Here is a 72,089-nt window from a genome sequence, read left to right as displayed (position 1 = left end):
TAAAATTTATACTCACTCAAGAGAAGCTCTCCTATATTCTTGACGTCTCTGAACCACAAGAGATTGGGGATGATGCCACAGAGGAAGAGGTATCCACATATAGGATGTGGAAGAATGACAGTTTGACTGTCAAGTGTATCATGCTGGCCTCTATGAGTAATGAGTTGCAGAGGCAGCATGAGAGCATGGATACTCAATCCATACTCCTCAATCTTAAAGAGTCGTATGGAGAACAGAGTAGGACCGTTAGATATGAGATATCTAAGCAGTTATTCCGTGCTAGAATGACTGAGGGATCATCCGTACAAGATCATGTCCTGAAGGTCATTGATCTGATTACTAGATTGGGTCAACTAGATTTTATGATGGATGGAGAATTAAGTCAGGATTTGATCCTACAATCTCTCTCCGAGTCATTCCTCAGTTTGTCATGAACTATCACATGAACAAACTGAATACCTCCTTGCCTGAGCTGTTGAATATGCTTAAGACAGCTGAGAGCCATATTAAGAAACAAAAGGCTCCACTTCTTCTTGTGGGTAAAATCTCTAAGAAGAAGTCAGGTTTTAAAGGTTCAAAAAAAGCACTAAATCCTAAGGGTGGTAAGATGAAGAAGAAGGGAAAAAAAGTCTCAGGACAGAATACCTACTTTCACTGCGGCAAGACAGGACACTGAAAAAGAAATTACAAGTTATATCTTGCAACTGTAAAGGCTGGTGCAAGCGACGCACCAAAAGGTATGTATGAGATACATACAATTTTATCATTAAGTTCTTCCAATTCAGACTCTTGGGTATTGGATATCGTCTGTGGTTCTCATATTTGCAAATCGTTACAGGGGCTGCAGAATATTAGAGTGCTGAAGAAGGGTGATTTCGAGCTCTACGATGCTGGAGGAGAGTCCATCCAAGCAGAGGCTATGGAGACATATATGTTAAAGTTATCTTCTGAGAATATCTTAGAGCTAGAAAATTATTATTATATACCTAAGATCATTAGAAATATTATTTCTGTACCGTTGATATTGCAACGAGATTATAAAATAAATGAAAAGAGCAATAGTTGTTCAATTTTTTTTTTATAAATTCTTTTATCATGACATTATTAATAATGGTCTTCTGATTCTATCTAATGACAATATTTTTCATATTGATGAAAGTAAAAAGCGAAAGAGAGAAGAATTGAATAATACTTTACTTTGACATTGTCGACTTGATCATATAAGTGAGACAAGGATTAACAAGTTGTACAAAGAAGAGTTCTTTGATCTTTATGAATATGAATCATTAGGTACTTGTGAATCTTGTCTTATGAGAAAAATGACTAAGACTCCATTTAGTGGATTTGGAGAAAGGACAAGTGAGTTATTAGGACTTGTACATACTGATGTATGTGGTCCTATGACAACAAAAGTCAGAGGAGGATACTCTTATTTTATAACATTCATCGATGATTTATCTAAATTTGGATATATGTATCTTATGAAACACAAATCCGAAGTTTTTGATAAATTTAAAGAGTATCAAAGTATGGTCAAGAAACAAACTGAAAAAAATATTAAAATCCTTCGATCTGATCAAAGAGGAGAATACTTATCAAATAAGTTTCTAAATCATCTTAAAGAAAATAAATTTTTCACAGAATGGATCCCTTCCTATACACCACAGCTAAATGGTGTAGCAGAAAGGAGGAATCGCACTTTATTAGATATGGTGTGGTCCATGATGTGCTTTACAGATTTGCCTATTTTTTTTTGGAGATATGTCCTAGAAACTGCTGTCTATATTCTGAACAGAGTACCTTCAAAATCTGTGTCAAGCACTCCATATGAGATATAGAAAGGAAAGAAGCCTAATCTTAAGTATCTTAAGATATGGGACAGTCCAGCTTATGTTAAAAAAAATTTTGGACATAAGCTGAGTGCTAGGGCAGATAAATGCTTGTTTGTAGGCTATCTTAAAGAGAGTATAGGATACCTCTTTTACCATTCTACTGAACATAAGGTGTTTGTCAGTAAATATACCATTTTTATGAAAAAAATTTATCCTAGAAAGAGGCAGTGGGAAGAAAATTGAACTTGAAGAAGTTCAAGACTTACAAATGCAGGCACAAGATGATCCTCAACCAAAAATATTCATTAATGAAGTACAACCACAAAATATACCTTCTCTCTGAAGGTCGGATAGAGTACGGAATGTACCAATAAGGTATGGATTCATTGAGAATAATGAAGCCCACATCATTGAGAATAATGAAGCCCACATCATTGAGAATGATGAACCTTTGATCTATACGGAAGCCATCATGAGTAGGGACTCAGACAAATGGTTAGAGGCTATGAAATTCGAAATAGACTTTATGTACTCCAATCAAGTATGGACTTTGATTGATGCATCAGAGGGTATGACTCCTATTGGATGCAAATGGGTCAATAAGAAAAAGATTGGAGCAGATGGCCAAGTTGAAACTTATAAAGCTAGATTGGTAGCTAAAGGTTTCAGGCAAAAACAAGATATTGATTATGATGAAATATTTTCACTCATTGCCATGCTTAAATCTATACGGATTATGCTTGCAATAGCAGCATACCATGATTATGAGATTTGACAAATGGATGTGAAGACCGCCTTCCTTAATGGTTATCTTGAGGAAGAGGTTTACATGTCTCAGCCAGAAGAATTTATCTCAAAAGGGAGAGCAAATCAGGTATGCAAGCTTAAGAAATCTATTTATTGATTAAAGCAGGCCTCGAAGAGTTGAAACATCCGATTTGATGTTATAGTCAAAGAATTTGACTTTATCAAAAATGTGGATGAACCTTGTGTATACAAGAAGACTAGTGGGAGTGCCATTGTCTTCTTAGTTTTATATGTGGATGACATACTTCTTATTGAGAATAATATCCCAATGTTATAATCGGTCAAAACATGGCTATCAAGTAAGTTTTTCATGAAGGATTTGGGTGAAGCATCCTATATACTAGGTATAAAGATCTATAGGGATAGATCTAAGAGGATGTTAGGCTTGTCTCAATCTAGGTACATAGACTTAGTGCTAAAGAGGTTTAATATGGATGGGAGTAAAAAATGTTACTTACCCATGAGTCAAGGCATACATCTCTCTAAAAGGATGTCTCCTAAAACACCGAAAAAGAGAAACAGAATGAGTTCTATTCCCTATGCTTCGGCAGTAAGGTCGATCATGTATGCTATGCTATGTACTAGGTCTGATGTTGCCTATGCCTTAGGCATAGTTAGTAGATTTCAGGCTGATCTAGGAGAGGATCATTGGAAAGCAGTGAAAAATATTCTTAAGTATCTGAGAAGGACTAAAGATATTTTTCTGGTATATGGAGGATCTGCTCTAAAACTAGAAGGTTATTCTGACATTAGTTTTCAATCAGATCTTGATGATAGCAAGTCCACTTCAGGATATGTCTTTACTTTTAATGGTGGAGCTGTTAGTTGAAAAAATTTCAAGCAGCAGACTGTAGCTGACTCAACCACTGAGGCAGAATATATAGCTGCAAGTGAAGCCGTCAAGGAAGCTGTCTGGATGAAGAAGTTTATCACTGAATTGGATGTCGTTCTTGAGATTAAGAATCCAATACCACTTTACTGTGATAATACTGGAGCAGTTGCTTAAGCAAAGGAACCAAGGTCTCATCATAAATCTAAGCACATTATAAGACGCTTCCATCTCGTTCGTGAAATAATCAAAAGACAAAATGTTGTCATTGAACGAGTAGAAACAAAATATAATATAGCAGATCCGTTCACTAAGGCTCTACCACAGCAGTAGTTCGATCGCCATCTCAATTGTATGGGGATAAAATATAAGAGCGATTGGTTTTAGTGCAAGTGGAAAATTGAAAGGAATATGCCCTACAAGCCAATCGAAATTTGTATTTTGATGGATTTTTCTTGTAATCTTCTAGACTCATGTATTGACTCTTTAAATAATAAAAGATATTTTTTATCATATGCTGCATCTTACTTTTGTAATGATTATAATGAACTCCATAAATCAGGGTAATAGATTTAGGGTTATGATGAGATCATACCTATGAGACCTAAAATCCTAAAATCTTGATTTAGAATATTTCTAGTCATAGGAGCATTGAGAAGGGGATCAATGTTCTGGATAGACTAGCACTTTCTATATATGCTCGATGGAGAGGGTAGCTGATCTCATATGCCACTTGTGTGAGACACTAATACAAGAAAGTGGGTGCTCATTAGAAAATGAGTTTACTGAATTGATCCGACTTAAGAAACATCTTATGGAATTTACTTACCCATCAAAAGATATTTTCTTATAGTGGGAGTTATGCATATAATCTTTTGACCTGAGACTACCATAGAACCTTGTATACATGAATCCATAGTTTTTGGTTCATACTCATTCATGACTTAGTCATGTACGGGATGTTCTAGATATGGTAGAATATGTATGGAGGTTATGAGTAAGTCAATATGTAATCGATCACTCCTGGTAAGAGGAGATCGCATCCTACTTACTCTGATCGATTGATGATTCAGGAAGCCTTTGATCAAAGCAGAATAAAAATTAGAAAAAATTTTTAATATTTGATTAATTAAATTATCATATAAGATTGAAAAAAATATGAGTATGATATTGGATTTGACATCATTCCACATTTGCAGTCATATTCGAGGTGCAGGGAGATTTCAGGATCAAATTGCACGGTAACTTTTCATTAAAGGATATTTTTGATATTTTCACTAAAATTCTATATCTTTCAGGTAGACATGATATATTGCTAAATGTCAATCTTGTTTTGTGAGTTTGATCGAATTAAAGAATTTAATTCAACCGCCAATTAGAAAGAGTTCTAATTATTGAAATTAGGTTAGTTCAATTGGATCTAGATCGGTTAAATTAAATTTTAATCAAATCAAATCGACTTGCACTCGGATCTATTGCTGGCTAGATTAGAACCTAATGGGTCACACACAAAGAAAATTGATCAGGGATCTCATTGGATTAGATCATATTTGCAAAATTGATATGCTAGCACATGTTGCAAAAACTAGCTCCCTGTTTCGAATCATGTTTGAAATTGATTTTAGATTGGACTAATTAAAGTCAAATTAATTCAAACGAATTTTAGGTTTGAGTTGGGTCGGCCCTTAGCTATATGTACCAAAAATTTGGAGCCAGAAAACCAAGTCTCCATGAGTCAAAAATTTTTCTTGTGCGTGGGTGTAGTTTTTGTGTGCAGAAACAGCTTTCATGTCCCATGAGATGGGACGCCTCATCCTCAAGCTTATCCAATGTTCCACGATGAAATAAATTTTTGGATGATTTCTAACTTAATTTTATGCATAAAAAATTTTTTTGAAGTTAAAATTCCTTCTGATTTAAATGTGAAAATTCATCGAAGTTGAAAATCCTGTCAGTCTGATCCATGCGTCTGACCAAGAGTCCAACTTGTGAAGGACTCTAACCCATTTGTCATGCCACTTCTTAATCTGAGATTTTTTCCACGCCATTCTGATGTTAGCGCCTTCATTTTTGGCCTTTGGATGGACAAAATTACGCTGATGGATGGTGGAGAAAAATTATGCCATAGGAAGCTGCATGACGTATCAGAGAATCATCGAGAAAAATGTTTCGAAGAGTCCTTCTGCGCGAAGCGTCTCTTGAATTTTTTTTCGATGATTGCCATGTGTCAAAATCTTCCAGACGGGCATGAGAATTCATCAAGAGGCGTGAGATTTTCTTATGGATGTAAGATGGCATGTGGAAGAGGCACGAATAATTTTCAAATGCAACCCGTCGTTAAGTATTTAAAGGGAGTGCGCTGAGGGATTGGATTCATTCAGATTTCCAATTCCTCCTTTCTTTCTAATATCCTCTCCCTATTGTCTAATTAGTCCCTTTCTTCTTTTGTTAGGACAAGTTCAAAATAGTAAGGACAAGTCTGATTTTAGAACAAGTCTAGGAAGAGAATTAAGGAAGACAATGAGAGAAGAAAGATAGGGATAGGAAGGCTAGGAGAAGAGGAAAAAGATCTTGAGGTCCTGGTGTCCAAAAAAATTCTCAGAGAGAATTTTGAAGGAGAAATCATCTCAAAAAGTTGGTATCCTGATCATAGCCCTGTGTAGATCACCATTGGAGAGCGAATATTTGGACGTCTGGTGGAGGTTCTGCCGGAATGTAGATTAAGCGCTGCAGATATTCTTCTATGGTTTAAATTTAATTTTAAATTTATATTATATATAATTATTAATCATCAAAAAATATTAATTTAAAAAATTTTATATTTAAAATTTTTAATTTAAATTTTTTAAAATTTATTATATTTTTGTTGTAAATGTCCATCCTAAAATTCTACACAAGGTGCACGCGCGGGGGAGGTCTGTCGTCCATGTGGATAAGATCCACAATCCAAGGTTCCGACGCTCGCTCCTTCGGCTACTTAAATATGATAATTTGTGGGATGTTGAAAGATGTATTTACCACATTGTGAAGATCCAGCATGGTGCCGTTCCTGCAACGAAAGTTTGACGGCTTGTCGAGTTTTTATAATATTTAAGGGGAACATCAAATCACGTGGTTCTCACGGAAACACGAATGGTCCTGCTAAGGCCATTAATGATGGGTGCGTTGGTCCACAAGATACCTAAAAGTTTGTGCGAAGGTTCTCTACGAGGAGTTTGGTTGGGACAAGGACCTTTCTGGTACTTTGGGCCAAAGGCTATCATGTCCTAATTTGACTCTTCCGCGGGATGCCGTATATGTTTCGAAGACATCATCAAAAAAATGGATAATCGCGTGCGTTTACACACGTTAAAATATTAAAAAATAATAATAATAAATTTTAAAATATTTAAATAATTTAAATAAATATTATATATTTTTTTTTTTATAAACGTATATAATATTGTATGATATTTTTTGAGTACCGTAGAAATTTTTTTTTTTCTTTTCTTTTTTTACTGGTCCACCGTGAAGTCGTCTCGTTCTCCAATTTTGCTATTATATAAGACATGGGGCGATTCAAGAATTCGGGCAACACGGTGAAAAAGTTCTACCCGAAGAGCGCAGAGAAGTGTAAGATGAAGCTTCGTGGGTTCATCATCAAGAAGTAGCATTGTTGTTACGCTGCTTGACGTCGCACTCGGCGGGGACATAAAATGTGTGCACGAAGATGGATGGTCCATTCGGGACCGTGAGATATAATAAGGTGGAACAAGGGCATGCGGCGAACAATGGGCTTGAGCCCGTCAAGAAGCAGTTCCCCATCCCCTACATTCTATCCCTAGTTTTTGTTTTATTTAGTTATCCCACTTAAAATGGTTATTCTTTGTTTTATTTCGCCGTGCCTTCTATAAGCTATCAAAGTTTGTTTGGATAAAAATAATTAGATAAAAATCAAACATTCTACCCACATAATACTTGATTTAAACAGACTTTTGACATCTTCTTTCGGATACGGAAAGAGGGAAAGTGCAAGATATCCTCTTTTACGAGGCATGACTGAGATTCGCCTTTTGTGGATCTTTCTTCATAAAATATTTTTTTTTGTAAAGTTTAATAAAATATTTTTATCTTCTCTCTTAAACTTTTTTTTTCTTCCAATGTCTCTTTCCTGTTTTTTGAAATGTATGTTCTGAATCTTAGATCAATGCGACCCATCTATTCCAAGTAGCACGTCATTTTATAAAATTTTTCAGATATTCCTATCACCTCCGCCACCATCATTGGGGATTGACGTAGATTATTGGCTAGTGCCCTGGGACACCCTTTTTTTTTTTTTTTTTTTTGTTGTTATTACTCGATTTGGAGGCTGGCCGGTCATTTGGGGATCAGGGGTGCGGATCCGCATATGTATACCGTCCATCATATGGTAAATAGTTGTATTTAGATATATATGATATACATCGTATAGATCATTATACATGCGATAATATGCACTTTGCATCATACAGTACAGTGCACAGCAGAGGATCTTAACAAGGGGGCTAGTGTTTCTGTAAACTATTTTTATATTATTTTATTTACAGTCCAGCTCTTTTTTATTGCATAAAGAAAAAAAATAATTGGCTATTGCCCTGTTAGTTTGGAAGACTATAGTCGAGCTCGGTGGCCTACTAAGATAAAGGTCAATCGCTTATTGGCAAGGAGAAGATTTTCGTTAGAGAGCTCGTTCTTCGTATAAATCTACAAAGAAGTCCACTCATTAGAAGTTTGAGAAATCCTACGATGTTTAAGTTAGTCGAGACTTCAGCAACCTGTCAAATAGACAGAAAGAAAGTGGCAGAATTTATGTTCTCTTTTTTAAAGAAAAAATTATTTATTTAAGGATCTCATGTTCTTCCATTTATGTAGGGAAGGATAGCTGTCCGTTACCATCGAGCACGATAATAGCTCTGAAAAATCTATTTTCCTTAAAGATAATGGGGCATCGGTTATGTATATCGGGTACAGGCAAAAATTATGCATATTATCTATTAGGATTACGTGCGGCAGTTAAGCCGACTTATGTGTCATTAGAGGAAACAACATCAAGATCTTTGGATATGTATTACGCTTCAGTTGTTTGCTGAGCAGATTAATCATCGTTACTTACCGAGGTCGATCAATTGTATATTATTGATCAAGCTAGCTCTTCAATGCACCAGTATATTTTGTCCGAATGGGCCTGGATCTCCTTGTTGAGGTTTATCCTCCATGATCCATCCTTGAGGATCTGGGTCTCATTGTCGAACAGGTGAACGATGCCAGTGATTTGGTTGGTACAAAGTCGAGGCAGGACCTTGACTAACTCCGAAGTCATTCGATCCTTCCGGTCCATCATTTCTGTGATCAATCTGAGCTTAAGGTCGGTAGCCATTCAAAACCAACAACGCTAATGAGTCTTTGACGTATGTATCTACCCCTTGTGTCTACCACCGTCGTGTCTATCTCATGTTTACTTCTATTTAAATTGAAAACATTGCTCTAAAGCTACGTGGTCAATTACTAAAACTAGCATGTCACTGGAAGAGCGGACACATGATGAGGGATACAATCTCATTTGTTAATGGCCGGGCCGGATAGAGCAACAGAACAGGATCTGCCAATTAAATTTATGGGTCTTGGGTTTGATATTTGGCTTTAAGGGATGAAATCAAAATCGTTGCTTTGTGCAAAACTCTCATAATTTTTTGGTAATTAATAAATATTTATCATTATAAACATATAGCCCCATATTCCAAATACTGGTGACATGAATGATGGAGGAGGGAAAAAGAAAAGAAAAGAAATAAAGTTGGGCCAGGCCGTCCGAGGTAATCGCGTTCCTAACAGCTGTTCCAAGTTCCATTCTGTAAAAAATTAGGCCCTGGTTCGTCCCATCTGATGGTTTTCCACATAAACTGCTTGCTGGGTCAAACAGGCCGTGGGTTAGTCTGCTCCGTGGAATAAAGTCCTGGCTAGGATGAATGGAAGGGCGACATGAACTTTGTGTTCGATTTAGCGGGGGAAAGAAGAGGTTCATAGGCCGCTGGTGTAGCATCATAGGCTAAAAGGCCGAACCTTTTTGTCGAAATTCGACTCAATTGGAGAAGTGGAAGGCGCCATGGCTGCCAAGGATGGTTTTGTGATCAGAATGTGAGCTTCTGCATGCCAAAGCCAGAATAGCTGACTTTAAATATGAGCAGGGTAGCAGTAGTTCATTGGATTATGCTAACCGTGGTAATTTGTTTTTTATTTTGGAGGTAGTTTAGATGCCCAAGCATACACTACAAACGTTATACATCTAGCAACCTAGTTATGGTATGGAAAGCATGTTACATCGAGCCAACGGTCTCCGGTTTTGAGTCATTTAGAACGCTTTTGATTGTGAGATTTCGAGCATGATATAATGGTCATCCATGGTAATAATTAAACATCCGCAAACGAGGAAGTGAAATGGACCAAATGCCTCGAAGGAACAAAGGTTGAAAATGATGAGGAACATTGTTGCTATGGCCTATGAGTGTGCTACAAGTGGATGCTCAAGGAGTAGGCTACTGTGGAATGCAAAGTTCATTGGAGTTTTAAAAATGGTTCGCATACTTTCTAGGCTTATATTGTGTTTGCTACATATATTAGCTTTGCATATGGTGTCATGGGTCCTAGGGAGTTCAGGTTATATGATGTCAAGCGATTTTAGACTGAAAAGCAGGATATATATAGACTTGCCTAATTATAACCAAAGCCATTTCAATTGTGACCTTTTTCTAATGATAATAATAAGAGTGACATAAGCCATTTCAAAGAAATGCAGAGCATCACACAAGTAACTCGAGGAAACATCTTCCAACCATAGTTACAATATTTTCTAATCTTTTTTATAAAGTATTGAATTGTTCTGAGTTTTTTTCTTGATCATTGATTCTCTAAAGTATTCTCCAAAAATAAATAGATTCAGAATTATCCTATTATTTTTGAATTATATGCAAATTTTATGATTGTTCACAAATATTTATTTATTTTTTTAAAATGTTCCGAATTAATCTTATAATATATTGTTGCTAGATCTTTTTGTTATCATTTGTTATTTTTGCCCTACTACACTTACTTTTAAGGAAATAAATTTATGAATATCTTACAAATTTGATACTTTTATTTATTTATTTATTGTTATCTGAACATTTTTACCAATATTTTGATGAATTGTTCGAACTGTTTTTGAATTCCAAATCATAACACCTAGCTGAATTTTTCCTGAATGCCGGTAACTTGTGACTATGCTTCCAATCTCCATTCTAAGGCCTGCAACAACTAGGTTAATGAATGCAGCTTATAAGATGGGTTAGCAAAGGCTTGGGTCTTGCAATTAGAGTTGTGAATTTCCACAAACATTGGCTTCTGGGTGATGCTGCAATATCTCATAAGCGAGAGGCTTAATGGGCTTTTGGCCCGGCAGGGATCCTATCTTGTAGCACAGTGTGTTGATCTTGATCAGAGAGAAACTAATCTGGTGAATTGATGCGAACCATCTTTGGATATTTAAAGCCACCAAGTCTCTGTGCAAGAATCTTCAGTGATTATTTTCAACCTTTCTTCCACGTTCCCCGGGCCCTTTCCATCATCCTCATGTGCAAAATTTCCAACATGCAGGACTTGGGAGGAGGGCACACAAGGATTGCTAATTTGGTTTCATCCAACCTGCTGGCCGACCATATTCCATGGGGGCCTTTCTTCTACAATCTGTGCCTGTTGCCGGCTTTCCAGTCAACAATGGGGGTCTTCCACTTCGTAGTGTGGGTCTTTCTCACAGCCATTTGGACAATCCACCGTCATCGGTTTGTCTAATCCTTCACCTATAGGAAGATTGAAAGGGAAAACTGATGAAGGGAACAAATAATGACAAGGTTTAACATTCAATCGCCCCTTGTTCCACGCCATGACAGCGGCTTCTTCTCGTGAACCGATCGTGAGATGTTTTTTTTATGTAGAATATTGGGATCTGCTTTGGTTGATATCTTTGTTTTTATTCGTTAACTCTTATGCTTCTCAGTATCACCATCCACCGTGTTTGTTAGTATTAGCCTTGTATTGTGTTTGATTAGGATCACGAGAGGGAGGATGGATAGCTCTGATATCCACCGGATTCAAAAAATCTTAGAAAGGAGAAGGATGGATAAAAAGAATAATTATCCATCCATGCTCATCCATCAATTTATATTCTTCTAATTTTGAAAGATGTAAAAAATGATGGATGGAGCATGTAGGGTAGATTTATACATTTTCAAAATCACCCCTCCCCTCCCACTTAACTAAAAAGTCACCCCTCATTAATTTTTTTTTTTTTACAAATCCTAACAATTCTATGCTCTTTATCTTCTATTTTTCTATTTATGTTCCCTACTTTTAGTTAACTATTTACATAAAATTAGTGGATTATTTAAATTGAATTATAATTTAATTAGTTATATGTAAAATTTATATATAAATAAATAAATTCATATATAATTGATTTATAAAATCATTTGTTGAATTAATATTAATATTAGTATAATTTTTATATATTTATAAATTATAAAAATTATAAGATTTATATATTGCTATCCTCCTTTAATATAATAAATTAAAAATAATAATATCTTTTATTAAATAGTAGTTTAATAAAAATATCATACAAATATCATTCATTCTCTCTTTTATTCCTTTTATACCAAATAGAAGAATGAATCATTCTCATCAATCTTTTAATATTTCATCAAACATATGAGAGGATGGATGAAAAATTCATCCATCTTATCCCGCATCCATCCTTCCCACAATCCATCCTTTGTACTAAACAAATGATAGACAAATGCATAACCCATATGAACAATGCACAAGGCCATGGTGCGTGCCTTGAAAAAGGGCTAGCAAAATATACAAAAATGCACAAGACAATTTGTCTTGCTCATGCTTTCATTTTCCTATCCCGTTTTACTCTATCCGTGGTGCATGGGTTTAGGATCAGAAAAATTGGTGCTAAGCAAATGCCAAATTCTTGTTGGCCTTTTCTTATTTTTATTTCCTTTTCATTGTTTTTTATGAAAAATGTCTTCTCATTCTTGATCAAGAAAAGCAACTCCAATAATATCAAGATAATCTTATACGCATGGTTATGGACCAGAAGAGAGGAAACTAGATGGTGCACCTTGAAAAGAATTTGTTGAAGTTAAATTCAGATCGGCCGGCACATGCATGGGAGGATTAAATCTTCTAAAAAGGCCTTCTGTATTACAAATTCAATATCTAGGTAGCAGTTCTATATATCACTCCAAAAGATAATTCTGACTTACAGGATTAAGCCATGATATGATATTGATTTTGTAGGGTAAGCTATTTCTGAATGCAAATATAATTTTACTCAAATAATTAAATGCATATACAGACTTCTCGATGTACAACTTATACTCACCATTTATACAGCTTCCAAACAGAGAGTAATGCTATTCTAACTACTCTAAAATGTTGTTCAGGGATTACTTTAGTCTGTTAAATGGCATATGATGCCAATTCAAAAGGAATAATATGAATGCACCACTGTAGCTGAGTGATTGCTTGAGTGATATTTTTCACTCGAGCATTTTTGAAATGGATTGGATATATATTTATTTGGCAGAAAATCAAGCTGGCAAAGTGAAATTATCACACACAAACATGTGCGCAAGAGCAGTAATTACTAATTAGCAGACAAGAGTTGCATAACAAAAATTGAAACAGCACCATAGGTTTGTGACAATAGTATTATAACCATGAGATCTAAAATATTTTTGTACATAATATCCTGTCTGTCTTCAAACTCAAGTCTAGTTATGCATGAGGCATATTTTTGAAGGATGTACGTGAATTGTGAAATTTCATAAATAAATCAACAAAATGAAGATTATGGGCGGAAAACTGGAAATGGAGATGGTGATGATGTCGAGCCATTTTAGCATGACAAAAAGGATATATGGACTTGCCCAATTATAACCAAAAGCCATTTTAATTATGATGTTTTTCTGATGATAATAATAAGAGGAGTGCCATAAGTCATTTCTAAGAAATGCAAATGGTATGATACAAGTAACTCAAGGAAACATCTTCCGACCATGTTTATAATATTTTCTATTTTTTTTAAAAATATCGAATTATTCTCGATTTTTACCCTAAGGATTGAAATATTTTTCCCGAATGTGACTATGCTTCCAACATTCGATCTCCATCCTGAGGCATCCAACAACAAGGTTAATCCATGCAGTGCTTCAGGTGAGTTTGCGAAGGCTTGGTTCTTGCAGTGAGAGTTGTAAAAGTTGTGAATTTCCACAGACTTATCATATCTGAGTTTTAAGACCTCATTAGCGAGAGGCTTGATGGCCTTTGGCCCCCTGCAAGGTCGGTGGACAAATTTGGGACCCTATAATGCAGCACAGTGCATGTTAATCATAGACAAACTAATCTGGTGAATTGATGCAAACCATCTTTGGATATTTAAAAGCAACACTCTCCATGTGCAAGAATCTTCAGTGGTTCTTTTCTATTTTTTTGGTCCAAAGTTCCCCGGCCCCTTTCAATCATCCTGCGTGCAAATTTTCCAAGGCGGAAAGATGCTTTCCAACATGCAGGATTTGAGAGGTGGCCTCACAAGGACTGCTAATTTGGTTTCTTCCATCCTGCTGGCATGCAGACATTATATTCCATGGGGGCTTTTCTTCTAGAATCCGGGCCCGATGCCGACTTTCCAGTCAACACTGGGGGTCTTCCACTTTGCAGTGCGAGGGTCCTTCTCATGGCCACTTGGAGAATCATATGATTGGATGGATCGTTGAATTGTATGAGCCAAATGACATGGACTTCTCCATATTGTTTTCGTTTAATTATTATTAGATGACAATAAACTGTCATCGTTTTGTCTAATCCTTCCACTATAGAAAGACTAGGAGGGAAATTAAACCGAGTCAAGAGGAATAAAGAACGACAATAGCATTCAATTGCTCTTGTTCCACGCGATGGCAATGGCATCTTCTCATGAACTGATCATGAGATGATTTTTAGGTATAATATTAGGACTTGTTTGGTTGATGATGTTCTTATTTGTGCCCGTCCCTCCAAGAGATAACCTTATCCTTCTTAGGACCACCATCGATAGTGTTTGCTAGACGTGCGCACGAGCAGCATGAGTCGTACCCAAGGTCATGGCACATGCCTTGAAAAAGGGCTAACAGGATATATAAAAATGGAGAAGACAACTATTCTTGCTCATGCTGTCATTTTGTTGTCTTGTTTTACTCTATACCGTGCTGCCTGGGTTTAGGATCAGAAGAGGTGGTTCTTGTTGGCCTTTCTTTTCCTTTTCATTATTTTTTATGAAAAAAATATCACCCCATGTTTGATCAAGAAATAAGGATTGAAACCGCACAATAGGTTTGTGACAGTAATATTATAACAATAAGATCTAAAATATTGTGGTACATAGTATGCATCCTGTCTTTTCTCAAACTCAAATTATTGTTAATTTCATGCATGAGGTTTTTTTTTTTCAGGGAAGTAGAAAAGACTAAATGATGTGAATTGTGAAATTTCGTAGATAAAGCAATGAAACGAATAGTACGGATGGAGATGGAGATGGAGATGGAGATGGAATGACAACCAACTCGGAGTCATGTTTGGTACTTCTAACAAAGTATTGTATTTATTAGCAAAACAATCAGAACTTATTGTTTTCAGAATTAATCACGTATAACCATTTCTAAAAATTGATAAGTTTCATATATATATTCCATATATATATATATAATAATTCATAAGATTTGAAAGTTGATATGACGTGAAAGTTTTACGTGATTTTTCACAAATCTAATCTCGAAAACTAATGAAGCGCTCCGCGACTTTAGCTTCATGGGCTTCTCGTTGTCTTTTCCCTCCGGGGCTTCACCTTATTTTTTTCTCCTCGACTTACGCTTCCCTCAGGGTCTTCCGACTACATCTCGTGCGCTCCACCTTATCTTTTTCTCCTTGACTTGAGCTCATACTCGTTTTATCCCTTGGAATAAAAAAAATCCAAGAAATCAGTAAGGGATGGATCAAATCGAACGCATGATTGAAGGTATTTTACCGTTTTTCCATCTCAGTTGGGAAAGCACGAACACCAGTCATTAGTCTGGTATAATGAACAACCACAGAAAATAATTGTTATTATATTTTTCCGTCCCAAACCAAACCATTATAACAGCCATTATAATGGTCATAGTATTGTTTTTAAAACCATGAACAGGACTAGGAGGAGGGTGAGGTTTTTGAGAGGCTATTAGAAGCCCAAGTACTGCTCTGCTCCAAAAAAAATTCGGCAGAAGCGGTGAAAGCATAAGAATTCGTGAAGCGGGGGACTTGAAGCCTTCTGGAAAAGGGCTTCCTAATTTCTTTTACAACTACAGCCATATCCATGGAAGGATTTCTTTGCATGCTAGGTCTGTTTTTGCCACCCTTAGGTACATCCACAGGCGTATAGTTATATTTACTTCATTTGTACCAATTAAATTTGAGAAACCTAACCAAACTGAATGTGCTAAGAAATGATATGTCCGGCTGAAAACATCTTTCACAATAACTTTAGATACAGGCTGACTGTTTTTTTTTTTTTTTTGGTTTTTTGGTATCAAACTCACCGTTCACAATCATGCTCGTCTGGGAACAATGTTCCCCGCTTGCAAACATAGTAAAAAGTCTAGAAAAGTTGAGGAACACTGTACAGGCATCAAAGCAAATTAGATGGATTCTTAAAGCGCAGAGCTAGAACAGTAGACCGAAAGTTGTTGGTTATATAATGTTCTAATCATAGATCCACCTATGGCCTCTTGCTGGCAGTGCTACTAGCAGTCTGAATGACTTGTGAGAAAAGATACCTACTCTTATTGATGCTTCCAAACTTTAATTGTTTGACAATTGTGTACCGTATAATCTTAATGTTCTTCCGACAAGGATACTTTATTCATTTATTTATATCCTCTTTTTATCTTTTGGTTCTACCTGGTGCAAAACTATGAAGATAGGAATCACCACTTTTCCATGGGCATTTAGTACTTTCCTCCATTGATATCGTCACATGGATGAACCGTTTATTGCATTATACCAACGTGGAGGTATATTGGGGAGGAGGCACAAGCACACAACTATGCCTTTTAGTCAGTAGAGTTAAGAAGAATCTTTAGATTCCAGTCTACAGCATTATACAAAATTTATCACAAGAGCATCTCCCCCTTGCCCTGTTGTACCTCATGCTATCAAGGGAAAAAAAACATTGGATGAGATGCTTAAAATCTTACAAGAATCAGCCACCTGAAACGAAGGTCATTCATGCAACAAAAAGCTGCACTGCAGAGGTTAGAAGAAAGCCAAACAAAACCTAACACAGCTTAAGTTAAACTGCTCATTATAACCTTCTCTTTAGGTTCGTCGACCAACTCTAAGGATCAACTAGACTGGGTTGACCGAATGATGGGTCTGCGACCCCATCTAGCTCTCCCATTACAACCCATGTTGTAATTGACTCCTGTACAAATACCCATCTCTGTAAATATCTGCGGTAATAAAAGTCGGGTGGAACTAATTCCATTTCAATCAAAAAAGTCCATTATAACACCTTTAAAATTTTTTTAATTCTACGTTTTCTAGCATGTACTTTTACTTTTTCATTAGTGTGATACTACTTTTCAGTCTTTGTTGACTTGTTGCTTCTCACTCAGTCCATTAGGCTCTGCTAATTCTAGTTGATTGCATAATTGTGTCGGTGGGACGTCCCTTGGGGGTAGGGTCTCAATGCCTCTCCGTTTCCCTTTTTTGTATTTCTTTAAACCATAGATTCCAAAAGCAGCATGTGTTGAGTATATAAATGTCTTTATTATTATAACAAGGCCAAAAAAACATTCACGTGATTAAACAATAAAGTTGGCAAGGTAGAAATTGGTCTCCGTTCATACTTTGGAACCTCTGGGGATAGTCACACGTCTTAATGATGGGGCAAGGAAATTTGATCATATGAAACCTTAAATATATGGTAAATTAATGATATGCTAACCATTATGAAATCATGGGATAAGAAAGTTTAACCCATGAAAATGTATGTACTGTGAGATATACGCAGATAGCTGTTATAGTAGCAATTCACGTAACGGATGAAAAGGTTACAAAAGAAAAAAGAAAAAATTATTCAGACAAAAATGGAACAGCCTTCTTTGGTGTGGAGATAGATCATCATTTGTCGGCATAAAGAGAGATCATGTCAGCAAAGATGGAGACCAGCCGCTAACAAGAACCAGCCCAAACAAAGATGATACACCAATGTGTCAGCAAGATAATAATAAAATATTCTCTATTTATTCATCTAACTATCTAATTATACATCAAAAATTATTTTTAACGAATGTAGATGTGTCTAATTATTGGCTAGATTTAATGAGATGGATTGTATTATTCGCACGAAAGAAGGGTTGATCCTTTTTTCATGCAAATCTATCATTAATCGAATCATATAATGATTATTTTGAGATCTATATAGATTGATAAATAAATAAACTTGTAGTGCATTGAGGTTAATTTCTTCACAATGTTGCGAAGGAAGGTTAATGGTGTAACCAAACCCGATACAATGAACTGCAAGTTGCTCGGTATGCCATACCTGCACCATATTAGGTTACAACCCACCTCCGAGGAAGAAGACGCAAACCTCCCTCCCTCACGGGCATATTCTCGGGGTGAGCAGGAAGCAAGGAGCAGCACTCTTTTGCTTCGCGTGGCAAGTAAACAAACGCAATCCAAATTCCAATGTCGCATCCGTGACGTGTGAACATGAGCTTCTTCTACGTGCACATGAACAAACCCGTCACGGCGAAATAGAACGCATGGTCGAACAAACAGAGCATATGGTCCACCCTACAGGATGACAGCATGCATCACGATGCCTTCGCAATTTGCCTTTGAGTTGTTATGAAAGCAACCACATATTCCCATCTTCGCTGCCACGCTTACAGAAAGGAAGTCTTGGCGTGCTACGATGATGTAACTTGAACGGGAAGTGGTTGTGTGGGTCCAAGAGCCGAAAAATGGACTTGAGAGTGAGACCTCTTTGTGGGGATCGAGTTTGAAAGAGGCGAGGGAGGCGGCCGAAATAAAGAAAGCATGCCATCCACCCACCCACCCCAGGCCCTACAGGATCGCGGCATCCTGCTAAAAGTTTGTACGAGAGTTGAGCAAGTTCGATCGACCTGCCATCCTTTCAATTCCCGATCACGCGGCAATCATTTCGCTGTCACTTTGCGACCCCGCTGCATGCTATCGGTTTAGGAGGCCTTCATGATCCTAGTTTTTATTTTAATTATTAAATTTATCGTATCACTGCATTGCTAGAAATGGCTTCTTTATATAATGATTCTAATTAAATTTCTTCGGTAAAGAGCAAAACTATGTTAAATTTTTCATGGAAAAAATTTTAATATTTTTGGATTTTGAAAAAGAGTTCATGACTGACAACTCTTTTTAAATTGGAATTTGCACAGAGGATGGTGCAAAATTCAAATTCATTATGATTCACTGGGGATAATAAAACTTATCTGAATCGAGAACATGATGTACCGGTTTTCACGAACAAGATATCTCGGTGCCTAAACTGCACTTTATTTTTTTACGAATCTATTTTATATCTAAATCTTTTATAAAATCTATGTGCACTTGTATTATTACTAGTATGATGTGCTTGCATGTGCATACGAAACAGAGCGTGCAATAATTGGCTTAAAATGGGATGGGATAGCCCTCACCATTTTGCCAGGGATAGTACATACTACAATAATGGATGGTTAAGATCTCCTGGAATGAGAAAGAGGGGACCAATTATTTGTGCTATAATTACATGGATTTCAGTACTACAAGATGCATCAGCTAAAACATGAATGCAGAATCTCTGGTTGCTAGATGAAGGGACAAAACAAGCAATGCAAGCCCTGCTTTTTAGCCTCCTCTTTTTTTTTTTTTTTTTTTTTTTTGATGTAAATATTTTTTAGCTGTGATTCATGAATTGATATATGCAAAACTCATGCACGCTCACATGCATGCATGCACGTATAGACGTTATTGCCCATAAAAAATTAATGGGGTTGTACTAGAATTTTACTGCAATGCTTCAAAAGATATTTTAATTTTTTTATTTTTTATTTATTTTTAATTATCAGATTAAATATGAATCATTCATAATTTAGTTGGATAGGATGTCCATATGTATGGTTGATGCGGTAAATATTTCAAAAATTAAGATTATTTTATGTCACAATTATTTTTCTCAAAAAATTCTCTTTCTTTGTGTGCCACCGAAAAGAGGGCGGTGGCGGCGGTGCACCGCAAGAGTTGGGGGGCAGGGGTGCGGAGAAGCAGTCGGCCATGGGACCGGCGATGAGGAGAAGCTGCCAACCGCAAGGATGGGGGGGCATGAAAAAGTTGGCAGCCACTGACCATCGAGGCCAGGGGGGAGGTTGTGTTAGTAGAGCGGGGAGGGGGGAAGAGAATGGAGGAGGAGGGCAGTGGTGTGGAGAAGTCACGGACCATCATGGGGGTGGGTAGATGGGTGGTAGTGCAGAGAGGGGGAGAAGAGGACAGAGGAGGAGGGCGATGGCGTGGAGAAGCGGCAGACCATCGGGGAGTGGGGTGTTGGTAGTGCGGAGAGGGGAGGAAGAGAACGGAGGAGAAGGACAGTGGTGCGGAGAAGCCGCGGACCATCATGGGGTAGGTGGATGGGTGATAGTGCGGGGAGGGGGGGAGAGGATGGAGGAGGAAGGCGATGGCGTGGAGAACCCATGAACCATCGGGGGGGGGGGGAGGGTGGTAGCACACAGAGGGGGGGAAGAGGATGGAGTAGGAGGGTGATGGTGTGGAGAAGCCACGAACCATCATGGGGGGCGGGGGTGGTGGGTGGTAGGGCGGAGAGAAGGGGAAAAGGATAGAGAAGGGTGATGGTACGAAGAAGCCATGGACCATCGCTAGGGGGATGGGTGGGTAGTAGCGCAAGAAGGGGGGACAAGGATGGAGGAAAAGGGTGATAGCACGGAGAAGCTGCGAACCATCATTGGAGAGGGGGGGTGGTAGCACGTGGAGGGGGGAAGAGGATGCAGGAGGAGGGCGATAGCGTAGAGAAGCTGTGGGCTATCGCTGGAGAGGGGGGGGTGAAGCGTTAGAAGAGAGAGAAGAGGATGGAGGAGAAGGGCGATGGCATGAAGAAGCTGCGGGGCATCGTTGTGGGGTGGAGGGGTGGGGACGGGGTGGGGGGGCGGTGTGGTGGTGTGGAGAAGCCACAGACCTCCATCAGGGGGGATGGTAGCACGGAGAGGGGGGGAAGAGGATGGAGGAGGAGGGTAGTGGCGCGGAGAAGCCGCGGACCATCCGAGGGGTGGTTTGGTAGCGCAGGGAGGGGGGAAAAGGATGGAGGAGGAAGGTGGTGGTGCGGAGAAGTCGAGGACCATCGCAGAGGGGGGGTATGGGTGCTAGCACGGAAAGGGTGGAAGAGGACGGGGGAGCCACGGGCTGTGGGTGGTGCCAACAAGGGGATTGGGGAGGGAGCAGACATAGAGAAGGCATGGAAAGGAAGAAGAAAAAAAAATATTATTTTTTAAAAATAATAAATTTATAAAAAAATAATATATAATATCTTAAATATTTTTTATAATAAAATAATATAAAAGGGCATCATAGTAAAATCCATTGAACTTTCATCTGGCTCCCAACATTGTAAGTATAATCTATAAGGATTTTTGCTTTTATTCTTAATTCGTTGACAGACATTGAGTTAATTGAATTTTTTCACTTGAAATATAGAGTATTAATTATAAAAAATTATCAAGTAATTATTGTGAATGCAAAAAGTCCAGATGCTGAAAAGAGTTGATATTAGAGGTAAAAGTGGTATGCATATTATCCATCCAAATCTATTTTCATATCTAAATCAATTTGGATATGGACAGAAATTTAAAAATCTAATTAATATCCATATCCGTATCTATATTCCTCAAAAAAAAGATACGGATATGGATAGATAACTATCTAATCCGTATTTGAATATCCGAATCTATATGCACCCTATATAATTTTATATAGCACTTATTAATTTTTAAAAAATATATACAATCATATAAACATATTATTAACTCAATATATTATCTATTTAGTAATATCTTTGATTCTGTAGTTATAAAGTTTAATTATCTAAGTTATATCCCTCATTATATCCATACTTCTAATATCTGAATTGTATCCGTATCCATTTAAAATAAATATAGATATAAATTTTTGTATTCGAATAATATCCATATTCATATTTATATTCATCAAACAAAACAAATATGGATATGGATATGCTGATATCCGATCCGTATCCAATCTAATTTTAGCCCTAATTTATATATATATATATATATATATATATATATATATATATATATATATATATATATATATTGAAATCCAATCACCCCAAAAAATATATATATTGGAACAGAATTCAACCTTTTTGGGTCCAACCACTTATATCAATTCATTTATCTCCTACTAATTATTTAATGCAGGACTAATCTCGCATAAGATCCTCAATATTTTTCGTACATGTATACTCCATATCCGATTACTCTTTTGAATGTACCATATGTTACCACTACCCTCTTTGTGTGCCATACTTCATCATAGTATATTATTGCTCAAGTCTTAGAGTCACTCTCCAAAAACTACATTTTACTACACTTTTATATATGGCTGGAAGTCAGCTTCGATCGGATCAAGGCCCATCGGGTTGGACCGGCTTCAAGTAGGACTTCGAGCTCGGCCCTAAACCATTCAGCCTAGGCTTGGATCAAAAAATAAAGTTCATTTTGCTTTTGGACCGGGCCCGGGCTGACCTTTGGCCTGGCCCAAGTCCGAACCCGAAACTCAGTCCAATGTTCGGCCTGGGCCGAAGGAGAAGTGGGGAGGGGGAGGATTGAACTCCTCTTTCTGTGTTTTTTTCTTTTGGCTTCTTCGACGCTCTCCCGAGCCTTCTGGAACTTTCTGCTCTCCTCATCAGAGCTCTCGTGGATGCCTACTTCTCTCAGCTCTCCTCACCGCACCAACATCGGCATCCTCCTTGCTCTTCTTACCGTGGCCTCCTGCCGGTCTCCACCATCGCCTTTCTCCCCATCATCGCTGGCATCGATCTTTCCCTCAAGTGATTTCCTTTCCATAGATCTTCCAAAAAAAAGCCTTACTCCCCTGGTTTTGCCTCTGCTTTTACCCTCCCTACTTTCCTCCCGCCGGTCGCTTAAACCGAACAAAGCCCCATAAATTGAAGAGAAAGGCGAAGGGGGAGGATGCGTCTATCGAAATCTCCTGGGTCTTCCCCTCCACTAATCTCGTCGACCTCATTCGCTCTCTCTCCCAACTCTTCGGCCTCGATTCTCCGCTCTGCATCCACCAAAACCCCAATAATCCCACTATCCCTAACCCTAACCTATTTCTTGAGCATGAATTTTACTTTTGGGAGTTGGGGGCAGCACTGGCAGTGATGCCGGCGAGTTTCCAATGGAAGCCATGGATCCCAGCGAAGCCGAAGCGAAGGAAGGTTGGCTTGGGCTTGGGCTCAGGCCAATTTTTTTTCTAAAATAATCGAGCCTAAATTCAGTCTGAAGCCTGAAAAAATTTTCTAGACCATGCTTGGGTAGAGAAAGAGTCCGACCCAGTCCGACCCAGTCCGGCCCAGTTCCGGCCCTATTTTTATAGGAGTCAACTTTTCTAGAAACTAAAAATTGTGCCGGAGCTCGCGTTCAAACCTATTGGTTCTCGCCCTACTAAATCCACTTATGACCTTTATTTGACACATGCCGGTCACCATGACTAATCTATTGGCTAGCATGTTATTGTTCTTCATAAGAGCCATCAACTCCAATGCAAACCATGCTCGAGCCCAACCAGAAATGCCATTCACATGACTCTACTAGTCTGTATATTACTAGCCATCGATTTCAACATCCCAAATGTTTAAAGTGTTGTTCGAGATCGTCAAACATCAATTCTAATACGGCTTATTGAGAATATGAAAAATCTTGATACCAAAAGGACTAAACATACATGTTGAAACCTGTTGCGGTCAATTTCCTCGTCGCCTGATCGTCGGGGATACGCACCTGCAAAGAAAGTCCTCACTGACTGGAGATGCCTCCGATGGGGACCCTCCGACACTCAAGTCAGAGAGGAGACTAGGCAATAGTGAAAAAAATCCAGAGGCTCAGCGAGAGAGAGCTTACCAAAACTATTGCCTTACCCCATTTTATAGTAGAATGCGGTATGGTCCCGCCATTAATGATGCAGACAACTGGAGAGTTGTCAAATCATCGGGGGCTATCAAATCATCGTGGGTTGTCAAGTCATCAGAATTAACCCATGTCCTTAGCAAAACAATATCCCATAGCAGTCGTACAGCATGTCCTTGGCAGGATAACAGCCCATAGCGATTGTACGGCGTTTGGACGGGCTGACCGACTATATGTCGGTATTTGATTGCCGAGACGTCGGGTGATGACTCGAAAACACCGTCGGTTGATCTGATGCCTTATGAAAGTGGGACGTCGGCTGTCACCCACGACGGTGAGTCGGTGATATGGGTTCGGCCGTTCGACTGGTTGAAAATAGTATTGGTCTGTTTGACCGGCATACCTTTGGTCGGATATTATCGACAGTCATTGTCGGAGTCGTCTGTCCGTCCGGTGGGTAGAGTCGGGCGTCGGTCGGACCGTTCTGAGGATAAGTCAGCGTTTAGGGGTCAGTCGGTATATCCCAACAGTTGCCCCCCCACTCCTGAGTCTGATGTCATGTTGGCCCGCATTTCCACGTGGATGATGGCTTCAGACGAAAGGAGTGATTTTTCATCACGTCATGCTCCGACTCTGACGATCGTACCAACGGACGATCCGATGTCAGATGTCTCATTGAGAACGCAAACCGTCGTTGGTTAATTAATTCTGAGATGCGATTTTTCCGTCATGCGTCAAGGGGCCATTGGGCCGGAACCGTTCGCGTGGATGGAGGCGACGTGGCTCGATCTGGAGCAGGTGCATCGAACAATCAGACCGAGGAAGGGCCCAAGCGCTGCCACATGTCAACATCCGAAAAACCCTCGTTCGACGCACTTTTATCTCGACCGTCGAAGGGCCTTATATATATGCGGCCACTCATATCCAAAGCTTCACTTTTTACTGCTCCATTTCTGATGCTGAGGCCCTGTCGAGTTGTCTCCCAGTTTCAGGTAGCTATTTCCGTCCTCCTTCTTTGAAAGCTCTTATCGAAGCTTTTCATTCTTGTCCCCTTGCATCCTCACTCCCTTTGCATTTTTCTCTTTATTCTCTTTTCTTGGGGCTAGCATTATGGCTAGAACCTCTCCTCGAGGAAGTCAGTCGGAGAACCTGACCGATGATTTCTGATCGACCCCGGTGGTGGAGGCTTCTTCACTTTTGGGGTCGAACGTCGAACGGCTTAGGGAACAATATGGTATCCCGGAGCAGTTCCGACTTTTTGCCCCTGGGGCTGAGGGTCGGGTTAACAACCCGCCTGCGGGCTAGGTGGCCTTTTATGTTGAGGACCTTCGGACAGGTCTTCGCTTCTCGATTTCGGAGTTCATCCGGAATGTCTTGGATTATTATGGGCTTTGCCCGACGCAACTGACACCGAACTCAGTCTGATTAATAATCAGCTTCGCTTTATTGTGTCAGCTCTTGCCGACCTTTCCCCGCATCTCTCTTTTCCAGGCATTCTTCATCCTCTGATCCCATCCAAAAGTCCGAGGGTGGTGGTTCTTCAATCCCCGGAAGGGCCTTTCATTCATTATCGGTCTTCCATCATCGATCTACGGATGGAAGAACTAATTTTTCTTCGCTTCTTCTTCGCTACCCTGGGGGTTTCCTTCCACTGGGGCGACCCTCGAACTCAGCCGAACGAAAACAGTCGAATGGAGGCAAAAGACCGAGAGGACTTTCACCGATTGAAGGATGTGTTGGTGCCGAAGCAGAGAGAGCTCATCACCGAGCAAGCTCTCTATGATGTCGGTCTGAGTTCGGTTCTCCGCTTAGGTACAGTTTGATCTGTCGGTCGTCTTTTGATTTTTTCATCTGTCTTCGGACTTGTGCTAATCTTTCGTTGAAATTGCAGGCATGCCGTCAAGAGTAAGACTAACAGATGCCGACATTCGGCAGTACGCGATGAGGAAGAGACCGACGCCCGGGATCGGACCTTCACGGTCACCCAAGAGGTCCCAGACATCATCCCCGACTGCCGTTGTGAGGGCGGCTACGCAGCCTGACATCGAACGAGTGTCGGGCTTTGATCCGTTCATCGCCTTATCAGCACCGGCGATGCCACCCAAGGTGCCATCCGAAGAAGGGGCGGCGGAGGGGGCAGCCAAAGGAGTATCGATGGCCCTGCCCGTGGAAGAGGTTCGGGTTGAAGCATGTGAGTCCGAACGTCCTGCGGTGGCTCCCGTCACACCCTCGGGAGGAACTCAGTCGAGTTCAAGCTTTCCATCCTTCTCCGATCTTCGGGCCTGGGCAACTGATCGGGGGAAGGCTCCGATGGCACCGGCGGACGACTCAAGGTCGGTGGGCTGCGTCGTGTCGACCAACGTTCGGGTTCCCGAGGGGTCATCGGCCCTGGCCAACCATAATTTGGCCAGGAGGTTGTGTCAGGCAACCATTCTCCCGGCCGATCGGGAGCTCTTGAAAAGTCGGTCGGTGATTGAGATGCTATCTTCATTCTACTCGACTATGAACGAGGTGAGTTCTTCTTCTTTTTCTTTCCTCTCCATTACTATTTTCATCATTTTATTTTTCTGACGACCAACCTTCTACTTGCAGCTGATCTACAATATGTCCGAGTTGGAGGTTGGGTACTGGAGGTTTGGCGATGTCCGGACGGCTTGGAAGGATAGGGCCGAAACCACCGAAGCCGAGAAGGCGACGTTAGTGGAACAGCTGAAGCTGTCGGTCAACCGTGAGGCCAGGCTCGAGGAGAATATTTCCCGACTCACCGATGGGTTGGCTACCTCAGAGGTCGAACTTCAGTCAGCCCACGAGCAGGTCAAGCACAAGACCTGTTCCGTTAATCGACTGCGGTGTGAGCAGGACGGCTGCATCAGTGAGCTCGAGGCTTAGCGCGAACAACTTCAGGCCAGCCTAAAAAATCTGGCTAAGGCCGAGGAGAACCTGTCCAACGCCCAAGCCAATGCTGACATAGCGAAAGCGGAGGCGGAGGCGGAGTCGGCTAAAGAGGCACTGAGCCGGACGGTGGAGGACTTTCACGGCTCGGACGAATATCGGGAGGAGCTTCTCGAGAGTGGCTTTGCCTCCTACCGAGTGGGGTACGAGGATACCTGGGATGCAATTCAGAGGCTGCACCCGGAGCTCGACCTGAGCAGCATCATCCCTCTGGGGTTGGAGGACCAAGCTGCAGAGAAGGAGGCCGACCCAATACCAGAGGATCAGACGGCTGTGGAGGAGGCCGTCCCTGGGTCGGTGGAATAAGCTACTGAAGGTAAGGCGGCTCCAACCTCCGATCCCACTCTGACCCGAGCGGGTACACCAGTCGCTCCCGAACTCTTTCCGATGTAGGAAGTCGATTCCGACGAGTCATCGGAGTATCTGCTCTGTTGCTTTTATTTTGTTTTTGTTTCGCCTTTGATACTTGTAATCGGACTTCGGTCCAATTTTGTAAGTCTAACTTCAACTCAATGAAATCGAAGACTTTTCAAATTTTCTCCTGCATGTGGTTCAAAGTGTATGTCTCGTCGAGACATCCCCGAGTGTATAGGTCGTAGCTCCGACATACCTCGTTAGGACGTTCGGTAGAATCCAACATAGTTGATCAGTGGCATGCGCCATGCTAAGGGCAAAGCAAGCCCCGATCGCATGCCGGCGTCTCGACTGTCATACAGATAGTGTAGGATCTGATGGTCGAGAGCCGTTCCGACAGTAGGTCGAGCGTCCATCGTCCGAACCTTGGTCGGGCGTGCACGTTGGGCCGGGTGTCGGCCAATCTCCAAACGTAGTTCGTTGACACGATTATTCTGTAGAATCTGATAGTCGAGTGATGTCCAACGTATTCGATTAGGATAACGATGACAAGTCGAATATCCGTTGTCTGGCACTTGGTCGGGTGTATACGTCACGATGTATGATAAATGATGGCAAGCCGAGTATCCTTCGACTGGTCGTGACCAAGTCGGTATGTCGCAAGTGCGACCGCGGTCATCTTGACATTTTGTCCTTCTTAGCTGAAGCTAAGTCGGTAAGTTAGCCAGCCGCAATGATCGAGAGTCGACTGTGGAAGGAGCACGGCTTCAACTTAGAGAGGTTTCATTGCCAGCGCTGGCCTTCCGTTAGAGTAGACAGAATGGTTCTCGTAAGAGTTTGATGTGTCGTCAGCGATCGAGCCGTAGGTTCCCAACAAAACGTTGGGCCCAAGTCGGGGCATCGGAGCTCGTACTTCTGACGAGGGCCGACCCACAGCGGAGAGCCAAACTTTGTAGACTCTGGGGTTTTGAAATTGAGTTGTATTCCGAACAAGGGCATACAGAATTCACTGATGATACAACTTCAGGTTGTCGGCATTCCAAGTCCGGAGAATGGCCATCCCTTCCAGGGTCTCAAGTCGGTAGGTGCCTGGCCTGCAGGTGTCCGCTATCTTTTAGGGTCCTTCCCAGTTCGGAGATAGTTTTTCTTGATTCTGAGGCTTTAAACTTCCGTCTTTCTTAAAATCAGGTCTCCAGGTCTGAAAAACTTTGGCTGAACTTTAGCATTGTAGTATCGGGCCACTCTTTGTCGGTAGGAAGCCATACGGAGTTGAGCCTCGCATCGGAGCTTGAGTAGGAGGTCCAAGTCAGCCCTTCGACACTTCGAGTTGTCCGGTTCATAGTACTGCTCAACTCTAGTCGATGGCAGCCCGATCTCGAGTGGGATCATTGCCTCTATCCCATAGGCCAAGTTGAAAGGAGATTCTTCGGTCGGGATGTGGGGTGTCGTCCGGTACGCCCACAGGATCGAGTACAATTTCTCGACCCAGAGGCCTCTGGCTTCGTTCAGTCGAGTCTTCAATCCATACAGGATGGTCCGGTTGGTTACTTCGACTTCCCCGTTGGACTGTGGATGTCCGATCGAGATCAATTTATGCGTGATATAAAATCTTGCACAGAACTCCCTGAAGCTTTGGTTGTCGAACTGTCGCCCATTGTCAGTGATGATAGTGTGTAGCAGTCCGAATCTGAAGATGATGGACTTCTGGATAAAGTCTTCCATCTTACGCTCGGTGATTTGCGTCAGGGGTTCGGCTTCCACCCATTTGGTGAAGTAGTCGATTGTGACGACTATGAACATTCTTTGGCCAGACGTCGGAGGGAAAGGGCCGAGTACGTCGATTCTCCATTGGGTGAAGGGCCACGGGGCGATAATGGAAGTCAGCTGGTTGGCGGGCCGGTGTTGTATGTTGACATACTTTTGACACGGCTCACACCTCCGAACCAAATCAGCCGCATCTTTTTTTATGGTGGGCCAGTAGTAACCTTGCCGTAGGATTTTGTAGGCCAGAAATTTGCCCCCCAGATGACTTCCGCAGATCCCTTCATGCACCTCTCTGAGTGCGTAGTCCGCGTCCGTCGGTCCCAGGCATTTTAGCAAGGGAAGGAAGAATGACCTTTTGTAGAGTCGCCCGTCCATCATTACATATTGGGAGGTCGTCCATCAGAGTCGCTTGGCTTCCGCGGGGTCTTCGGGGCTGGTTTCGTCAGTCAGATACTGAACGATCGGATCCATCTAGCTTAGCTCGATCGTCAGTTATAGCACCTCCTCAGGCTTGTCGATACTCGGTCGCTCGAGACTCTCTACGAGTGTCCGGCCCAAAGCGCCGTAGGCGGATGTCGTGAGCTTGGAGAGTGCGTCGGCCCGAGCATTCTCCATCCTGAAAATGTAGGAGATCTCGAAATACTTGAGGTGTGCCACGAGATCTCTCACCTTCTGAAAATATTTCACCATGGTCGGATCCCGCGCTTCGAATTCGCCTCTGACTTGCCCTACAATCAGCTGAGAGTCAGAGAAGACTCTGAGGCTGTCGATCCCGAGCTCCTTCACCACTCTCAAGCCAGTGAGAAGTACTTCATACTTGGCTTGATTATTGGAGGCTTTGAAGTTGAATCGGAGAGCATACTCAGTAACTACTCCCTCCGAGTTAGTGAGCAGAAACCCGGCCCCGCTCCCTTGAGCATTGGAAGCTCCGTCTATATGTAATACCCAGGTTGACCCAGGGTTATATTCAGAGGTCGCAGCTTCTTTGGAGCTCCCATCTTCCGATATTTGGTCGGTTGTCGGGCATTCCGCAACGAAGTCGGTCAGGACTTGGGCTTTCAAAGTAGGTCGCGGTCGGTACTGGATGTCGAATTCGCTCAGCTTCATCGCCCATTTCGTTAGTCATCTTGATGTGTCGGGGCGATGCAGGATCGCCCTCAGAGGCTGGTCGGTGAGGACCACAATGGCGTGCTCTTGAAAATACAGACGGAGTCATTGCACTGATATGACCAAGGTAAATATCATCTTCTCCGCTCTTGAGTACCGAGTTTCGGCTTCGTGGAGCACTTTGCTGGTATAATATATGGGTCGGTGAATTCGGCTCTGGTTCTCCCGGACGAGTACTGAACTAACCGTCTCTGGGATGGTAGCCAAGTAAAGGTACAATATTTCTCCGATCTCTGGCTTTACAAGCAGGAGTGGAGAAGTCAGATATTTCTTCAAATCTTCGAAGGCTTGCCGGCTCTCATTCGGCCAAGAGAAGTCCTTTGTCTGCCTTAGGGTTTTGAAGAACGGGAGACATCTCTCAGCCGATCGTGAAATGAATCGGCTGAGTGCGATGATCCTTCCATAGAGTTGCTGTACTTCCTTTTTGGTGTTCGGATGCCGCATGTCGATAATCGCCTTTATCTTCTTAAGATTGGCCTCAATTTCATGTTGAGAAATGAGAAACCCGAGGAACTTCTCCGAAGTCACCCCGAAGGCGTACTTGGTTAGATTTAGCTTCATCCGATATCGTCGAAGAGTGCGAAAGGTTTTTCTGATCTGAAGCCTGTGCGTTCTTCACCAGCATGTCATCCACGTACACCTCCATGTTGCACCCGATTTGAGCTTTGAAGACCTTATTAACGAGGTGCTGGTAGGTGGCTCCAGCATTCTTCAGATCGAAGGGCATCACTCTGTAATAGTAAAAGCCCTTGGCGGTCACGAAGGCCGTATACTCTTCGTCCTCGGGTGCCATCCGGATCTGGTTATATCCGGCAAAGGCATCCATGAAGCTGAGCAGTCGATGACCGGACGTCGCATCTACCAGTTGGTCGATCTTCGATAGTGGGAAGCTGTCCTTCGGGCAGGCTCGATTCAGGTCGGTGTAGTCGATACAGATCCTCCACTTTTTGTTGGCTTTCTTCACCATGACGACATTGGCGAGCCAGTCAGGATATGTGATTTCTCTGATGAAGTCCGTCTCAAGTAGTTTGTCTACTTTCTCATCAATGGCCTTCTGTCTTTCGGGGGTGAAAGATCGTTTCTTCTGTCTCACCGGCCTCATGCCAGGGATGATGTTGAGTCGGTGAGTCATTATTTCTGGAAGAATGCCGGACATATCCACTGCCGACCAAGCGAATATGTCGGCGTTGGCTTTCAATAGCTCTATCAGCTGCTGTCGCTCCGGGTCGGACAGCTGCGACCCGACCCAGATCACCTGCTCAGGATTCTTTGCCATTGGGATGGAAATCAGCTGTTCAGCCGGTTCACCCCATTCCTCCTCTTCCCATTGGTCTAACTTGTCGACCGGCAGGGAATCCTCCGATTTATTATTTTGGGTTGAGATTTGGAAGCATCGTCGAACGAGCTGTTGATCCCAGCGCATTTCTCCAGCTCCGTTTTTAGTCGGAAACCGGACCAACAAGTGATACGTCGAGACTATCGCTCTAAGGGCGTTTAGTCCAGGTCTTCCAAGTATGGCATTGTAGGTCGAAGGTACTCGGACGACCGTGAAGGTCATGTAGACGGTGCTTTGTTATGGTTCGGCCCCAACTATCATGGGAAGACCAATTTCTCCTTCCACTATGACGGCCTCCCCGGTAAAACCTACTAGGGGCATAGAGACTCTCCTAAGTCGGTCGGTCGACAGTCGCATTCGGAAGAAGGTCGAGTAAAATAAAATATTGATCGAGCTTCCATTATCAACAAGAATTCTTTTTACATCATAATTCGCTCATGTTGTCGAGACAACAACAGCGTCATCATGGGGAGTTTGGATTCTCCGAGCATCTTCATCTGTGAAAATGATTACATCATCCTGACGTGGCCTCTTCGTCGACTCTCCTTCAGCAGTCGTTCCTCGATCCAGTCGTTTGGAGATCATATTGATGACTCCAGCTGTAGGCTAATTATTCAAGGCCTCTTCAGTTGGTTGGGGTCGTCGATCGGGAAGGGGTCGAGTCGGTGGGTCCCTTCGATACTTTTCGAGATATCCACGTCGTATGAGGGCCTCTATCTCATCCTTGAGTTGGATGCATTGCTCAGTGTTGTGACCGTGGCCCCGATGGAATCGACAGTATTTTCTCCGGTCGCAGTCCTTTGCCTTCAGAGACGGAGGCCGTCGTAGATATTTCGCTCCTTCGATCTCCATCAAGATTTGCACACGAGGAGCGGAGAGAGGGGTGTAGGAGTCATACCTGCGATGCGTCGGTCTCGAACTCCACCGTCGGGGTGATCTCGGGCTCCGTCGTTGGGGCGAGACCCGTTTATCGGTCGGAGGCCTACTGGGTTCAGCAGGAGCCCGATTTTTCTTTTGCTTCTCCTTCTGGCCCGTGCCCTCGGTCAGGCATCGGTCGAAAGCTCCTTCGTCCGTGCGCATGTATTTGTACGCGCGCTCCAGCAATTTGGCATACGTCCGGGGGAGGGTCTTGTCCAAGAAATATGTGAATCGGGACCCCCTTAGCCTCCTTTTCATGGTCGAGATAGCCATGTCTTCATTGAGGTCCCAGACCTCAAGTGTGGCCGTATTGAATCGGGCCACAAAGTGTCGGAGTGTCTCACTTTCTCTCTGCTTAAGAGAGAAAAGACTGTCTGAGGTTCGTGGTGGTTTCCGATTAGTGCTAAAATGGGCCATGAAATAATGCTCGAGCTGCCCGAAAGAGTGGATACTTCCTGAGCAGAGGCTGGAGTACCAGGCCCTGGTAGCTTTACGAAGTGTGGCGGGAAAAACGATGCAGAGGAGGGCATCGGTTGCCCCTTGAATTGTCATGAGAGCCTTGTAGCTCTCCAGATGGTCAACTGGATCGGTGGAGCCGTCGTAAGGCTCCACATGAGGTATCTTGAACCAATTAAGGATTGGTTCATCGAGGATAAATCGGGAGAGAGGTTGGGTGGTCTGAAAGTCGACACAGTTTGAAGACTTCTGACCATCCGCCTAGAGCTGGGCAAGCCAACGATCGATTTTTTCGATCTTACGTTCGTAGTTGTCCAACCGTCGATGTTGAGAAACCCCAAGGGTCGAATCTCCCGACGAATTTGAGAGTGAGGCGGACGGTGTCCACGGCCGCTTCTCCTTCCTCGCTCGCTCCAGCTGGGAAGGAGAGGGACGTCGAGAGCGGTGGGTGTCGCGCCATGGCCGCCTCCTCCCTTCTCGGTGGGAGTGCTGAGACGGCTGCTCTTGAGGAGGAGACGGAAGTTGATGCGGGCGTCGGCGGCTGCTTCTGGACGGCATCGGGTGTGCCACCGGTTGTTCCGCCAGCGATTGCGGCAACTGGGTCGGTTGTTGTTGGAGATTTTTGACCGCGTCCGTCAGAACAGTCATTTGCCGCACGATCACCACAATCTGTGCCTCCGTGGTCACCATCGGATGCGGAGAGCTGGGTTCCGCCATGGAGGGTAAAGGAGGGGCCTCTTCCAGGTAGTTCTCGATCGCTGAGCTCTGATTTTTGTCATCTCGAGAGATTTTTCAAGCTCTATGGAGCTCGCTGTCTTACCTCCGTCGAACCCCCCTACCTGGCGCGCCAAATCTGTTGCGGTCAATCCCCTCGTCGCCTGATCGCCGAGGACGCGCACCTGCAAGAAAAGTCCTCACTGATCAGAGATGCCTCCGGTGGGGACCCTCCGACGCTCAAGTCAGAGAGGAGACTAGGCAACAGTGAAAAAAACCCAAAGGCTCAGCGGGAGAAAGAGAGCTTACCAAAACTGTTGCCTTACCCCATTTTATAGTAGAATGTGGTATGGTCCCGCCATTAATGATACAGACAACTGGAGAGTTGTCAAATCGCCGGAGGCTATCAAATCATCGTGGGTTGTCAAGTCATCAGATTAACCCATGTCCTTCGCAGGACAATGCCCCATGGCGGTCGTACAGCATGTCCTTGGCATGACAATAGCCCGTAGCGGTTGTACGGCGTTTGGATGGACTGGCCGACTATATATCGATATTTGATTGCCGGGACGTCGGGTGATGACTCGAAAACACCGTCGGCTGATCTAGTGCCTTGTGGAAGTCAGACGTCGGCTATCACCCCCGACGGTGAGTCGGTGATATGGGTTCGGCCGATTGGAAACAGTATTGGTCTGTTTGACCGGCATACCTTTGGCCGAATATTGTCGGCAGTCATTGTCGGAGTCGTCTGTCCGTCTGGTGGGTAGAGTCGGACGTCGATCGGACCGTTCCGAAGATAAATCGATGTATAGGAGTCAGTCGGTATATCTCAACAAAACCAATTCAATATAAGTACCTACGTCGTTATAGATTTTGGACCCAACTATCCATATCAATTCATCCATCTTCCGCTAATGATTTTATGTGAAATTAAATCTCATACATATTCTTAAATATGTTTACTGTGATAAAAGATAATTTAAGTCTTAAGGAATGAATATTAGAAGACAACGTGATTAATGCTGTAGAGCCAACATCTTGCACTAAATGAAGTCACATCTTGGTGGAGTAGGCGAGGAATTTTATGCCCCCATTATGGACCATGGGTTACCACCACCAGCTAATTGATCCACCGTACCAAAAATTATTTATCACCGGGGGAGTAAATCCTTGGGAAACGCCTTGTACTCCTGACGATGATCCAAGCTAAAAGTATGGTCCCCTCGCAACATTTGCTTTCTGTGCCGGGCCTGGCAGGTTACTGTGAGCAGGTCAGCAACATATTAGTCTTTATCGATACTTCTGTTCGGATTCTAAATTCGGAGTATTTTTATTTGACATCACAGAGCGTCACACATTTTTGGCGAGGCCTAAAGTTTTTATCTTTGCAGAGGGAATTGAAGGCGAATTTGCACTCGGTCCTTGAGACGTCCTCAACTGGGGAGTGACGAGACCGCCCTACCAAACCATTGCCCTATTTTATACGTGCCGTCATAGAAGTGCTCCCATTGCTAATCTCTTTTTTTTTTTCCGGCCTACAGCTACGCACCATGGCATACAGTTTTATTAACTTCCGGTTATTAGCATGTAATACATACTATGCATGTAAATGACTTATTTAAATTAAATTTTTATTAATATTTTGTCTTTACCAAAAAATTAATATTTTTGTTTGAACTCTAATAAGTGTATTTAAAAAAAAAAAAAAAAAAAAAGCTAGTAAAGCAGTTGGATAGTTTTTCTTTGGAAGCTCTCAAACTGCGGTCATTCAATTCCCTTGTTTTAACAGCATAAATGACCCATAAATTGAATGCTAGCTTCTTTGAAATCGTCAAATCGTGCTCAAAAAAAAAAAAAAAGAAATCTCAATCTCGTGGCTATTTCATATTTTTGAAGCAATAATTATAATTATGGATCTAGTCGAAGTTTATTTATCCCAACCACCAGGCTATCCCAGCTGCCTGGTCTGCATCTATAACTATTTTTTGTTGTGAAACAAATCGGCTTGCTATAAAACTATCCACTTACCGTCCTTCCATTTTAGCCACACGTGGATTGGATTGTGCAAATAATTTCATTTTTGTACTTATTTTTTATGCAAGGCATCTACAAAATTCTCCTTCAACGTAGAGAGATTCAAATTCCATTGCGGCCAGTAATGTTAAATATTTCTTTAGAAGACTCCACAATCTGGCTGTAAATTCTGTCCAGTGGACTTGTTCTCTCGTTTCTATTTTAAAGTTTGAGGGATAGCCTGCTTCAATTCCTCCTCCTGACTTTTTTTTTTTTTTGGAAGAAGAAGACGAAGAAGAGCAATTGGGTGATAGAGAGAGGGGGGATAGAAAGAGTACGTCATTTGTCCCACTTATCACCTTGCAAACATCAGTCTTAGGATTTGCTTTTCACTGACAAAATTAAAACAAAACTTAAAAGCATAAGTCAGTCTTAGGATTTGCTTTTCACTGACAAAAACGGGACTTCAAAGCATCAGCTAGCCAAGCCCGAACTTAAAAGCAAAGCATGATCGCTAAACCAAATCATTATTTCTCCAATGCCTTCCCGATCTTCGTTGGGACTCCATCAACGGTCCCAGAAGCATATTAAATTGGAGGGAGAGTTTTCTTGAATAATAAAAATTAGCTTGTGATTAGGACAAAAACAATTGATATTCACAGCTCAAAACATGGAATATCTCATCACTGCTTTAGACGAGAAGTACGCTCGAAGCCATGGTACACGGCAAGCTTAGGTTGAGAGGGATACGTGCTCAAGTACTGTTAACTGGTAGATGTGATATGGGTAGATGATCTCAAGGAGAGAAGCATAAGTTTAGTAATTTAGCAAATATGGATTTGGTCTATTATGTTTTTGTTAAGGGAAAGTTCCCGAGAAGGTAAACTATGCATAGAATAAAATATTATAGTCGAAATCCAGACCGGAGCCAAGATCCCACAGTTTGGTAAGTAACAGAAGAGATATCATAGTAATATAGTAATATTATTCAAAGATTAGGTATTTTGGACACCAGATATAACAGGCTTATACATATTTATTAAAGACAAAAACACTCACCATGGTTAATTTGTAAGCAAAAGTGGTGCTCAATGGGGGATTCAAGGGATAATTGATAATACTTAAAAGAATAGTTGTTTCTTATAAGGAAAGCTATACTTTCAAAGCCCATAAAAAAAATATATATTTTCAAATGCATGTGTATAAGTTTTCCTGTATTGCTTAGATTTGTCATTTATTTTCTTTCCAAATACCACACATCATACCAAACGAATGGTAGCATGCAGAAATGTACAAAAAGGCATGATGAGAGTGATTAAGTGATGAATGAGAAAATCATATAGAAATATTATACATGCAATTTAAACGATCAGCACTGTTGACTATTAAGATTTCATTTCCATAAGGCCATCCTCAAGAGCAATTGATAATATTTCTGTGTCATCAACTCTATTTATTTAGGAACAGTAGGTTAACCATCCCTGCAGCTTAAAATATTTGGTTTGCGGATGCCCCACCTCAACACATCACATAGATGCTTCTATTTTAAATCTACATAGAAGGAATAAGCTTGTGTGACACATTGCTCCCTCCGCAACAGCTGGCTTTGTAGCAAAATCCAAAAAATTTATTTGTTGGACCAAGTCTATCATAGATCATTAATAAATTCAATCTACTGTGTGCTGCTATTACACACAAACAAAAGGTGGAGGAGAGAAAAAAATACTATTACAAATGTTGCTTTCTACTTGAACTGGTTCGATTGGTTGGACTGCTTGGAGTGATCCCCGGACGACTTGGTCAACCAAAAATTTTCCTCGGAATTTATTTAGTGGGTCCTAGTAAATAAGTTGCAGACTATAAACTCACCAGCTCGTTCAACCCATCATATGTGGACCCTCAATATAAGCTGATGATGAGTGAGTTTGTACACTGTATTTTTTTATGGAGTGTCAGTGGGAAGAAGCAAAAGTGAGTTTGTACATTGTCACATCTGGCCGCATCTAGGTTCCGTTGCTCGGACGAGGATCCCGGTTGTACCCTTCGCGAGAAAGAAGGATTCACCTCACTTCGCTCCCATCCACCGTTGGATCACCCATCTGTGGCGAGTAGTGCATGATCCAATGGTAGATGGGCGCGAAGGAGAGTGAATCCTTCTTTCGCACCAAGGATACAACCACATGACGTAGTGCTACTTCTGGATGGTCAAAACATCATGTCGCCAACCACGAGTAAATTTGACTTGCTTGGCTGGGTTTAATTTCTGCAGGTTCCGGTCACCCATCAAATCACCACTCCACTGACTGGACTGATGTCGCTGGAATTGGTGCAGTAGATGACCGGATCGGTGACGGCAGTAGCTCCCTGCTTACCGGTCAACCAATCTCCGAATCTGATATTAATCCAGCCGATTAACAGACGGTGATTTGTAGTTTTATTTATTTATTTTTTTATTTTACAGTTGATATAGCATTTAAACGGTAAAAAATTAAGTCCAGTTTGAAATAAAGAGCCACATTGCTGCTCCGGATGCCCGTTACGCTACGTTGATCACAGAAATTTAAATAATAATATAAAAAAAAATATCTCAGATAATATTTGCTTGAATCTATATATATTGAAAATAAATATAGATATAAATTATAATATTTTATTAATATCCATGTTGTATTTATGTTAGTTAGATGAAAATGAAAGTAATTTGAGTATACTGGAATATGATTCATTTTCATTTCTAAATGACGGTTATTAAATCTAAGTAGGTACCCTTAATAAAGATTTATCTCCCTCTAATGTTTGCTATTACAATGGAAATGACCATCATTGTCGGCTAAGCTTCTTTGAAATTAAACCAATGATTTCTGTTAGGATTATTGTGGAACATTATATTTATCAAATAAAAAAAATGTCTTCAGTAGTTATTTTTGTCTTAAAATTTTCTTTCAATAAAATAAAAATGGTGGTATCAAAGCAATGATCATGACTCCTATTCTACAAGGTTGTCATGACATAAAAGCATCAAAATAACTTTTTTTGTCGAAAATTAGATAATTATCTATATGCGTTATATACCTAATGGGAGGCTACCCAGTCCCTGAACATGATAACAGTCAAATAACAGCTGTAATGTGAATTGGCCTGGTTATAGTTTATCCCGGTGCAATGGCCATCGAACCTTCTCCCAAGGTGGCGGGTCTTCCATTCATTTTTAAATCACGGTCCCTCCGCTTTTACAAATAAATGCCAGACCAGCTTCCTTGCAGCAGTCGAGGTTCTCTCCAGTCCGATTCTCTCTTACCACATTTATTTACATATATATATATATTATTTTAAAGATGAAGGCAGGTTTAACGCTCCAAAATATATTCACCGCCAAGGTTGAAGAGAGAGTAGGAAGACTGAGAAGATAATTGTTCTAGTCTTCTCCCTCTGGCCCCTTCCCCCGAGAAGCGACATGAAAAGTTCGGCGTTAATTTCTGAAGTGGGAACAGAAGGACGACTTTTTGTGGGTTGGCAGAGTACTGGCCGCATACCTTCCCCGCTGTCACTGATATCGGCACATAAACCCCAACACAGCAGAATGCCAGAGACCCAGATTCATTGGAGCAGTGTTGGCTTGCGATCAGAGTCTGACAGCAGCTGACGTGCGAACTGTTCATTTCTCTGATCCACCTCGTGCTCAAAGGCCGAGAGAGATAGAGACGCAGATCGAGAGATAGAAAGCGTGAAGAGGAGCTCAGAGGAGTACTGAACTGAGACAGCCTTATGAAGCTAGTAACTGAAGCGGATCGACTTCTCGCTCCTCTCCGCATGGCTCTCTCTCTCATCCTGCTGGTCGCATCTTCCCTTCATCCATGGTCATGCATGTGAGATGACGATGACATGGCTGAAATTTTTCTAAGAAAACGCTTCAATTGGAATTTTATTGGGGGAATATAACTTATGAGATGGAGATGGAGATGGAGAGAGAAGCCCATGCACCCTCGGTCTGTTGAAGCCCACGTGTCTACAGAGTTTGGCATGTGAATCGGATTGGTTGGCTTGTTCAAATGAAACGGTCGGGAGGAAAAGTTGGGACCAAAGCGCCAACCATGGTTCTTAAATGTGGTATACAACTGGGGAGGGGAATTATTAAAACGGAATTAGAAGCTCGGGTGGGTTGCATTGCTTCTTTGGAACACCGCCCCCATGAATTATTTCTGGTATTCATGACGTCCGCACCGGTTCTGTGTGATGGTACTGGCATCAAAGGAGTGACAATGCTTCACCCTGTTTAATTTAATTCAATCTGCGATACCTCGGGTTAAATAATTTATTTCATAAAATAATCAAATTTTAATCCAAATAAAATTTTAACCTAATTTAATAATAAAATCGAATCAGATTTACAGATCTTTTTATCTAACCTCATCCGATCCAACTACATCCAACACGGTTGCTATCTGTCTATTCTGATTTATCCACTGATGTGATTACGTATTTAAATTTTATTTATATTTTTTATATAATTAAAAAAAATTATATAAATCATAATTTATAAATAAAAAATATTTTTATATTTTTATATTTTTATTATTTATTTTAATTTATTCATGCAATCACTATCAACATCATGATCATCACAGTAGCTAGAAAGTCTTTGCATGTGTTGGAATTTATATAAACATCTTTTATCTTTACATACTGACCGTATAGCCTGTGGGTTTTTCTTTTTTTTAAGGAAAAAAAAAAAACTCATCTCATTAAACATGATTTGAACATTTTTTTATTTTAAATTAAAGAAACAAGAGATTAGAGAGAGAGGATGAGCCTCGGATAAAAAGAATAAAGTCATCAAACATGTTAAAAAATCATCACCGTTAGATAAATAAGTATAAGCCTATGGAGATGGTAGGTGAACCCTAATAACTTCATCACGGTTTAGATGTAACCTGTACCTAATATTCGGATTATTAAATTCGATTTAGGGTTTGCCAATAATGTGCGGGTTTGGGTTAAATATATCTCACACAAACCGACAAAAGAAGGTAACAGCCAGTCAATGCTAAGTGGGGCTTGCCCATTATTATCAAATTAGAACACACATATTCAATACGGGACTCGAGGACACAGCAGTCGGTCAAACCCAGAGTCCAAATCTATCCTCAGCGCTTCACGTGGGTTTAATCCATGCAAGTAAATTATAAGTCGCGATGCAGAGAATGGACCTGTAAGCTTGGATCAACAACTGCACATCGTTTAGAACCCACATAACTGGGAGGTGGCAATAGTGTCTAACCATGTTTTTTTAGGCTTCGGATCCCTTGCAAACTAGAAGTAGAGATCTCGCTAGTGACATGAGAATATGATATTTCTAGACGTTGCGTGTGTATTACGTACAGAATCAACGTGAAGTATAATAATAATTTATTTAAACTTCTAAACAACCATGATTTGGCACTCAAAATGAAAGACATATAAGCAGAAACGGGATATTCAGGAATTTAATCTAAATAATCATTATCAAATCTCATCCGGCCAACCACCTAGGAAAAACAAAGTTAACATAATTCGTAATCTTTAAAAAAAAGAAAAAAAAAAACATCATCCCTGACACGACCAACCCTTCTAAGAGTAGAGTATTCATAGATGTTCTTGTCCACCTCTTTCAAATGGTTGGTAACCAGATGGATAGGCTTTAGGCGCCCTGTCCAGTGTTTCCTAAAATCTAGAGTAGAAGGCAGGTATTGAGGACGGCAACAGCACTGTAGCCAGATCACGACGCTATTCCATTACCGTAAACAATGGGTCATTAAAATAACTCCCCCGAGGACAAGACCAGTTTCTTTCTCAACATTTTAAAATATCTCATTCACTCACGTTGTAAGTGCCCATGCCCGCCCCACCACCCACTTGCCCCAGTCTCTTATCCTCTCTCTTCCTCTCCCTTTCAGCAGTGATGAGGCTGATGGAAGGGACGCCCCTTGGAACTTCCTTCCCCCCCTCCCTTCTCCCAGAACTCACCACCATCATATAGCTACGAGTGCGTGGCTCCAACTGGATTCCCAGAGAGAGAGATAGAGAGAGAGCTACAACCATGCTGCCAAGACTGACCACCATGCGACTTTTAGTGCCGTTGCTTCTCTTCTTCCACCTCTCCAAGCTCTCTTTCTCTCTCAATCAAGAAGGCATCTATCTTCTCGATGCCAAGCGAGGCCTGGAGGACCCCGGCAACATCCTGGCCAACTGGAACCCACGCGACGACACCCCGTGCAAATGGACCGGCGTTTCCTGCTCTCCTCCCCGCTCCCCTTCCTCCGACCGGATCGTCACCTCCATCGACCTCTCCGGCAACGGCCTCGTCGGCCCATTCCCCGCCGTTCTCTGCCGCCTACCTTACCTCGCAAACCTCTCCCTCTCCAACAATTATATCAACTCATCCCTCCCCGAGTCCGCTCTCCTCCCCTGCCCTTCTCTTTCCCACCTCGACCTATCCGAGAACAACCTCGTCGGCCCCCTCCCCGGCGCTCTCGCTGCCCTCCCCGCCCTCCTCTACCTCGACCTTTCGGGGAACAACTTCTCCGGCCGCATTCCCCCCTCCTTCGCGGCCTTCCCCCGCCTCCAACGCCTCTTCCTTTACAACAACCTTCTAACCTCCACCATCCCTTCTTTCCTCTCCAACGTCTCTACCCTCCGCGAACTCGATCTCGCTTATAACCCCTTCACTCCCGGCCCCGTTCCTGCGGAGCTCGCCAAACTCGGTTCTCTTGAACTGCTTTGGCTCGCCGGATGCAATCTCATTGGCGAGATTCCCCCCGAACTCGGCCGCCTCGCCAAGCTCACCAACTTCGACCTCTCCACCAACTCCCTATCCGGACCCATCCCGGCAAGCCTTACCCAGCTCTCCAGCGTCGTCCAGATCGAGCTTTATGGCAACTCCCTCTCCGGTCCCATCCCCTCCGGCTTCTCCAAGCTCGCCAATCTCCGCCGGATCGACGCCTCCACGAACCAGCTCGAGGGTCCTCTTCCTGAGGACATCTTTGACGCCCCTCTGCTTGACAATGTCCATTTTTCTCAGAACCACCTCACCGGGAGCATTCCCGCCGGCGTGTCTCGCGCTTCGAACCTCTCCGATCTGAAGCTCTTCCAAAACCGGCTGAACGGCTCTCTTCCTGCGGATTTCGGCAAGTACTCTCCTCTGGTGTCTCTTGATCTCTCGGACAACTTGCTCTCCGGAGGGATCCCGGCGAGCATTTGCGACGGCGGCGTGCTGCAGGAGCTCCTCTTGATCGATAACTTCTTCACAGGGAGCTTGCCACGGGGTATCGGCCAGTGCCAGACGCTCGCACGGCTCCGGCTCGCGAACAACCGGCTCTCCGGGGAGGTCCCGGCCGGGATGTGGGGCTTGCCCCATATCTCGTTTCTGGAGCTCAAAGGCAATTCCTTTTCTGGTGGGATCTCTCCGGTTATATCCAGCGCGGCGAATCTCTCGAATCTCGTCATATCCGATAACCAGTTCAGCGGCAGCATCCCATCGGAAATTGGATCTCTGTCGAAGCTATATGAGCTTTCCGCTGGGAATAACAGGTTGAGTGGCCCGCTGCCCTCGTCCCTTGGCAACTTGACGTTGCTCGGCCGGCTTGTCCTCTGCAACAATTCCCTCTCCGGGGAGTTGCTCAGAGGAATCGAATCCTGGAAAAGGCTCACTGAGCTGAACCTCTCTTATAATGGTTTCACTGGTGGAATACCGCCGGAGCTTGGCGACCTACCGGTGCTCAACTATCTCGATCTCTCAAACAACATACTCATCGGCGAGATCCCTGTCCAATTGCAGAACTTGAATCTCAACAAGTTTAACGTATCCAACAATCAGCTGTCGGGATCTCTTCCACCCCTGTTTGCCAGCCAGGTCTACCGCAATAGCTTCTTGGGCAATCCCGGCCTGTGTGACGACTTGCCGGGGTTGTGCCCTGTTACACCGGGAGGCAGGAAGGATCGCCATCTGTTCGTTTGGTTGCTCCGGTCCATCTTTATACTTGCTGCTCTGGTCTTTATTGGCGGGGTGGCATGGTTCTATTGGAGGTACCGGAGCTTCAAGAGGTTCAAGCTGGGAATTGATAAGTCTAAGTGGACGCTGACCTCGTTCCACAAGTTAGGATTCAATGAAGATGAGATCTTGGACTGCCTTGATGAAGATAATGTGATAGGCAAGGGAGCATCCGGGAAGGTATACAAGGTGGTCCTTAGCAATGGAGAGGCGGTCGCAGTGAAGAAACTCTGGGGGACATCAAAAAAGGGTGGGGAAAACGAAGATCAGATGGTCGATGATCTTTTCGAAGCGGAGGTTGCGACCCTGGGAAAGATCAGGCACAAGAACATTGTCAAGCTGTGGTGCTGCTGCACTCACAAGGACCGCAAGCTTTTGGTCTATGAATACATGCCAAATGGAAGCTTGGGGGACTTGTTGCATAGCAGCAAGGGAGGGCTTTTAGATTGGCCGACAAGGTACAAGATTGCCTTGGATGCGGCAGAGGGACTCTCTTATTTGCACCATGATTGCGTGCCACCAATTGTGCACAGAGATGTGAAGTCCAACAACATCCTGTTGGATGGGGAGTTCGGAGCGCGGGTGGCAGATTTTGGGGTTGCAAAGGCTGTCGAAGCAATCGGGAAGGGGTCGAAATCTATGTCAGGTATTGCCGGTTCGTGTGGATATATCGCCCCAGGTTCGTTCATTCCATGTTTCTGTTCTTCTTTTGTTAGACACACTTTTTTGCCCTGTCCTCTGTTTAAATTGTTTCTATCTTCTATATTAGTTATGCAGATGATGTCTATGGTTGGCTCTTCTGTTCCTAATTGCTGCTTTATTGCGTAATATCATCTTATATTTTTTTCAGATTTTTATGTTCTGATACGTATGTTTCAAATTCTCTTCTTCAAGAAGCTTGTTCTTGATGTTTTCTTTCCTTATTTTCAGATTTTGAACTTGAGAATCCTCAAAAATTGTCGTGGTTACCTTTTTCTTGGTGAAGGTTTTTCCTTCTGTTTATTTTCCTTTAGACTAGTTTTAGCTCTGTAGTCGAAAGTTTAGTTGTCCGTTGGTCATCTTTTTCTGATTCGCATGGAACTTTTAAGGTCTTGGCCATCAAATCAGTATGCTTTTCTTATGTCATGGATAACCAATCTATTTTCATATGTAGTTGCGAGATTTTTCCAGTTCCTGCTCAATTTCTGCATGCACGTCTAGATATTATTAAATATCGATCTAGAAATATTTGTTTTCCTTTTTGTAAATTTTACTGAATACTTCTAATAATAACCAGCTGTATTTGTTATCTTTCTATGGTTGATTGACAAATAAGTTTTCTGATTCTTTCATCGAGATCTATGCTTGTTCAAGACAAATTCATATGCTTTTTCCTATTAGGACTCATCTCTCTCTTGAAAAAAAAAAAAAGAATCAGATTGGTCTCATTTAACATAATTTTGATCAATAATTAATGTGATGCATTACTGTAATTACTTTTCTTCTTCAGATTGATGTCATCTTTTAAGCCACCTAATTTGCTTTGCTGATGCCTTGGTCTTCAAAGCTTGTGTTTCATCGTGGCCCTTGGGCCATTTCTGCTGATGGTTGTCTCCATGCGCATATTTGCTCATCAACTGGTAGATGCCTAAAGTATTTTGTCGCAGATTTCACTTATCATCTTCTAATGTGCTGCAGAGTATGCATACACCCTCCGGGTGAACGAGAAGAGCGATATATACAGCTTCGGTGTCGTCATTCTGGAGCTGGTGACAGGGAGGCGCCCTGTGGCTCCTGAGTTTGGGGAGAAGGACCTGGTGAAGTGGGTCTGCAGCACAGTAGATCAGAAGGGTGTGGACCATGTGATCGACCCCAAGCTTGATATGTGCTCCAAGGAGGAGATAGAAAAGGTCCTCAAAATTGGCCTCCTTTGCACCAGTCCCCTCCCTATCAACCGCCCTTCAATGAGGAGGGTAGTGAAGATGCTCCAAGAAGTGCGTGCTGACAAGCCTAAGCCGGAGAAGAGGCATGGAAAACTCTCCCCCTACTACCACGACGATGCATCATCCGATCCGGGGAGTATTATTTGAGGACCGAGGCTTCTAAACATTGACCGATGATGGAAAGCTTCATCTCCAGTTTCCTTCCAAGTTCCCTGTAATTTGCTTTCAGGGAACCGTGTAATTACTGTTTGAATTCTCGAACTGCATTCACCACCACCCTGAGAAATTACAGATATTTTTGCTTGCATGTATGGAATATGCAAGTAATTTCTAGAAGGCTTGATGGTCCCTTGGTGTGCAGTATATCTAGGTAAATTTCTTACTTCCAGTGAGACAGTCTAGATTCTGGAGGTACCTATCTGTTCTGTTCTGTCCTGTCCTTGCCTATGTTGCTGGTAAATGTTGTAACTGGTTATGAGATGTGTTAATAATCCCATGATATGTCCGCCTCATTTTTAGTAATTAATTGTATATCCTAGAAACTATGTTCAGATCTTAAGGGCTGTGTGAACTATGGAAGTTCCAACAAAAATATCAACGATCAAATCCGAGCAATGTGGAGGTGTAGATGGTGGTTGCCATTAATTAAGGGCTCTGAAAGCAGACAGAGGCAGGCTTATGAGGACAAAGATGGTAGTTTAACTGTACGTAAAAAAAAAAGAGGGTAGTTTAACCATGATTCCAGGCTGCGTGATCTTGAGACCGGCGTATGAGGATAAAGATGGGTAGTTTAACCATGGTTCCAAGCGGCGTGATTTTGAGGCAGGCGGATGAGGATAGAGATGGGTAGTTTAACCATGATTCCCAGATGGGTGATCTTGGGACAATCTTTAGGCAGGGTGGAGAACGTCATTGGTTCATGGCCCAGAGAATTTGAAGGCAGAAGGCCGAGCAGGAGCGGAATCAATTCTAGAGTTATGCAAAAGAGCGTCGATGGTTGAAAGTTTTTGATGGCATGTTTTTTCTGGAAAGCTGTGGATGGTGGATTGCCTGTGAGCCATCAGAACTTGATTCACGACAACTGAGATGAGGAATGGATTTTATGTCGCAGTGTCATCGACGAATCTAATCCATGGTACAAATCAACTAAGTGAATGGTTTTTAGTTTTCAGACGGAAGAAAGATGTATACCTGTGAAAAAGTCCTTGCATCCCGAAGCTAGTGGTTCCAATGCTTGAAGAATATTATTATCGTTGTCATTATTATTTGGATGAAGCGGGAGGGAACTCCACCCATTATGCATTAGAAAGAAATGCTCGAAGAATATTATCAGGACAGAGGACATCCTTGTCATGACAGCGGCAGCAGTGGGTTGTGGGGTGAGAATTCCTTATGAGGACTGTTTGGGAGGAGGATTTCTTTTGAAACACGGCATCACGAGCATCCAAGTAATTCTATGATTTGGACAGTGTTTGCTTTTGGCACCTGCTTCTGGGGTTGACAATGGGGAAGTAGAAATAGCCAAGGCAAGAAAACCTGCGACATTATAAAAATTGATTGTACTCGTCATACTGCTGCGTCTAAGATGAAAGAATCACTAGTTTTTCTCCAATAAGCCCCCCAAATCCTGTTCTCTTATGGTACTTGACCGGAGCTTCCCACCTCGCTGTAACTTTAGGACGTGTTTGGGAAACCACGCGGGAGCCCGTGGAATAGGTAGGAGAGAGAACGCGGAGACTAACGGACGGGGAGATGCGGGGATCGGGAAAGCGCGACACAACACGTCTCTGCCTTTCTCCTCCTCGATCTCCCCACACCAGGCAAGACTTTCCAACCGGGGCCTTTAGCGGAATTTCCTGCACAATCCGAGTTTTTCCTCCTCCTCCTCCTCCTCCTCTTTTTTTTTCTTTTAACGATCACACCGCGAGAGCAATCTAAAAAATCAGAGATCCCATAAAATCGATGGATAACTCTCATCCTATCATCAAGTCTAATCTCCAGAGTTCTCCACTACATCCGACACCCGTGCTGTTCACCTTCCGATCGACATTCCGCATCACAACTGCAGCAAAGAGGTGAAATACAGTCCACATGTCAGAGAGAAACGGATGGGCTTCCAGCTGCCTCGTGCTATCACGGATCCATCCAATAACGGTAGTAAAATCTCTCTCAATGAAGATCCTCTCCGTCCGCAACTCCCACCTAGCAAAGATAATACCCACCCACACGGCATGAAGCTTAGCACCCAAAACTGAAGGCTTAAATAGATGGGATCCCCCAACCGCCAACAACCTGACATCTCGACCTTGGATGACAAACTCTGCTCCACCCATCCCATCCCTGATACCGCCATCAATTCACCTTGACACATCCTGAAAGAGAGGGCTCGTAGGAAATAAAAATGACCCTCTGGGTCACTACAGAGGCAGCAAAGGAGTCCCAGTAAATAAGAACATCAAGGGATGGGCCAGCAACATCGAAATGATTGTACTCTATAATTAAGCAGATAGTTTTCTTCAGCATCGATGCGTAGGAACCATCTCACCCTCGAAGACCAAGCTGTTTCTAGAAAGTCAGATCTGGTAGGCAATGTAAACCATCCTACCCGCCCCCCAAGTGGAGGTCATCTTGTCGACTACACTCCATCGGATCGTATCCCTACCATCGATATTGAATAGATGCAGACACGCAAATGATCATCCACCTTGCTGCTCATGTAGATCAGCCATCAAAAGAGTGGTAGACTGGAGATCCAAGCATTCTGGCTCACAACGATTGAAGTTCTATCCCTAATCAGCCATCTGACCTGTGCCCAAACAGCAAGTCCGCGAGCATAGATCTCCTTCTAAAGGAAGAAACAACCTGCATGAAGGGCCTGGGTCTAGGACCCCTGGCTCCACACCCCATACCAAGCTCTCATTACCCTGCTCCAGAAACAATCTGATTGGAAAAAAAAATATAGCAGCATGTTTGGCAATCATGGCCTCCATCCTAACCAACATGGATTGAATCCCCAGACCATCATCTCTTACAGGTTGGCAAACCACCTCCTAGGATAGCAGATGGATCCCATGCCTGTCATGCCCCAAACCCCATAGAAAATTCTGAAACCATTGCTCCAGCCCTCTGAGGCAGGAACTCAGCACAATCGTGTTTGCTAAGAGGTATATCGGGATGGAGCTAAGTATCGATCTCACAAGAGTCATCCTGTCCATCATGGAGAGAGCTCTAAGTTGCCATCTCTCGAGATGATTCTGAACCCGCTGCTCCATAGGTCTATAGTCGACCCTTAGGAGATGCCGACCGATGATAGGAACACCCAGATAGGTCAAAGTCCCAATCAACTCCGACATCTCCAACCTCTCCTATATCGTTTGTGTTGGGTGGATGTCTGGCCAGGACACCACCTCCCAAGATCTTTTCAGTACCACGCGATGCAGCAGGAAGAAAGAAGAAACAAAATAAAAAGAAAACAATCAAAATACGTGGATCAGCCACAAAAGGGCTCACCTCCATGGGGCATGCAAACTTCACTATGAAAAAAAAATTTTACAAGAGGAGACCTCACCCTCAACCCTTGTACACCCAATTCTCTCTCACCTGAAGTTTCCCTCACAAAAGCTCTCTCTCTCTTGGAGAACCCCCCTTGAATCCCTGAAGAGCCTGGCGACCGCTGTCCAGGAGCCTCCTGCTCCTTCTCTCACAGCGCTCTCGTCTCTCTCTCTCTCTTCTCAGGTTCATACGATCTTCGTACGACGAAAATTCGAACCACTCAGCTTCCTTTGTTCGTCACAGGCCCTTTTAAAGGATTAAACAGAGTTTAAACCTAATTAGATTATGTTTAAGAGTCCTAAACAAGCCAAATCAACCTCCTGAACCGTCGGATCGTCATCGAAAATCACCTGGGCCCTCCGATCACGCTCCGGTCCATAGAATAGTGCCGTGGACTGCGAGAAACGTGTGGAAAATGCCCACGCGGTCCACAGGCCCCGCCATAGACCGCCCGGTCTACGGTGGACCGGGGCAAAGGGGCCAGCAGGCCGCTGGGACTGGGTCGGCCCGCGGGCGCGAGCCTGGGCCGCGCCTGCTCGCGGGCCTGCGCGCGGACTAGGCCGCGCGCCCGCCTGGGCCGCAGGCCTGGGTCGAGCATCCCGCATGCTGCCGCCTGCGGCCGCGCCGCTGCCGCCCGCTACCGGTCACCGGCGGTCCTCCACCGCCTCGAATGTCATGCCGACTTCAAAAGCTCGTATCTCCTCCATCCGAGCTCCGTTTTGGGTGATCTTGGTCTCGTTGAACTTCATTTTTCATCGCGAACCTCGCTGTGGACTCAATGTGAGCTGAATCTCAAGGTGTCAAATCCTAACAATCTCCATCTTGACTCGATATTCGGCCTCCTCCAAACTCCAAGAGCTTCTGGATCTCCTCGCCCCCATGCCCTGGGGCAATCGCCTGCTGATCATGGATGGGCAAACATGGGAGTCGAGCCAGGCTGCTCGATCCCATCTCCGTTGTATGCTGTGCTCCTCCTAACCTGAGACCTGCTCAGGGCATCATCCTGCGGCAATAGGAATCTCACCTTGCGATGTCGCCTCTCGTCCTCCCGAGTCTCCTGTCTCGTGCCCGATCCGCCTCCTGGAGCTCCACCTCGCTCTAGGCTCCACCTGGCTCCCGAAGCTCCACCTCGCACTGGGCTCCCTGTCAGGTAATAATGTCCTCTGCTCCCCTTCTTCCCCTCCAGCACAATCCTATCACCGCGTAGCACCCTCAGAATTTCTCCACCAGCTACCGTCCTGTAGCCTCTCGAATCCAGTCTGCTAAGTGAGATAAGATTTTGCCTGAAATCGGGTATGTATCGAACCTCCCCCAATCTCCTCACTGCACCGTCATGTGTCCTCCAGCTGACCGTCCCAATGCCTCTGATTGCACAGCTCGATCCATCCGACAGATATACAGTGCTCTCACTGTTCTCTAGGGAGTCAAACTGCTCCTCTCTGCAACATACATGATACGGACATACAGAATCTAATATCCACCACTGGGAAGAAGTAGATATCTCGTCAGATATCTCCAGGACATCTTCATCTGAATCACTGCCGGCCGTCGCTACAGCAGCCATCGTCCGATTTTTAAGCTGAGGGCAATCTCTGGCTAGATGCCCCAACTCCTCACACTGGTAACATCTGATTTTGCTCAAGTCCCTTCTGGACTTAGACAGCCCTCGTTGCGATCTTCTGTCACTCCGTCTACCGCCTCCTGCTCCTCTAGAAGCCACTAAAGCTGAGCTACCGCCACCTGAGCTCGAAGCTGGGTTCTCCTTCCTGAGAACCTCGTTCTGGAGTATCGCCGTGGTGATCTCGTCCATCTTGATAGTGCTCTTCCTGACTAGAAGAGCAGTCACCAAGGACTCGTACGAAGGGGGAAGCGACGCCAGCAAAACCAGTGCCCTGGTCTTCTCCTCAACGTCCTCGCCAATGCTGAGAAGGTCGGTGAGGATCTTCTGGAAGTGGCTCAAATGCTCCTGTACGCTCTGTCCCTCAGTCATCCACAGTTGGTAAAACTGCCTCTAGAGAAAAAGTGTGTTGGTGAGAGACTTCGCCATGTACAACTCCTCGAGCTTCGACCACAGCACCATCGGGAAAGTCTCGCTCAGCACATGGATCACCACCTCATCTGTCAGGTACATGCGGATGGTACTCACCGCCTGTAGCTGTTTTCAATCCTGCACCTCCATGGTGGTCGGCTTCTCATCACACAAGAGAGCATCGATCAACCCCTATTGGATGAGCACGTCATTCACCCTTGCCTGCCACAAGAAGAAATTGCTCTTACCATCGAACTTGTTGATCTCCATCTTGATTGTTCCTGCTTTCTCCATCTTCAGTCTTGCTCACCACCACTGCAATCTGCGTCCTTGTACCAACCTGGCTCTGATACCACTTGTTGGGTGGATGTCTGGCCAGGACACCACCTCCCAAGATCTTTTCAGTATCACGCGATGCAGCAGGAAGAAAGAAGAAACAAAATAAAAAGAAAACAATCAAAATACGTGGATCAGCCACAAAAGGGCTCGCCTCCACGGGGCATGCAAACTTCACTATGAAAAAAAAAATTTACAAGAAGAGACCTCACCCTCAACCCTTGTACATCCAATTCTCTCTCACCTGAAGTTCCCCTCACAAAAGCTCTCTCTCTCTTGGAGAACCCCCCTGAACCCCTGAAGAGCCTGGCGACCGCTGTCCAGGAGCCTCTTGCTCCTTCTCTCACAGCACTCTCGCCTCTCTCTCTCTTCTCGGGTTCGTACGGTCTTCGTACGGCAAAAATCCGAACCACTCAGCTTCTTCTGTTCGTCACAGGCCCTTTTAAAGGGTTAAATAGAGTTTAAACCTAATTAGATTAGGTTTAAGAGTCCTAAACAAGCCAAATCAACCTCCTGAACCGTCAGATCGTCATCGGAAATCACTTGGGCCCTCCGATCGCACTCCGGTCCACAGAATAGTACCGTGGACAGCAAGAAATGCGTGGGAAACGCCCACGCGGTCCACAGGCCCCGCCGTGGACCGCCCGATCCACGGTGGACTGGGGCAAAGGGGCCAGCAGGCCGCTGGGCCTGGGCCGGCCCCCGCGCGCGGGCCTGGGCCGCGCGCCCGCCTGGGCCGCAGGCCTGGGTCGCGCATCCCGCGCGGGCCTGGGTCGCTCGTCCCGTGCACCGCCACCTGCGGCCGCACCGCTGCCGCCCGCCGCCGGTCGCCGGCAGTCCTCCGTCACCTCGAATATCGTGCCGACTTCAAAAGCTCGTATCTCCTCCATCCGAGCTCCGTTTCGGATGATCTTGATCTCGTTGGACTTCGTTTTTCACCGCGAACCTCGCTGTGGGCTCAATGTGGGCTGAATCTAGATGCGTCAAATCCTAACAGTTTGCTTCACTTATCTTCATCTTGGAATTGAAGATGACCATAAACTTTTGTAGATTCATGAGCTGGCCAGATGTCTGACAGTAAGCCTCAATAATGAATGCAAAACACCTTGCATTCCATACCCAGACCCATCCAATAAGAAGGCAGTTGTCTACAAAGAGAAGGTGCAAGAGCAGTTGGCCCTATGGATGGGCCAATAGGGATCCAGCACCAATCCCAAAACTGCCACCCTCAGCATCCATGACAGAACATCAGCACACAAAATAAATAGACAAGGGGAGTGAGGGCAACCTTGATGAATCCCAACTGTCGAGTAAAAAAAACTCCGTCAGAGCGCAATTAATCAGGATAGCAAAATCGAAAGTCTCCATGCAATCCATGATCCAGTCAATCCATCTATCCTGAAAATCAAACTTTCAAAGCATCCACTTAAGAAATTGCCTGCTCATCCAATTATAGGCTCGCTCTATATCCAACTTAATCACCATCAGGCTTCAATAGATGGGAGCCCACTGCAGATCATGCATGAACTCTTGAATAAACAAGATATTATCGGTGATGTACCGACCGCTAACAACATCACCTTATTCTAAACTGATCATACGAGGCACAATCGGCTTCAACCGACCGTTCAGGATCCTGACACATATCTTGTAGAGAGGTATAGAAGCTAATCGGTTTGAAGTGTCCAAGAGTCAATGCATCATGCTGCTTCGAGATAAGAGTCACCAGCATCTTCTTCCACTCTTCGAGAATGCCCTTAGGCTCGAAGACTATCTGCACCACCTTCTCTCTGACAATAGGCCAATACTGATAGAAGAAGAATGGAGGAAAGCCATCCAGCCTCGTGGCCTTATCCATTCCGATAGACCATAGAGCCCCCCCACCTCCTTGACTAATATCAGGTAGGTCCAGACCTCGTTCTCCTAATCTGAGACACAGATCGTAGGCTGAGACCCCTAGAGGGGCAGTCCTCACCCAAAGGCACCATCCAATGAGATCTGAAGAACTAAAATATGTGCTCCTTAATCTCCATACTATCATCCATAATTCTTCCACTGCTCTCTCTCTCTCAGCTACTTGATACGATTGACAAATCTCCTGATCATGATAAATTGATGAAAAAAATCTAATATTTTGGCCACCCACCCTAACACTGAACCTCGAACTTCTGTCTCTACAATATTTCTTGCTGTCTCAACAATGAGTGGTGCACTAAAAGCTTATGACAAAGCTCCCTCAAGTCAAGCTCTCGAAGGCCCTCCTTCTGATCCTCCCTCAGCTACAGCTCTGCAATGTTCGCCTCCACCCCCTTGAGTTATCTAAAGATATCACCAACCTCTAGATGGTTTCATCATGGCAGCCTATGCCTGGCTAACTCCAACCTTTGGATCATCCGATACCTTGCATCCCTATAGACCGACATCCTCCATACCTTCCGAACCAGGTCCCACAATCTAGGGTAGAAGGTCTAAAACTTCTCGAACCTAAATGGGCCCCTTGGCAAGTGCAGACTATCTGTTGAGATGAGAATCAGGCACTGATCTGACACAATCTTTTGGAGGTGCTGAACCTGTTGCCTTGAAAACTGCTGAAGCCACTCCACGATAGCAAGTGCTCGATCGATTGTCTCTTAAACCTGAGTCATCCCTCGCCAATTGTTGCATCAAGTGAATCTGGGATCAGAGTAGCCAAGATTAATCCGACCCGCATGGTTGATGAAGTCTCTAAACTCTCTAAAGTCAATGTTGTCACCAGGCTGCCTACCTTCCCTCTTCTTATGGGACCCCATAATGTAGTTGAAGTCTCCAACGATGAGGGAAAGCAAGCCCTGCAACATCATCCTGGAGATCTCGGACCATAGCACCCTCTACTCTCTATACTCGATGCTCGCATAGACTCCAAAAAGAAATCAAGATCTTCTAATATGCTTCGATATGATTAAGGCCACCTACTATTCGCATCTATGGAAGGCATCCACCTTGACCGAGCTACAATACCACATCACTAGGATACCCCCCGACAGCCCTCTAGACTTCATTGTATATATGCTCCATGCCATTGGATCAACATCTAGCCCGAGCAAGACTCACCCCAGAGAGATGGATCTTAAGCAGGACACAAATATCAGGGCCATGTTGTTGAATCAACTAACCAAAAAAGGATCAGAACGAGGGCTTCTCTGCCCCTTGGATGTTCCAGTTTAGAAGTCCAATAGAGAGGACTCGTGGGAAGAGGAGCCCACACCCATACCCTGCTCAGCCTGAGAGCTCACCTCAATCCCTACTGCCATCGAGTCCATATGCGATAGGTACTCTCCCTCCCATTGGATTGCCCACCGTAGTCTGATAACAGCATGCTCACGGGCCGAGTCTTGGCCCACCACAGATGCATCTATGTTAATGAGGCCCACTCTCCTAAAAGTAGATGTGCAAATGAGTCAAGCTGCTCGCCAGCTACTCGAGCTCGACTTAACTCAATTATTATCGAAATCGAGTCAAGCTCGAATAGCAGAATACTCGACTCGAAAGCTCGCGAGCCTACTCGAATTTAAATATATTTTTAATAATATTATTTTTATTTATAATATACATTATTAATAGGCTAAAATTTGGTTTCAAGCTCGAACTCAAGCTTGAGTCGGGCTCGGTTAATATTCGAGTCGAGTCGATCTCGAGTTTTATTTATTTTTTATCGAATCAAGCTCGAACTTGAAATATTAAGGCTTGATCGATGTTGAGCCAAATTTTGAGTCTAAATATTTTTAGTTGAGTCAAGCTCGAGCTTTTAATTACTCGACTTGGCTCAGCTCGATTGCACCCCTATCTGAAAGGCATCAAGTCCCTCTCCATCCCATGCTCCATCCCTTGCCCAGCCTCACCCTGCTCAACTAGGCCATCTGAAGCAAAATCCCCCTCCATGGGATCAATGCCTCCCCTTGCTCCCCCAAGGTCCTAATTGAAAAGAAAAGAATCTTGAGGTCATCAGTGCCAACTGCCGCCTCCGTGCGGGGCTCTGAGGAAGCCAAGGCCTTGCCCTTGGCCTTGTTCTTCCTTAAGAAACTCTTCTTAGGCCATTCAAAACCTAGCTCCTGGCCACTAGGCTTGAAAGGCACCCGGCCCACATCAAAATCAAGGGATCGGGCATGCTTAGGCTGGGTTGAGCCCATTCCCAACCACGCGGCCCACCCACCTTCTATAGGGTCCATGCCCATGTGTCAGCCTAGCGACAGCCCGCGTCTGGGCTCAATAAGTGGGCCGAAACAATTGGCACCTGGGCTCATGCCTGTAAGGTCCCCCGCACATATCTCCACATCCTCAACATCAGATCTGGCCATTGGATCATGCCTGGATCTGACCAGAGATCTCTGCCGTATGATTTTGGTTGGTTGGATCCAGCTGTCAAGTCCGGCCATCGAGTTGGCCCAGCCTGAGTCACCACCAGCGACTTTCGATCAAGGATGACTCACCTTCGGATCTGGCCGAGTTGGTCTGGCCTCCTTCCTCGAGCATAATTGGACTTTCGTCTCTGCCTGCTACTGTCGAACGGCCACCAACTATGGCCCCAGGTGCGGCCTCTCCGTGGTCGATCCCCCTTCCTTTCCCTTAGCCTAAGGAGGGTTTTCCATCTAGAGTCCCACCATCATGATCTCGTGACCCACCTCGGCCCTGCATGCCTCCTCCGGTAGGTGGAGATGGCCGCTGTGGTGGCAAATTTCCTTGAAGTTCTTGTAGATGAACCTCTGCTAGAAAGTGTCGTCCGGCCTTTTGACAAGCACCCCCAATCTCAACAGTCGGGAAAGGTCGACCTTCATGCATGCCCGAGCGAAGCCAAGGTGCCTCTGCTCTGTCGTGCAATCGTCCACCACGGTCAGTTTCTATTAGATACGGGCAATCGGCCAAGCTGTCCATTACACGATTCGGTCTAACATGAATCAGGCTGTGCCAGATATGGCCCATTAAAAGGGGCCAGGCTAGGCTGAGGGTTTGCAGCCCGCAGTCTAGGCTCAATATGGCCCATAAGGGTCTGGGCTGGTACGGCCCGCATGCTAGCCTGATCCTTATTTTTGAATTTAAAAGAATATAATTTTTCTTATAAATTAAAAAAAATTAAGGAGCAAAATTAAATAAAGATATTGGATTTTTTTTGTAAAAATAAAAAATCACCTTGTAATGGTGGGAGTTTTGGCGTGGATCCCTACCAATTTATTAATAACAATCAAAATGATATAAAAGAGAAAGGAGGCTAGGTCTGACCTCCAAAATACAATAAAAGAGAGAGAAAAAATAGAGGTGACTCATCCCAATAATTAAAAAATAAAAATTAAAAAGTTACAAATATAAGAAACTAATAAGTAAAAATCTTACTAATCATCATACATCGTTAGTGTTTGTGTCATCGTCGTCATCGGATGTTATACCATGTCTATCTTTATCTTGAAATCTCATCTCGACATCCAATCAATCTTTAAAGCAGAGTAGTATCTCAATTATTTCACCAATCATCCTATTCCTCTTTTTATCCAAAATACATCGACCTGCACTAAAAGCAGATTTCGATGCTACTGTGGATATCGACACAGCTAAGATATCACGTATCATGACAGACATTATAGATATTAATTTTTAATACTTTTTCATCAGGCTAACATATCAAGACTCTCTATTTAATTTTCATCATATGCAGATTGAAGATTATTTCATAAATAAAATTCAAGTTCACTACTTAAAGATGAAAATGTAGATGAACTTGAAGAAGTATATATATATCTTCTATATGTAAGAAACGAGAAAATAGATGATGAACGAAAAGTACTAAAAAAAAGATGGAGGTTTACAAATGAGAAGCATTAGATCCATAAATTTTTTCATCATATAAAGCATAAATATCATAAAAAAATTAGTTTACCTCAGCTTTAGCGAGCTTGGGATCTTGATTCATGTTTTTACCATATGCATCAAATAAATTAACATGCCACTTAATTTAACATGTGGATCAAATACAGTAGCTAAGTTATGCATAGAATATATCCTATCCCAATACTCATTCTATTTAGATTCTATTTCATAAATAATAGGCTCTAAAATATTATCATATCTATATTGTGTAAATTTTTGACAAATAAGATATACTTGTTATAAAAATGAACAAGAAGTTAGATAATAAACACTAGAAAGAATATTAGTGGTATGATAAAAACTAACCAAAATTTTACCTTTGTTTCAATCATTTTCAATCAATGTAAAACCTAATCCATGATTATTAATATATACACTTAATAATTTTTTATATGGATATGCATCATGTCTCATGGTATATGTTAAGTTTCAATGAGTAACTATATCAAGTTTAAATTTTTTAAAATATTTATCATGATCTATACATATTTGTTTAAATTCTTGAAGTTTTGCTCTTAAAGCATGAATAAATGAAACTATATTTCTAATTTTTATAATAATATCTTGAACTATACCCATGATAGATTGAACAAAAATTTAAAATATAATATGCATATCTAATATGCAATAAATTTTTATTTAGAATAGGATGCAATTAGTCCTTGAATAATCTGAGAGTAGAATTATTATTAGATGCATTATCAAAAGTAATAGACATAATTTTATCATAAATATCATATGAACATATAGTTTAGTAAATAGCATTAAAAATTTATTATCCAGAATGTGAAAAATCAAAAGCATAAAAAATAAAAATTTATTTATTTAATAATCAATCATTATTAATATAATAAGCAGTAACAGTAATAAAATAATAACTACCAACAAATGCTGTCCAAAAATAGTCAATCATTATTAATATAATAAGCAGTAACAGTAATAAAATAATAACTACCAACAGATGCTGTCCAAATATCAGATGTTAATAATACTTTTAAATTTATGGCAGAGAGTTTCAATTAAATTTTATTTCATTGCTAAAAAATTAGTCATAACTACTTTTCTAAATGTACGTCTACTAGTTCTTTTGTAAGCAAGTTGTAGGACTAATTGAACATACTCTTCAAAATTAAAAGACTCACATAAGCTAAAAGGTAATTCATCCTTAATTATCGATTTTACCAGTGTTTTCTTTTGATTTTTGTGATATTATGCAAAATTATCTACAAGATTATCCCCTTGTGTATTAAAGGTGCTTTGAAGATGAGCATCACTCAAAAAATAGCTCTTTTGATATCTCTTCAAATGACCAGTTCTCTCACTACTAATACAACTATATAATTTATCATATTTTTTATATTTTACTTTTAAAACTTCATCTACCATGATTCTTTCAAAATCATTTCATACAGTACTAGTCCTCTTACAGGAAGAAGAAGCGAAGCCTTGATCTTCAATATTGGTTTCAGAGAGAGTAGGAACAGCAGTTTCTTCTACCTTAAAAATCGAGATGATACCAAAGTGACTCTCATTAAAAGATACCATATCGAAATATGATTTATGCAAATAATAAAAATTAATCAAATGGAGAAATTGAGTTGAGGTAGGCGGAGATTTGTGAGCTTCCTCTTGTGCTCCTCAGGACCTCAACAAAGATCTCCAAAACTCCAATAGGTGGACTAATCATTTTCTTGTGTAGTACTTGAACACTTGCTAATTGCTAAATACTGAACACTTGTTAGATATTGTTAGAAGAAGAGGAGTAGTAGTAGAGAAGAAGAGGAGAATTGATTTAGTGTGGTGAAATAGAAGAGGAGGAGATATTTATAAAAATCCTAATATTTTTATTTTTCAAATTATCTCTAAAATTATCTATTTTATGGCTGTTGGGAGGTTAAAATAGTAAAAATAAAATAAAAACTAGCTGCTATCCAATCCAAAAAATAAAAAAAAATGAATTAGTCGTTATGGACCGTGCCTGGCACATAAAGGCACTAAACGGGCCGTGCTAGGCACTGTGCCTGGCATGGCCGTAACGAGCTTAAAGGGGTCGTGCCAGGCACGGCCCATTTGGATTGCTTTTTAAAAAAAAAATGAAAAAGAACAAAAAAAGGGCCACCAATCAAGCCTGACAAGCCACATGCCATGCCTGGCATGGCCCGCCAAACCTTAGGACCCTGGCCCAATGGGCCTGGATTGAGCCGTTCCATGCACGACCCAATGCCCATGACTAGTTTCCTGACCAGGAAGAGCACTTTTCGAATCGTCACCTCCTCCAAATATTCTATCAATAGCTACAGTAGCTGGACCCAAAGCAAGGTTGTTTCGACCGCATCCTCTTCAAAAAAAAACTCTAACCATCATGACTCATAGCCAACACTTGTCAGAAGTCGACCCATGACCGTTGGAGCATCAGGTCCCTCTTCCTACCCTCCTTGAACCAAAAGAGAAGGAATCCCTTCTCTAGCCCATAAGCTTCCATCTCTCCCTTCAGACTCGCCCGAAGCCGGAATTCCCTGGCTACCAAATCTGGCACCACCAGCCGGCTCAAGCTCCTCACAACCACTGCTGTGGCTGCCCAACGCTCCGAACTTTCTCTTAGAACCTCCTCCAGAGGCTCGACGATCTCTGGGAACCATCGAAGCAGCTTGTTCACTTCCTCCGATGTTGGCTCCGATGAGATCCAGATGGTTCAACCTTGCATCGCCCTTCTCTAGCTCAATTCTGGCCAATCAGCCACCTTTGAGGCCGTAGGCCGGTCCTCTGGCCTGCTTGGCATCTCCTCTAGCATGCCCTGACTACTTTAACCCAACAAATTGCCGGCGATCACATGAATCAGGGTCGAAGCACAAATCTGAAAGCACACAGGAAAAAGCTGTAATGGTCACTGTTGGGGAAGGGCATCACACCTGGATCGAAGCATAATCTTGTCGATGTCAGGGCAGAACCGATCTCCACCCCAGCCGCCGACTCTGGCTCCTTACTGATCTATATATCGACCAACCAACCCCAAGGCGACACCTGGCATTGTGCACCAAGCCAAGGGAAGCTCAACTTTGGCATCTTCCTCAGAGATTCTGAGTCAATCCTTACTCCTAACTAGTCTTTGAGTCATTCACTATTACAACTTATCACTTCGAAAAAATCGACCCTCACTACCCCGAACCCCATGCGGCGGACTAAACCAATCTCCAGGACAAGCCGAGCCTCATCTTCCTGACTCTCCACCATCTTCGGTAGGACCTCTTGGAGGATGCTCCGATATTCTCACTCTGGCTGTCGATTCCAGCTACTATCAGTGAACAGATGGGCGAACCCAGATAAACCGACCGATCCTCTCTCTTGGCCGACACCCTCCATTCAGCAATAGGGGCATCTGTTGGCCTCCAGACTTGGGTATCGAGAAAAAGATCTAACACTAAATGACGGCATCCTATCTAAAGTGCAGATCAGAGGACATTAATTATAGTTTCGGTCTAATCATATCAAATCAAGATACATCACCTTATTGCACCATGCCACTTGTCGCTCGTGCGCCGATTATGCCCGTGTCATGTCGTCTCCACTGTCGATTGCACGCTAAGTAGAGGCACACCCGCAGCTAGAACACGTAACATGGTCCATACGACTCAAGTGGCTCGGAATGACTTTCTGTCTTTTCACCTTCGATCTCAACTCTTTTATAAATAGAGGTAAGGGAGAGACCCTCCAGGTACATACATGTGCTTACTATACTTGTGCTTTCTCGCGATTCTCCCTTCTTCTCTTCTGTTGTGTCAGATTCCTAATTTGATCGTCGAAGAATCCACACCGGAGCCAATTCTAGTTGGAACTTATTTTGTAGGGATGTTGCTTCGGTGGTCTTCGATCCACTCCAGCCATTTCCAACCGTGGTCGGAAATCTTCTGCAACAGTCACTGTTCAAAAACCTCTCTCTGCTGCTGTAGGCTTTCTCGTTCATCCCGCTCGAAGATGCCTTGTTCCTCGTGTATTTATTCGTAAACTGAATGGCGCCTTTTTTTTTTTTTTTCTTTTTCTCTGCGCTCGGTTCTCTTCGGTTCCTGAAAATGTGTTGACATCTTTTTACCATATCTGCCAGCTAATGAACGAGAAAGACGATAACTTGCCCAAAAATTAATGTTTATTCCACTGAAAAATATTATTTCAAGTCAGGATCGATTTCTGGGACGTCTAAGCTCCGAATACCTCGACGACTCCCGAAAGATTTGGTATGCCGGTGCAGCTCTCTAAAGTGACGTCTAAACTCCACTCAAGCAATGTCTTCATTTCCAAAACTCTGGATCATCACTAAGCTGTCTTAATTGCTTACAGGTTCCATGGTTTAATAGAGGACATTTGGAAACATCCAGTTTCGGGAACTTCACCCCACCGGTACTCAAAGTCCCATTCAAGCTATTCAACATCAATACTTTTCTAACTCTTCACTCCAGTTACAATGTCGTCATTGCAATGGAAGCACGGACGTTGGAAATGCTGTAATACCCCTAGAACTCTTCCTCAGGGCAAACAAATCCATCCGATAGGAAACTTCGTTTTACGCTTTTCCCATTTAAATACCCTCTGACCTAAGAATTATGACATGCTTTTATCATAAAGGAAGCTCTGGAATATCCTACTTTCACCGGGAACAACTGCCTGTTAGATGGAACAGCTGCTGCTGAACCTACTTAATGATTGCTCGATAATGAGAATTAACTATCACCCATAAAGGAAGCTCTGGAATATCCTACTTTCACTGGGAACAACTGCCTGTTAGATGGAACAGCTGCTACTGAATCTACTTGACTACAGCAAGAACTCTTAGATAATGAGAATTAACTATCAGCCTGAAAGTTTGCATCATGAACCAGGCCGCTGATTATTAGCCACAGAAGCCAAGGAGCCACCTTCAGTTGATACAAGTAACAATAACATATCCTCCAGTCAAGCTCACTTTACATGCTCTATAAAATTTATAATAATCCTAAGGATCATTAAAACAATAATAAAACAGAAAAGAATCCATGCAAGATCAGGAAAACTGATCGTTGACTGAAGCTCAAAACAAACCATTGCCACAGGGTCCGTAAGGAGTGAGATTGTCACATGGTAATTCGACAGCAAAGGAATTTCAGTGCCTCGGATGTATCTGCACTAGACTTTCACTAACAGAAGCAGGAAAGCTGCCATGAGGCACAATAATCTCATTTTATTGAGTAGACTCTTACCTCCTCTGATACTACACTATCTTTCTACATAGATGATGTCAGTATTTCATATATCAAAATGAACTGAAATTAAACATGGTCATGGATGGAAAACTGTGTACTAAAACCAATAGATTGTACCCTTTCCAACGTAGACAAACCAACCAGGAAAATACACAAGCATACTTCTATATAAATGCTTAAACAAACAAATAAGCCATCAATCAACAGGACCAAAGTAAATACAAATTTGATGAGGGCATGATGGCATCTAAAACATGAACAATGGCTCTTTAATTTAAAATGATAAAAAGCTCTATAATTACAGAACATCTCTATATGAGGCAATTTTTGCAATGATTAAACACCCTCTGAACAAACCACATTGTATCTGATGCTAAGTCAATGGTTATATGATAAAATAGCTACTTTTGGAGGACATGCTTCTCATACAGAGCAACAATCTCCTTTTTGTTAGGATTCCTCAACTGCAGCAGTTGTCCACCAAACCCATGCCTAGTGAGTTTCTGTTTCAGTTTTAGAATGGTAAACTTCGCATAGTCTTCAGATCCAGTTTCCTGATGTTCCTGACTCTCTGTGCATTCTTCTCCTTTATAAACAGAACCGCCATCTTCTGTCTGAGTAATCTTTAGGGGGCTTGTAGTACTCTTGGATCTCTTTCTACCCCTAACAAGCCCTTCATCAACTTCCATATCTTGGACAGATTCTGTGCCCAGGTAATTATCTACTCTCAAACGTTTCCCACGAGATGCAGTCCTAAGCTTACTATCAAGTGCGGTCTCATTTAGACGAACAGACGTCAGCTCCTGGTGGAGTGCATCTAGTCTGCCTTGAGTAGCTTGTAGCTGCAAGGACAAGGCCTCTGCTCTGCTGTTGGCCTCAGCTCGAGCTGCACGTTCTGTTGCCAGAAGACTCTCAAGGACTTGGACTGTGTTGGACCTCTGTTCATTGCTCCGACTCAATAGATCCTCAATTTCTTTCTCTCTCTCTTCAACCCTTCTCTCAAGTACTGTAACCTTGGACGTGGCATCCATTTCAGACTGATGCAATCGCTCTACTTCATCCATCAGCTTCACTCTCTCTTGCTCCAAGCTATCAACCTGTCTTTCAACTCTTTCAATTATTGCTAACCTTTCCATTGCCAACCGCTGCAATTCACACTTCTCCTTCTGAGCAGTCACTACTTCTGCCCGAGCAGTATCAGCCAACTCAGTAGCTCTCTTTGCATCCCTTTCAGCAACCTTGAGCCTCTCTTCTGCATCATCAAATTTCTTGCATTCAGCAATGTACTTTTCTTGAAGATGGTTCTTTTCTTGTTCCAGTATTTTGGCTTCCCTCTCATACGACTGAGCTTTAGCTTTCATAGAATCCAGGTTTGAATTTAACTTCTTTATTTCATCCTTGAAGGCCAAAGTTTCCAACTCGTGAGTCTCCAACTTTTTCTGAGCAGCCTATAGATAAATTGGATGAAATTGCAGTCATCATCATCATCTAGTTGCATGTAACAAAAGAGATGCAGGTTTCATTTCAAAGAAAAATGAAAAAGCAAAAGTTCTCTGAAGACCTAAATTTTACCTCCAACTGTGAAACCAAGGTACTTGTACGGTTTTCAGTAGAATCAAACTTTGCATTCAAGGTCTTGATTTCCTCTTCCTATCATCGACAGCAACATATGAGGATTGAACTTAATTTGTAGGAAAGATGAAAGGCAAAAGAAAGGATGACTGACCTTTTCCACTAACTGGGCAGAGAATTCCGCCCTTAGCACATCTTCCCTTTCTTGTGCTTTTTTATTAGTGCGCTCCTGCACTAATGCTGCTCTCTCCAAAGCTGTTTTGGCTTCTCCAGCAGCAACAGCATACTTTCGCTTCCACTCTGATGCCTCTTCCTGAGCAGATTCTGCCTGTTCACGAGCAGCAGCCAATCTCCCTTCAGCAGCACTTAACCTGGACTCCAGAGCCGCAAGTTTAGCTTTAAATTTATCATCCTCAGCCTTCAACTCTATACTGCTTTGGTCATACTTATTTTTCCAATCAGAGGATTCCTGTCTTGTAAGATCAAGATCTTTTGCAAGACTCATGCAACGCTCCTCCAGTGTGCTACATTTGCTCTGCAAATTTGCAATACGACTGTTGTACTCCTCTGAAAATTTTTGCTTGTCACTGATAGCTTCCTCATAGCGCTTCAAATATTCAGCTCTGTGCTTTTCATTTGCCTCAAGCTGCTTCTTGAGCAGTCCCAGTTTGTCATCATTAGAGCAGCATTTCAATGCAAGGGCACTCCTTTCTGATTCAATTTGATCTAATTGCTTTTTAAAGAGGTCCAATATGGGCCCCCCCAAACTGAAAAACAAAATTATGATTAAAAAGAAAGTGAAAAGAATAATAAAATTATTGAGAGTGTACAAGATTATCAGTAAAATTTAGGAAATCCAAAGTTTAGAAAACATCTGGCGATGAAAGCATATTAAATTGAAATTTTGAAACCATCAGATCTGCATCAGATTTAAAGTTGGATATGCCAATAGAACTGTGCCATGTTAGAGTCGCACATATCAAGGCAGCATTAACCCCACCACCAGAAAGGGCAAAAATACGGACAACAAACAAATTGGCACAACCCAACAAAAAATCTTCTGCCCACAATATTGTATCTGGGCCAACGTATAAAAACTGGCTGTTCCCAAGTCATCTTTCCCAATCAACATTAACTCAGTTCAGTTAACATTATTGCAAAAACACAGAAGGCAGAGACATACCACTGCCGTAAAAAGGAAGACAATATTTTCCATTTGCCGGGACCATGAGAAAATGACTCGTACTCAGAAAGCAGACTCTCCAAAACCTGCAGAGATTATGTTACCATCATAATCTTCAAACACAACAGAATTCTTTGGACAATTCAATGATGCAAGCACCCAGCAATACAATCAGCAATTTTAACCATATGGAGCTTGGAGCAATTAGAAACTACTAGAAATAAAAACCAAGAGTGATGTGTACATAACTCTAAATTGGATTGTATAGTGAGTAAACAAGTCAGATGCAGGTGTCTACATGCATCATGGTGTTAGTTACAGGATGCTAATCATCAAATTAATGTTACAAAAGCATACTGAGTCAAAGAAATTGTTCATACACTGCAAGTAATAACTCAAAACAGATGAAGTTTTAATCACATGATTCAACAGAGTAGCTATGGCTCAAATAATTAAATGAAAGGGAAGGGACATACTAGGAAGAAAGATATATGAACTGAAAATATTGAGATTTATTGGAAGTTTTGCCCTACTGAATTCTAGAAAGGGAAATCACACTCTCAAGACTGAACACCCATCACCAAACATAGTTTAATGCCATAGTTTTCATGATTTTCATGCAAATGTCTTCATATTTCTAAACATTGGCATAGATGGTACCATGTAACACATCAAAAGAGGTTGGATGGAGTTGCCAGTAAATGCAGACACATCAGGGACCAGCACAAAATTTACAGGTCACCACTAACCAAGGTAAAATACCTAATAGACATTAATAATAAATATCTGGTTATACATTAGCCAATCAGCCTTGAAACAAAATTCCTGCAGCTATTGGCATATGATAATTTTTTTCCCTATTACAGACACTGTGACATATTATCTACTCTTGATTTGATGACAAAATGGTGAGTGCATGCGACTACCAGGTCAAACACCACACATTTTGCAAATATGCATTTTTACTAATTAGAATGAAACACAGCCGATTAAAACAAACCATTCAAATCAAGTTTTGTGAACATGAGTGGTCATAAATACTGCATTTCTTTGTTTCAAGTGGAACATTATCACCAACTGCATATCTTGCTTAGAAAAACAAAATAACTACTTAGCAAACCTAGTATCTTTTACCACAAGCAAAACAGCAGATCTCCAGAACACATTTCTGGGTTGAAAAATGGGACAGTTGTCAGCTGTCCGAAAGCTGGAGAATTTGGTTTTTCTCTGATGTTTGAAGGTCATCAGACAGGCTGTTTCCATCTATCACTTGCCGGAAGTTTTATAAACAAAAAATATATGCATTTAATAAACATTTCAAAATCATTGTAATTTTCAAACAACTAAACTATAGGCAGGTGAAATGGGGCTAGACCAGAAGTCTAACCCCTCTGCCTAGCAACTAGAGGTTCTAGGTTCAATTCTTGGATGGTGCATCTCCAAAAATTTGGATCTAGGTAATTTAGTACAACTTGGTCTCTCCCCCCCACCCCCACCCACCAAATCAAAAACCTAAACTATAGGTAGGACTGGTACAGCAAAGCTCATGAAAACAATTATGATTTTAGAGAATAACTTATGTCATTTAGGCCAGCGATATTTTTAAAAAAAAAAAAAAAGAAAAAATTAGGCAACCAAGAACAATTTAGAGCAATTATACGGTTGCCTCAACGAAGAGGATCTGTAAACTGACGGCTGGTATAAATATATGGAACAAAGAATAAGACACCAACGAAGAGAGATCTAGAAAGCATTTGAGACGTAGCAGAGGGAAGGGATACCATGGCTTGAAGCCTTAAAAAAGAGATTTACAGAAGTTCAGCATGAAAATATTTAAGGGTTTTAACAAGAATGATTGGTTAACAAGGATGCATAAAACAGAGCCAAAAGAGCTGGGGTAAGGCTTGATGTTCACGCTTAGTGTTTGCAGGACCAACATGTACCGACAGGTTCGGGATGTAGCATACCAATCGCATACAGTTCGGGTGTGGTAAGGAGGCTCAGTACACCACCATACCTATACATGCTATAGCTGTTATCTTGAATCCAACAGCTTGCCATATGTTGGTGCACGGAGATACCATACCAACCCAACCTGTGTCGGTAACTACCTAAGACTAAAGACTTTGCATATTATTATTTAATAATTAATAATGTAATGCCTTGTATTATTCTACGATAACAAGAATTCCTATTCTAATCTGTGGCTTTGTTATAAATATTTGTGCACAACATGTACGTAAAAGCACACATATATACAACCAGATGTATGTAACCACAATAAGAATGTTATTACCTGAATCACACTGTCAAGTTTCACACTAGGACCATGACAAGCTGCTCGTAGCTTCTTTTCCATGCTATGTATGGTGTTCGAACATTGCAAATCAGCCTCCAGAAAAGCAGTCCTTTTGTAATCCTGCAATCAGCATCCGATCAACAATGAGAAGCAAACCCCTATGAGCAAGACTTGATCACTTATACATATTTAGATGCATGACCTTGCAGTCACAAACTGATGACATCAATAATGCTCTAAGGACAAGAAAGGGGTTGCAAACCTTGATGACCGATTGGTGACCTATTTAACCTTAGGAAAAGTTGTAGTAACACTCCCGGATTCTTTTTAGAATCATCAGGCAGTCAGCTATGTCTTTGATAAATTCAAAACTTGTTACAATCAATTAATATAAGAAAAATATAGTATCAAAAGTCAGTGCCCTCCACCACAACCAGAGCATCAGTTAATCTCTTCGGTCTTCTTAGAGTCTTCATGCTGGAAATTGATCTCCATAACTTTGAGCTTCCACATGGTTGTCACCAGAGTTGAAGGCAAGAAAGTGATTCTTATATTAATAGTATATCTAATGACCAACATCCCTAGATTTGTTATGTCATGATTTAAGCTTTAGAGGTTGATCTCACTCCATCAAAGCTGATCTAATACACTTCTTGAATTAGAGAATGGAATCAGCACAAGTGAATTAGTATTCTCATGATTTTAGGACTAGATTAGTGTTTTGTTATGTTTCCATAACATAAGTAGAATTTATAGTTATCCTAAAGACAAGATAAAGAGGGCAGCAATATCATCAACGGCCGATCAGAAATTAAATGAAGATGCTTTTCTTTTCCACATTCTGGACAAATCTTAGGAGGCCATGACCTCTGCTAGAATTATGCTTATTTAATAAGTCCTTATATAAAAAGGACATATTTAGTATGTCTCTAAACCTAGTATATCTCTAAATATGATATGTACTTACTTTCCAAGTATGTACTTTTTTCTTTATGTATTTGTTTCTCATCTATTTAAAAAGATGAAATTTCATTAATAAATTATTCCTTTAATCTTTTCCTTTCAACATGGTATCAGAGCAGATTGCTGCACTCTCTCCACAATCCTAGCCTAGCCGCTGCCCTTTCTTCCATCGTTAGAGACCTCTGGCGATGGTTTCCTCTGGTTAGGGTTCTCTGGTTCTTGCTAAAACCCTAACTGCCGTCTAGAACTTTGGATTCTTGTCCTTACTGAATCCGTACTACTATAGTCCTAAAATCAATCTATTCATGCTACGACAATCCATCCTTTGCCATCTTGAAGGTCTGATTAAGGCTTCTGCATGTTGTTTGTTGAAATCTGCTTGTGATTCTACAAGATTGGCTGAGGAGCCTTCTATGCATCCCGAGGAGCAATTATTTTTGGACAGATCAACACTAGTTCTTTTTCTATGCCCTGCAAAAGTTCTTTGGCTGTCTTTCTAGCTGTTTATCAATCACGGAAGCAGTACACTGCCGGTGATTTCTCTGGCTGCCATATAAAGGTATCCTTCCTTCCCTCTTTTACTGTCTGGCTATCTAATTGTTTCTATCCTCCTCTCTGGCTGCTATGGCATCCTTAAATTACAACAACAAACAACTTTCGACACCTCTAATTCCCGATTTTGATGCAGCAACAAGAAATCTAATGGTGGCTACAGTAAAGCTCAACGGCACTAACTACCTTTTGTGGGCCCAATCGTTCAAACCAAGATCGGCAAAACCTGTACCGATGGCCGGATCGGTTGGCCGGCGGTACGGTACAGCACGCCTCCATTCCGTTCCGAACCGAGGCGAACCAATGAAGGAAAACACGAACAAACCAGGAAAGAAAAAGAGAGAAAGAGAGAAATAGAGAGAGAGGGAGGGAGGAAGAACAAGAGGGAGGAGAATCTGCTGGAGGGATCGTCAGAGGGCAGCCGTGGCCGTCGGACGGCGGAAAGGGCTCCCGCGGCTCCGCATGGGGAGCAGGGGCGATCCGCCCCTGTTTCTCGGGACTTTTTTTTTAAAAAATCTTTTCAAAATGAAGTCGGCATGAGGTTTGTGCCGGCTTTACTTAAGTGAAGCCGGCAAACTCCATACCGACTTCACTTTGAAAAAGCTTTTTTATAAAAAAGCTCCGAGAAATAGGGACAAATCGCCCATGTTCCCTGTGCGGAGCTGCGGGAGCCCTTTCTACTGCCCGACGGCCACAGCTGCCCTCCGACGGCCCCTCCAGCAGATTTTCCTCCCTCTTTTTCTTCCTCCCTCCCTCCCTCTCTATTTCTCTCTTTTTCTTCCCCGGCATGTGCCGTTTTGCATGCCGAAACCGTCTCGGTTCCCCGTCGGGACGGTTCAGCCCGCCCCGTATCGGACGGTTCGGTCCGGTACGGCATTCCATAGTTCAAACTATTTAGTAATGTCCAACGAAAAGCGTGACACATAACTGAAGATCTTCCAAATTTCAAAGATCCTATCTATGACGACTGGCTGACTAGTGACTATTGTGTTATATCATGTTCCAGAAGACAGCTAAACAAATCTTAGATACCCTCAAACAGATGTTGTGATGAACAAGATCATCATAACACCATTCATTCCATCATCCAAGCAGTTAGCTGATATTTTGACTGTCTCTGTCTTTTGGTGTTTTCAACTCTGTGTAACAAGCTAGGCATATTTGACATATATGCTCCAGCTTAAGGAAAAGTGTTAGAATTATGCTTATTTAATAAGTTCTTATATAGGAAGGGCATATATAGTATGTCTCTAAACCTAGTATATCTCTAAACATGGTATGTACTTGCTTTTCAAGTTATATACTTCTTTCCTTACGTACTTATTTTTTATCTATTTAAAGAGATGGGATCTCATTAACAAATTATTTCTTTGACCTTTAGAGGGTTCTCTACCATGGTGTGATGGTGGCCACCAACTCATACTTCCGGCTCTCTAATGATGGAGAGACAAGTAACTCACGGCCAAGTACCAGCTCAAGGGGGAACCGGGCAGGCTTGTGCAATTTTGTGCTTCCATAGCTAAACCTCATCAAATAAAGTATTAATATCTTGGAAAGCATCTGTATTTTTATAGACTTGCTAGCACTGACCACCACAGCCTTGCCAGCTGAAGTTTTGTATCCTTCAACAGTTTCTGGAGCAGAAAACAAATGAAGTGCATCTTCAATAGTATGACCAGCTTCAGAAAAAATATCAAGATGGAGCAGAAGGGCTGAACTGTAGCTGAAGCCTCGTTGCCTGTGGCCTTCACAACACTCCTTAATTGACCCCCAAAAATTGCACTTATCAATGGTGGTCAAGGTTCATTCTAAAAAGAAATGCTTATGGGTGTCACAAATGGTGGTGGGTGGAGGCAGCTAAATGCTGATCACAGCAGGGTAGGCATGGGCAATATCTTGGAAGGTGAAGAACACCAACTGTGACTTGCAGAAATGGGCAAATAGCAAGAGATGATATAACATGCACAAGTGTCAATGTAGGGAGCAAAAGGAGGCAATTAGGTCCATTAAAATTTTTGAGCTCCTAGGTCATCCCAAATTCCCACTCATATAAAAACACATAGATACACATATATTTAATATATACTGTATGTGCCTCTGTAAAGTATGCAAAGAAATATCAGAAAGCAACAGATAAAAACAGCAAGAATAGAAGTTGCTGCTAGTAATAATGGAACAAAGAAATAGACAGATGATAGGATGCGTACATCTCCTACTGATATATACTCAAGTGTCATGCAGGTTATATTAAAGATGGCTTGGTGGAGTTGCACCACTAAAAGGATTAAAGTCATACTAACTAGTCTAATGAAGTCATTTAATTAAAAAATGGAAGTATACCAAACATATTCACAAGGACTTACCCTGATGATCTTCAGTTTATTAAAACCCTAGATAGATTTTATATTTTGCATTAAGAGACTAAGGAGGTCGTTCATATCCTAATAGAGCTATATCTAATTTAAACACTATTGAACAAATAAGCCAACATGAGACAAAGCTATAGAAATTATTCAACATTCCATATGAGCTATGAAGAGTTAAAAGCCCCGTAAATACACATATCAGATTACATCACAGCCATACGGAGACTATCCCCTTCATCAAAAACAGACATGCATACAACATTTCAATTTATTATGTACACCATCCGAAGTTGGAACTTGGGGTTAATTCACCAAGCAGCCAATATTTGTAATTCAGAAAAAGCTAAAGTTTAAAAAATGAAGAAAAAATAACTGTAAATTATTATAAATGGGTAAATGAAATTATAAACTTTGAGAATGATAATAAGATCCAAAAGTATAGTTATACAGAAATGTCCCAAAAAGTTCATAAAAGCATGCCATTTTAAGAAGTCAAGAAAACTCACCAAAAAAACTTTTGGTGAAAATTTTTTAAGACTCATTGGCAAAGTTTTCAGCAAATTAGATAATCTTGTAGCTGGGGTTCAAAGTTTTCTAAGGTTCCTGCAAGACCTACTAATTCCAGGGATTTCTGCAAATACCTAGATAGCCGTATTTCAGAAACAATACCAGGTCTGGCAGCCTAAGTCCTAGGTGG

The 72,089-nt window shown here is 42.5% G+C and overlaps 3 protein-coding genes across 4 annotated transcripts in view; 1 reads left to right on the top strand and 2 right to left on the bottom strand.

The window, feature by feature from the left end:
- Positions 1-29,731: 29,731 nt before the first annotated feature.
- LOC140859367 (uncharacterized) lies at positions 29,732-31,587 on the bottom strand. Its single transcript, XM_073261015.1, has 3 exons — positions 31,123-31,587; positions 30,703-30,828; positions 29,732-29,794 (listed from the first exon to the last, which is right to left on the bottom strand). Exons 1-3 carry the CDS (start codon positions 31,585-31,587, stop codon positions 29,732-29,734), a joined length of 654 nt encoding a protein of 217 aa, XP_073117116.1.
- A 9,759-nt stretch (positions 31,588-41,346) lies between these two features.
- LOC105032217 (uncharacterized) lies at positions 41,347-45,936 on the top strand. Of its 2 annotated transcripts, XR_829777.4 has the most exons (3): positions 41,347-44,171; positions 44,982-45,078; positions 45,170-45,185. XR_829777.4 is itself a non-coding variant. In XM_010906596.3 (2 exons), the coding sequence occupies exons 1-2, from the start codon at positions 41,543-41,545 to the stop codon at positions 45,559-45,561; spliced, it is 3,021 nt and encodes a 1,006-aa protein (XP_010904898.1). In that variant the 5' UTR covers positions 41,353-41,542; the 3' UTR covers positions 45,562-45,936. The 2 variants fall into 2 exon arrangements, 1 of the variants encoding a protein (XP_010904898.1); XM_010906596.3 differs by lacking the exon at positions 44,982-45,078 and having other exon boundaries at positions 41,353-44,171; positions 45,170-45,936.
- A 16,602-nt stretch (positions 45,937-62,538) lies between these two features.
- LOC105032216 (uncharacterized) overlaps positions 62,539-72,089 on the bottom strand; it is a 26,412-nt gene continuing 16,861 nt past the window's right edge. The window contains exons 10-14 of the mRNA XM_010906595.4: positions 67,509-67,631; positions 65,213-65,298; positions 64,184-64,796; positions 64,030-64,107; positions 62,539-63,905 (exon numbers count right to left, since the gene is read on the bottom strand). Coding sequence (XP_010904897.1) covers positions 62,859-63,905; positions 64,030-64,107; positions 64,184-64,796; positions 65,213-65,298; positions 67,509-67,631 — 1,947 coding nt within the window. The 3' untranslated portion in view covers positions 62,539-62,858. The remainder of the gene's footprint in view (positions 63,906-64,029; positions 64,108-64,183; positions 64,797-65,212; positions 65,299-67,508; positions 67,632-72,089) is intronic.

The sequence above is a fragment of the Elaeis guineensis genome, chromosome 7, assembly GCF_000442705.2.
Source record: "Elaeis guineensis isolate ETL-2024a chromosome 7, EG11, whole genome shotgun sequence".
Lineage (NCBI taxonomy): Eukaryota > Viridiplantae > Streptophyta > Magnoliopsida > Arecales > Arecaceae > Elaeis > Elaeis guineensis.
The sequence above is the reverse complement of the archived record's forward strand: the minus strand, read 5'-3'. Positions and strand labels throughout refer to the sequence as shown.

Coding starts and splice junctions, on each gene's coding strand:
- LOC140859367 (XM_073261015.1), bottom strand. CDS start 31,587: ATGACCTTCACGGTCGTCCGAGTACCTTCGACCTACAATGCCATACTT. Junction 30,829..31,122: donor TCATCCCTGGCATGAGGCCG/GTGAGACAGAAG, acceptor GGATATAACCAG/ATCCGGATGGCACCCGAGGA. Junction 29,795..30,702: donor ACCAGCACCTCGTTAATAAG/GTCTTCAAAGCT, acceptor TATTACATATAG/ACGGAGCTTCCAATGCTCAA.
- LOC105032217 (XM_010906596.3), top strand. CDS start 41,543: ATGCTGCCAAGACTGACCACCATGCGACTTTTAGTGCCGTTGCTTCTC. Junction 44,172..45,169: donor GTGTGGATATATCGCCCCAG/GTTCGTTCATTC, acceptor AATGTGCTGCAG/AGTATGCATACACCCTCCGG.